The sequence below is a fragment of the Pinus tabuliformis genome, chromosome Q, assembly GCF_031772625.1.
Source record: "Pinus tabuliformis cultivar Carrire ecotype Pingquan chromosome Q, CPIR1, whole genome shotgun sequence".
NCBI classification, from domain to species: Eukaryota; Viridiplantae; Streptophyta; class Pinopsida; order Pinales; family Pinaceae; genus Pinus; species Pinus tabuliformis.
Genome location: NC_142296.1, coordinates 1,297,332,639 through 1,297,404,727, shown reverse-complemented (window position 1 = coordinate 1,297,404,727; position 72,089 = coordinate 1,297,332,639).

Sequence of the window (72,089 nt, the reverse complement as noted above, 5' to 3'; positions counted from 1 at the left end):
GACTTAACGCGATAACACGGGAGCGGGCAAATTTGGCATTAAATAATATTTGCCCACTCCCGTGTTATCGGGCCAAGTGACGTGCTGCTCTGAGGGCATTAAATACCCAATATATGGCTGGTTAGCTCCAGCCGAGAGCAACTGCGAGGGGTCTTTCATGGGTTGAGCAGACGAGAGGAGTGGGTGGATTTGACTTCTATTTATTAAAAAAAGTAATCTAACATTTCACCTCGTCATGGTATTTAAAAGGGACAATCAAATCCTGAGCTATTTGATCCTGCGAAATGAGTCGTGTTTTGAGGAGCTGAGAGCAACAACAAAGGGTCTTTCATGGGTTTTGAACAGACGAGAGGAGGAGTGCGTGTGAAGATCACGTAACTACGGAATTGGTACGATAGGCAATTGATCGCAGCCCCTTGGGCCCCCGGCCGCGCCACCAGCGGGCGACGAGAGGGGCTCATCGATTCCCGGAATCGACGAGCCCCTCTCGCCGCCCGCTGGTGGCACGGCCGGGGGCCCAAGGGGCGCGCAGTTTTTTTATTTTTTAATTAAAACATTAATATTTAATAAAAAAAATTAATATGTTTAAAAAAAAAATTAATAAATAAAAAATAAAAAAACTTTAATAATATTTTTTAATTTTTTTATATAACAATTATAAAAAGCCCGCAAGGAGAAAGCCCGCCCCAACAAATCAACAGTTATGAGGATTTGAATACCGCAGAAAATAAATCTTCATTTAACAGCAAAGCAGATCTCCTAAACCAAACTTCTCCGACTATAGATCGCGAAGCTAAGACACCAATGTCCCAAGAACCAGAAGAGATGAAGGCGATGCAAGACAAAGGAAGTTGGAAGACCGTAGAGAAAAGAAAGAAAGCTACAACACCAATCTCGCCAAGAAAGACGAGGAGCCAGACAAGTAAAAATTAAGAAAATTGTAGGTCCGATAGACCAATTTGGTCTTAGTGGACGTTAACCATCATCATCATAATTAATTTTTTTAATATATTAATTTAAAGAAAAAATTATTAATTTTTTAAATTTTAAATTAAAAAATTAAAATGTGTTTTAAATTTTTTTTTATTTTTATTTTTATGATTTATATTTTAAAATAAATAACATATTGTTTTGAAACAAAAGTTATAAATTCCAGCCAAAACCACCTAAGGCTTAACCGAGGATGGCATAAGGACACAAGGGCCTGGCTAAACTATTGGGAGATCAATGAGAATGATGCTTTGCAAAACATAAATAACATTAAAGATATTGTTACTTCTAAGTTCAAAGAAAAATTGTGGTGTGAGAAAGATTTAGCGTCTAAAAGAAAATTAAGTTATTATAAGAAGGTCATCAACCCCACCCTTGAAGATCAAAAGTATCTCTCTATTCTAACTAGCTCAAAGAAGAAAATTAATATAGCAAAGATTAGAACGAATTCTCATGAGCTCCATAGTGAAACTGGCCGTTGGGCAGTTCCTAAAACGCCATGGATGGAAAGGTTCTGCCATATTTGTGAGAATAGGAGCATCGAGGATGAAAACCACTTCCTCTTAGAGTGCCCTGCATACAACCACATTAGATCTCAATTTCACAACCTTTGTTACAATACTGACCTTCCTAGCCTTTTACAATGCCAAAATTATAGTGAACTCGGGAGGCTTCTCTCCAAGCTTTTTGAGCATAGGAATAAAATCTTAAATCAAAATAAATAATTTGTCTTTTTAGGTCCGATAGATCATTATTTGGTCTCAGCGGACGTTAACCACCATCATCATCATCATCAAAAAAATTAAAATTTAATTTTGATTAAAATATTTTAATAAATTTTTTTATTAATTTTTTTAATAAATTAAAATTTAATAATTTTTATTGCTATGGTTTAATGAAATTTTTCTTTCAAATTAAAAAAAAAAGATTACATTTAAAAAAAAAATTATCTTTAATTTTTTTTTGTTTGTTTTTAAATAAATAATGGAAATTTAATAAAATTATTTATTTATTTATTTATTCTTAAATAAAAAAGACTTTTTTTTGTAAGTTGAAAATGTTCTTTAATTTTTTTATTATTGAAAAATACCTATATTTTTAAAATTTCGATATTTTTTTAGTTCTTTTTTTTTTTAATAATTTGAGCTTATTTTTGTCTTTTTATTCTTTTCTACATGTTTTTAATATTAATTTTACTAGTTTTTATTTTATTTTTTTTGTTAATTTTCTATTTTTATTTAATCTAGTTTTTTTTTTTTTTTTGGCTAGTTTTTGTTAATAATTTTTTTAATCTTTATATTTTTACTTACTTAAATTTATATATATAAATTTTTTATTTTTTTTTCCAAATTCTTTTATGATTAAACATTTTTTTTAATATTTTTTATTTATATTTTGTCTCATATATATGTATTTTTACATTTATTTTTTAAGTAATCATCATTTTAATCTTAATTTCACTAATTTTTATTTTTGATTAATTTTCCATTTTTTTTTAAATCTAGTTTGGTTTTAATTTTATTTTTTTTTAGTTTTTTTGTTAATGTTTTTTTTTTTTTTTTTAAAATTTTTCTATTGTTACCTATTTAATTTTATAGTTTTTTAAATGTGTTTTTTCTTTTTTTTTTTCCAAATTTTTTTATGGTTTATATATTTGTTTTTTTCCAATTTTTTTAGATATGTCTTTTTTACTATTTATTTGTTTATAATTTGTAATTTTTTTCTAGTTTTTTATTTCTTATTTTTTATAGGTTAATTTTGTTTTGTTGTTTTTTTTTTTTACATTTTACATTTTTATGATTGATTTTATTTTTGATGTTTGATTTTTTTTGTTTTGTGTTTTTTATTTTATGTTTTGTTTTTAGTATATATTTTTATTTTATTTTTTTCTCAAGAAAAAGCGAACTTTTTATTAAGAAAATAAAAAGTTACATTGCATAGTATATATTTTTATTTATGTTTTGTTATTTTTAATTTTTAATTTTTTGTTTTGTGTTTTTTCATTGTTTTAATTTTAATTTTAATTTTTATTTTAATTTTTTGAAATTTTAATGTTTTTGGGGGTCTTGATAAAATATTTTATACTATTATTTTGAAATGTTGAAATTTCACCCTTGAAAAAAAAAATTGTTATTCCAGCATCGACACTTTTCGTTTTGAGGGTGTTTTTTGCACAAAATTTACCATTGAAAAAAAAAAAAAAAAATGTTATTCGAACATCAACACTTCATTTTGAGGGCGTTTTTTGGACAATTTTTGCACCAAAAATTGGTTTTCACCGTCATTTTTAAAACATGTTGAAAATTTCGCTTGGAAAAAAAAAGGTGTTATTCTAACATCAACACTTCGTTTTTAGCACTGTTTTTGATGTTTTTTCGGGGTTTTTTGGCCAGAGTTCCCGTTTTGAGTTTATAGTTCCCGTTTCAAAGTTTACATTGTTATTCACCAATCGAGGATTCCTAAGCATGACAAGGGCATAGATAATCAGGCTTTATCGCAATCCCACCTTCACCAGTCCAGGGATTCCTAGGCCTTGTGTTTCCTCCTAAGACCACCCCCCTCAATTTCAAAACCATCCAACAATCTAGATCAACCAAGTAAGAGAGAACCCCATCACACCATGGTTATCCGAAAATGATAAGGCAAGGTTGAAAACCATTGTCACACCTAGCAAAACCCATGCCAATGGCAACAATATAACCAAATACTCGCATGCATGTACCATGCATGCCAAAACTAGCAAGGAAATCATACATGCAACTCGATACCTGCAAGTAATTCCGTTGTAGTTGTTGGATCCGACTCTTCCTTTATTCACCTATGCTTTCCTCTACCTTATTTTTCCTTCCTTTGATTTTCTTGCTCCAATTCTAGAGTGCACTAAGAATACTCTAAGTGTGTGAAAGTACGAAAGAGATAGAGAGAGAGAGAGCTCCAAAACTGAAATGACAAAAGTTGTGTACTGATCCTCATAAGCCTTTTTATCAATTGTCTCTAATTTCTTCATTTTCCCATTATTTTCCTTCATTTTCTTCCTCACATGCAACTTGTGACCTTTCACCTTCCTTTTCTCCTAATTTCCCTTATTTTCATAAATAAAATGCCAAATAATGCCTGATTTCCTTTTCAAAGCATTTTCCATTGCCTATGCCAATTTCCCCTAGCCATAATAAACTAAATGAACACCCACACTAGGATGTTTTTCCCAACATTCAACTTGGAATACGTGTCCCATGACCTTGGTCTTATTTTGCCTTTATTAACTTTATTACATGGATTTTTGACCAGGGTTGTTACACAACTCTAGTGCACTCTTCTGAATTATGTGATCTTATATATCATAAGATATGCGCTAGACACTCTCCACATCTCAACGCACTTTTTGGTCGAGATCGACACTTGTGCGCAACTTGTATTCTAGGTGTGACAAAGCTACATTTCAAGTGTTGCACTTAGAAATAGTGTCACTTTGTTGTCGTTTCAAGGAATGCATATGGATCTTGAGTACTGTGCATTATCTTTGCTTATGTTCTATGGTATACATGTGTGTGAATATGTTTTGAAACCTTTTTTTTGTTATCATGTGTTCTCCCTTGTTTCTTTCATCCCACACTTAGCCAATTTTGGAGATCCCCTTGTCCTCACATCCCGCACATCTGAATTCCTAGCCAATGGATGGGTGCATATTGAATTCTTAGCCAATAGTGATAACATCCTTACCTCTTGTAAATGCACACTGTGCACCATTCTAAGGACAATCTCCTTCACAAGCACATTGCGTAATTCTTAGCCACAATCCCTTAGTCTCTTCCTACTTACCCTTGAAAACTGCACCTAAAACTAAATCTTTCTTACCTCCATTATGCATGGTGTAGTTCTGGTGGACAATGGAACCTCCTCCTTATCACTTCTGAAGAGAACTATGGAATTCACTGAGTCTTCCCCTTAAAAACTACACATTCCATAGTTACAGTGGCTAGTCTTGCCACTTCTGTTGATTGACACTCCTCACTACGCAATTCCTTGGTTTGTCTTTCCTCCCACTGCACATTATATAGTTCCATTGGACAATGGGGCCATCCTTCAGTCCCTATGAAGCTAAACTATGCAATCCCTTCCTCCTCTTCCCTGAGCATTGCGCATTGCATAGTCATAGTCAACAATCACTCCTCCCTTGTCTCTTGGGTTTTCCCACTGCGTAGAAGCTCTGTCAATCCTTTCCTACACTGCATAGTGCACAGTTTCTATCATCAGTGAGGCATATATGGACCCTTGCAGTAGATAACCTTGCAATACCTTGTCTCTTTCTCTCTCTTGGGTAGCTTCAACCTTTAAGCCTCTAGTCAATGTCTCTGATACTTCACACACATGTTTGTCTCTTCCTCTTTCCCTAGCATAGTGTTCATTTTTAGTACATCGTCTGCCACTTATTACCTCCTGTAACTGGGCAATGCTCCTAAGGAAGCCTCTCCCTCTCATCCCTTGCACAAACCCATCACAGTCAATACTTTCAATGAGCAAGCAAAGTTAGAATAAGTTGTTTTCTCACTAATGTTGGCTTGTCATGAGTGGACTTCATTTGTAGGTGTTATCATATCAACATGGCAGGGTGATTCTCAATGGAGGTTATCAAGGGGAGGTTACAAGAAGGCACTTGTGAAGAAGAAGCAAAAGGAGTAACCATCATGAAGGACATGAAGGAATCTTGGACCAAGACAAAGAGATGGAAACTCATGCTGACTTGGAAGGTTCCAACACTTATCTAGACCCTTTGGAGGGTGAAGATGGAGTACAAGCAAATATCTATCATGAAGAAGTCAAAATCATAGTATCAAAGATAAGAGCTTGGAATTAGTATAATGAAGTCTTATGTCCCTGCCGCCAAGTCATGGCTTCTCCAAGTGTCACCACAAAAGTCATACGGGTCAATGTATTTTGTCATGTCATTTATGGAATGTAATTATTGTATTTTCAAAAATGAGAAAATATAAAATGTGTGGATACCTGAGGGTCCTACATGGAATGTGAAAAATCACTAGAAGGTTCTAAAGTCATGTAGAAGTTCAAAGGTCACATCGGAATTCAAAAAGTCACACGTGAGCTCAAGAGTCATGAGGGAATGTAAAGAGTCACATGGGAGGTGGAGAGTCACCTCATTTGTTATAAATACACCCTCATAGCTCAACAAGTGGGACTTTGGACTTTTCTCCTTGGCTTCTCTAGCTTGGCATAAGAGAGAAGATCTCTCTTTGGAGGAGCAAGTAGTGAATTAATGTTCCATTATTTGGGCTAGTGTGGCAGCATTGTATTTATGTATCTTGGGACTTTCACTTAATATATGAAGATCTCGGAGCTGACACACTTTCATGCATATGTTATGAATGATTGTGAGACTATTCTTTCATTGTTTACGGTGTATGTTTATATTAACACATACTAATGGAAATCAACTATTTCGTTGGCTTTGGTATGCATCTTGTTGAATGTGCATTGTTATTTACTTTTATGATCATTGTAATCTTGTGAACAACTTTGCAGGTTAACTAATGATTTTTCCCATGCTCTTGTAGGTCTCTTTTAAGATATTACTATTACTTTTCTTCTCGAGGTTCACTTTCTTTTTCCCTTCCGTGAAATCACCTTATATACATTGTAATCACATTTCTCTCAATGTCATATTTTTTGTTTCAAAGATTGTTTGCATAATCTCTTATATTAATAATTGTAGCCAAATAAAATCCCTAAGAGTAATGACAACGGACCTTATTTCCTAGTTGGGACTCCTACTCCAAATGTTGTGAGGTCTAGTTGGGATTTCATACCGGGGATACCCCCTTTGTTGGCAGACTTCCAATATTGTCAACAAAACCCTAGTCTATTTTGTAGAAAATAAATGACAACATGAAATCCCAATATAATTTGCAGAAAGTAAATCTATATTATTGCAGGAAAGGAAATGGCTAGAGTAAACTCTATTCTACTTGTAAGAGGACAAAGAAAATGCTCAAGAATGTTGAAGGTAAATCAATATGCTGTCACTGCAACAAACGCCCTCCTAAATTTTGCCTACACTTGAATTATGGAGCCTATTGTAGTTCTTGTGATCGATCATTTCGGAGTCACTTCTTGGTTGGTTGATACTCTATTAAGTCTTTGAGCTCCTTTCTTGGATTGTAAGTGTTGACGCCACTTTCTCATGCATGTTTATTCTATAAATTCATGAGCACATTCCTTCACGCAAGCATGAACAAGCCTAACATAGTCTAACAAGGCAGTGCTTGTGCAATGTTCAATTCATGTTGACAGTCAATGCGCACTTTCATTGACAATCTCTCTCTTTTAGTTGCAATTGTACTTCTATTTTGGTGAGTTTTTCAAACTACCACTTTTGTGCACCTCCACTTTCATGAGTGTCGCTTTAATGTTTTCGACTATTGTTTTCGCTTGCTTTCACCTTGATTAGCGTCATTTTCATGTTAGCTTTCCTTTTCACATGTGTTGTTTTCACCATCATCCACATATCACAAGTGTCATTTGCACTTTTCTCTTCACATAGAAAATGTCATCTTTTGGCACAATAAGTGTCACTTATCGTGTAAAGTGGAGTTTTGGCTTGTTTCAAAGGGAAAAATTGGTGTCGATGAGTCCATCTAGTCATGTATACATGTTTTAAACTCATTCCCAAAGTTTTATGCACTATCGTACAAGTGTCATCACTATCGTCACAAAGTGTAAGTTTAGTGTCTCACTTGGGGGAAGTCATCGCAATATCGTCGCATTGAGTGAAGTATGTTGTACAAGTATTTTGAGTGATCAATGTCATGTATTCAACTATTCTAAGTGTGTACTCATGCTCAAGTTTTGTGCTTGTTCACTCTGGTCTCATTGATTCCACACTTAGCCTCATTTGAAAAATCCACTTCTGAGTAACTTAACCTCACTCAGCCCTCTTGGAATGTGCATTCCACAGTCTCAACCCTCAAGTCCTAACCTTTCCTCTTATAACTGCAAACTGCGTAGTCACAGTACCCAACCTTGACCCTTGAGCTCCAGAACTGTGCAATCATTGCCTCCCAGTCAACCTCGACTATGCATTGCGTAGTATCAAGCATCAAGCCTCCATCCTGACTCCTTGAACTACACAACTGCGCAATCTATGAGATTGTTCTCCCTCCAAGACTTCACAATAGGAAATTTCAAAACTCAAGCCTCAAGCTTGAGCCCTATAACCCCTCAACTGTGCAATCCTTTGACCCTAGCCATCCTGAACTGCGCATTCCACAGTCTCAAGCCTCAGTCCCAAACCTTGGCCTCTGGAACTGTGCAATTCCTGAGTCAGTCACTCAACTAGTAACTAGTTCCAGACCTAACCAGTGATTTCATGGATCATGTTAGATTAGGGGTTTTTGGGATTGATGTGTTAAATTTTCTGATTATTCTATGTTGTATCAGTTACTTTAGCCTAATATATATTTTCATTAATAATGCATCCAATTATTTACAGTATAATCAATCATAAATGTAACTGAAGAAAGAATAATATATGCAGTGACAAAGAAGACAACAACACAACCATAAGAGACAGCAGATTGGTCCAAGACCAGGGGAAAACCCCACTAGGGGGAAACCCTTTCAAATATTCTTCTTTAGTAGATCATCATGAAAATATTTCAGCTGAGAGTATAATAAGTCCAATACATGTAATTGCAGCGGATAATAACAAATTAGATCTATAGTTTTGTGTAACAGCAGATAGAAATCCAAATCTACCAGATCACTGAATTTGACTGAAGCCAAGATGTCATATTTGAACTCTATTCGCCATCATCACGACTGATTGCGTGCGACTGAAACTCCTTGGTTGCTCTCTCTATCACTGTATGCGAGCGATTGTGATTGTAGGGTCGCTCTCAAAAGGTCTTGATGCGATCGATTATGGAACTGAACAACTGAAACCCAAATTCGCTCCCTTACCATTGCTGTGCGAGCAACCGAGATGGCAGGGTCGCTCCCTTATTTATGTTGTGCGAGCAATTGCGATGGCAGGGTTGTTCCCAGGGCTACCTAGTGCGAGCTGTGAAAATCGTAATACATAAACGTAATACATACACTACAACCTTCACTTAATTAAATATTATGCGGAAATAAGAGACTAAGCAAGAAAGAAAATACAACACAGTCGACACCGTTATTTTTTAACAAATATCCCCAGAAAAACCCAATGCAACAAAACTAGTGCAACAAATCTGAGGGTTTTATTATTATGCAGGAGAAAATTTGAGTACAATTCTTGGATGCTCAACTAGCAATTCGATACAGAGAGAAACTGGACAACGAATGGTGAAATGATCTCACCCTGTCACTGGGATAATCTAAGACTGATCACGTTGAACTGGAGCCTTTGCGTACCCTCTGCATAGAACTGCATCACCCCTGTTGGGTATTACACTGCTCCTTCTCTAGACCCTTTGCTGGCTAGAAAACTCAAATTTATGCCTCTCGGTCTCACACCCTAGCTCTCGACTACTGAAACTTGATTTCCTCAGCAGGAATTTGATTTCCCTCTAAGGCCTGTGCTGCCACTACGTCAGCGCTGCGTGGACCAGCGTCTGCCTCTTTCTATACGTTGTTCTGCCCTCTCTCTACCTTGTATTATCTTGCCCAGGAAAACTTCCTTATTCCAGATACTCACTGCCCCTCACCGCAAGAAATATACTCGATTCGAATTTCCTCCTGAGAACTTCTCACTTCAGAAATTTAATCTCTTGATCTCTCGGCATGTTTCCAAATGACCCTCAAGCCCCTTCTTATATATTGCTATTGGACAACCAACGACCTAGATTAACTCCTAATCAAAGGCTCAGATAATTCTGACTTGATCTCCATCTTTTTCTAGAAGTCACACCCACAATTAGATTAATACCCATTAATATTTTTAATTTCCTAAGTTTAGACTTAGGGTCCCATTAAAAAATATTAATTATTTTAATAAAATTGTCTCTGAGTGCCAAAATGCTTTATGCGTTCTTTCGAATACATGTTCCCAAGCCTTCTTGCAAAATTTGAGGCTTAGAGCACATCTATCGCTACCCCAAATCAACACTCCCTCTTAGCAAGGAATGTGCTCTAACAATATATGTTGCTGCATACTGCTCTGACTCTAAAGCATCATCCTCTACGCTGTTGATGTATGACATGTTGTCCACTAACTACTGCGTTGTTGCTGCAACTCTATTGTCGCTGACATTACCATTGTCAACATTGCATCCGTACTAGAGCTGCCTCTCAAGTGCTGCATATGTGTTGCTACTAGCATTGCCACTGCCAATTACCATTGCACTACAAACTGTTGTTGATAGCAACAGAAAAACATCCAAAATTACTGAACTAACTGTGTTCAGTATGATACCACGTGGATGCTGAAGCCCGACTGTTGCTAGTCTCTGCACTGACCCTCTGAATATACTGCGCTATTGCTAACCTCTGCTCTGTGCCATCTGCACTGCTACCAACTCTTCTCTGTGTTGTTCAGTCTTTGGTGCTCCTAGCCACTACAACTGTCTCCCTGACTCTCCTCGACACCATCCTACACTAGTCCATCCTGCTACTCCTGATTTGGGCTCCCATAACAAGGTATTGATCCAAGAGGTGGAGTCCTCAAGGACCTTGCCCATCTGCATCTCTTTCAAACTACAACTCCAAATCAGCCCACCTCCCTCCTGGAGGTATTTCGACTATCATGGTGAACTCCTCCTCTTCGATATTTGCAAGCATAGCCTTTGGATCATGTTTCTGATCCTTTCCCTTCTTCCTAATAAGACACTGTGTCGTGTAGTGACCCATCTCACCACACCTGAAACACTTGATCTTTGAGACATCCTTCTTACGTCTCTACCGCTCTTGTTGTCCCTTCGATGCAAGGGTTGCACTATCCTCGTCCTCCTTGGGCTTCAACCCACTGATGTTGTTGCTTCGGTCAAGTTTAACCTTGACTAATTCTCTCCTCAAATCCTCTTGTTTAAGAGCTACCCACATCTCATCCCAATTCGACAATGCTACTCTGCCCAGGATACTCTGGACAAATACTTGGCACTCATCAGTGACAAAATTGAGGGCTATTCTAACCAACTCTAAATCCTGAGGTGTATGCCCCGCAACAGACAACTCATCACGGGTTTCCTTCAACTTCGTGAGAAATTGATCCATGCGCTCTCCCTTCTGCATTTGAATAGATCTCAGCTTCTGCTCCAAGTACATCTTTCGCTGCTCAGAAGATCCCTGCTATAATGTGGCCAAGGCATCCCACATCTCCTTAGTAGTCGCTCTACTAGCAACATGACACACCACGTGATCCTTGACTCCATCGGGGATCATCCTCTTGGCCTTCACCATCTCAGCTTGGTATTTTTGTAGCGGATATCGATCTGTAGGGACAACCACCACGCTATCGATGTATGTATTGAGGGCATGCTCATCTAGAAGGAATGACATCCTTGCCTTCCAGATGACATAGTTGGATGCTCCATCCAACCTATCCTGATCCCTCAAGCCATTGGTTTCCATTTCTGCCAAAAATAGAAAGTCAAATGACCTCCTACCTCCATTGTGTAACTACTGGGCTAGCCCATGCACTCCTTGCTAGAGCTAGTAAAAATGCCACCCCTTACTGTTGCTCAGCTCTACAGAATTCAAATTCCTTAGCTAGTATTTCTCTAAGGAAATTCCCTTAGCCAAGATTCTCCTCTTTATTATGATGATGTTCTTCCCGACAAACTGCTTGTAGAAAAATTTGCGTCCCACCAGCTCTCTCACAGTGAGGTTTCAGAGGTGCTCCCTTTGCCTTGACAAAAATTTGAACTAGAAGTCCTTCTCTCCGTCAACTCACTCGAAGAGAGACTGCCTCGAACTTTCACCCTTCCGGCTAAGAACTGCGCAAACCCTATGGGGTTTCGAACTGCTGTCTACTACAACTTTTCGATCTCCCTCTTCTACTCAGTGCTGGGTTCTCTAGAACTTCTCTTCTTTTTCCATCTACAGCTTTGATACCATGTGAAAATTTCTCAACAAGAACCCTTACTGCAGCAATTGATGATATTCCTCCTATTTGTTAAGTTCCTTTAAACAAATGACTTGCAGTTTCCTACGACAAATATTGTAATACATACACTGCAACCTTCACTTAATTAAATATTACGCCAAAACAAGACACTGAGCAAGAAAGAAATACAACACAATGGACACCGTTATTTTTGGAAAAATGTCCCTGGAAAAACCCAATGTGGGAAAATCGATGCAACAAATCTAAGGGTTTTATTATTATGCAGGGGAAAATTTGAGTACAACTCTTGGATGCTCAACTAGTAATCTGATGCAGAGAGAAACTAGAAAAAAGGAATAGTGAAATGATCTCACCCTATCACTAGGAAAATCTGAGACTGGTCATGCTGAGCTGGAGCCTCTACATACCCTCTATGTCACTCCCACGTAGTTCCTGCGTCACCCCTGTTGGGTATCATGCTGCTCCTTCTCTGGAACCTCTGCTGGCCTGAAAACTTGAATTTATACATCTCGGTCTCACACCCTGGCTCCCGGCTACTGAAACTCGATTTCCTCAGCAGGAATTTGATTTCCCTCTAAGGCACGTGCTGCCACTGTGTCAGCTTTGCGTGGGCCAACGTCTGCCTCTTTCTGGACGTCGTCCTACCCTCTTGCTGCCTTGTACTCTCCGGCCCAGGAAAATTTCCTTCTTTCGGATACTCACTCCCCCTCACTGCAAGAAATCTACTCGATCAAAATTTCTTCCTGAGAACTTCTCACTTCAAGAATTCGATCTCTTGATATCTCGATGTGTTTTCTAAATGATCCTCAAGACCCTTCTCAACGGCCTAGATTAACTCTTAATCAAAGGCTCAGATCATTTTGGCTTGATCTCCATCTTTTTCTATAAGTTACACCCACAATTAGATTAATACCCATTAATATTTTTAATTTCCTAAGTTTAGACTTAGGGTCCCATTAAAAATTATTAATTATTTTAATAAAATTGTCTCTGTGTGGAATTTCCCAAAACGCTTTATGGGTTCTTTGGAATACATGTGCCCAAGCCTCCCTGCAAAATTTGAGGCTTATATCACAACTGATGCTACCCGAAATCAACACAAGCGACCGAGGAACGAAACATTCTAATTTGCCTCTAAACCTAGAGTTGCTCTCATTGAATTGTCTTCGAGCGACGAGAGAGCCAAAGTCTCTCTCTTGCCTACTCTATGCCTGTAACTAGGGACAAAAATGTCCTGATTTGTTCCAGCGACCGAGATCCAAAAAACCCAAACTCAAAGCGAACCTTTCGCCTACAATTTTGGATCCTGTGCGAACTCCTTCTGACATACTTGTGCGAGCCAAGATAAAATAGAAGAATAAAAAGATGATGATGTGTGTTGAAATGAACTTGAGGTCACTTCTTTTTATAGGGTTTCCTAAGGGTTATCTTGGGGTTAATATTAACCCAAGAAGTTACGCATGTGGTTAGGGCTGACCTATTCCATAATGTATGTATGAATAAAATAATTCAAAACTTAACTTCCGTATAACCAAATTAGGTGATCCTTAGGTCGATTTTGGTCCTCTCGAAAAGAGGAATTTAATGCAAGCATCAACTTGGTTATTTGAGTTATCCAATGTGTAGTTTGATCCTAGTTTCAAAAATTAACATGATGTCATCTTGTCATGAATGGATTTCAGTTGTAGGTACTTTATCTTATCATGACAGGATGATGATGGAGGAAAAGGAGAAGGAGACCATGCTAGAAGGCACCTATGGAGATGAAGAAGACCAGATGATAATAAAGTGAGAAGACAAAGGGACACCAGATTACAACAAAATATAGACGATTAAGATCACATTGAAGACTCCTTATCTTCAAGTCACAAGGAGGTGGAAGAAGAAGAACATGCACCATCTCTCAAGAAGACTCAAAGATAGCAGCGACAAAGAGTGACTTGAAATTTCCATGCCATCATGCAGTCCATGTCATCAGTGTCACATCTGTCACGAGTCATCATGTGCCTCATAATTTGTGGATTATGTAAATTCGATATTGGAAAATGTAATGTAAAGTGGAAGTCCAAGAGTCATCCATGTAATGTGAAAAGTCATGTGGGAGTAGAAAGGTCATAGAGAAGTCAAACAATCATGAGGGTAGTCCTAGAGTCACAAGGGTGGTGAATGATTACCCCATTTATTATATATACACCCTCATTATTCATGTAAAGGACTTTTTCACCTTGGCTCCTCCTACCATGGATTGGAGAGGAAGATAATTGTTTTGGAGGAGTGAGTGACTGCTCTAATGCTCCACTATTGGGGCTAGTGGTGTTCACTATCTTGATGTATCTTGGAACTTTTACTTAATTCAGAATCTCGTTGACCCAACACGCTTGCGTGCATATGTCATGAATATTGTAAGATTATTCTTTGAATGTTCGTGATGTATTTTGTTTTCATCTGTACTAAGGAATTTGAACTATTTCGGTGGCTTTGGTACTTATATTATTGAAGGTGTGTTGTATTTTCTTTAACAATCGTTGCTTCCTTGTGAACTATTTCACTAGTTGATAAATGAACCATTCGTATGTATATGCTCTTGTGCCTTTTCCATATTAGTACTATTACTTGTCTTTAAAGGGCCCACTTTTCTCTTCCCTTTCGATAAAAAGACCTTGATTCTTTCCGTAGCTAAAAATTTCACAAGGCATACTCACTTGTTGATCCAAAAATAACCGTGTATTACTCTCTTGTGATGAACTTTGTTGCTAAGGAAAATCTATAGGGATACATGGCAGTGTGGCCGATACTCTAGATGGGGCTCCTACAACAAATGGTGTGAGGTCTAATTGAGACTTCACATTGGGGAGACTCCCTTGGTTGATAGATTTCCAACATTGTCAACAAAATGGCGCTAGGAGGAGGGTCAGATGACAAGTTGTGCCCATTGAGTTTGTTTTGAATCTCTTATCTTAAATGGCTCATCTTGAAATCATACTCCCAGGGTGTTTTTATAACCTATCCCCTGGTAAAATTTTAATCCTGATGGGCCTCCTTATCACTTGTATCAATTAAAGTTTGATGGTGAGGATGGAACATACATAATCGAGCACATATCCAATTTTATTAAATTTTGTGAATATTACGAAATTGATGATGGAGATTTTGCTCGTGTTACTTTCTTCCTCACCCTTGAAGGTCATGTTAATCATTGGTGTCATACCTTACCATCTGCTTCCATCCATTCTTTTCATCATTTCCTCAAGGAGCTTCATTAAGCCCTTGATGGGTATCATTATCAAGATGTTAATAAAAGAATCAGTCAACTTAGAATGGAACCTAATGAAACAATTGATGATTCATCTAATATATTCCTTCACTTATGTTATGAAATTTCTAAAGAAGACATGGATTGGGATTTCTTCAGGAAAAAGTTTGAGCATTTGGTTCATATCTCTTTTCATGGTGAATCCAAACCACCTGATGTTTCTGCCTCCCCAACTATTGTAAGTCATGAGACATCCCTAATTTCATAGGAGGAACCTGCGATTCCTTTTGTTCCTTTTTGTCCTCCTTTTTTAGTTCCAATGCGGTGCCTCGCGATGATAATAAAGTTGGGAAATATGCAAATCAAATTCCTAATCCATCTTCTCATCCTCCTTCCCCTTTTCATGATTCAAATCCCATGTAGTAAATCCCAGAATGGTTCATGAAGATTATGGTGAAGACTAATCTCTCCATTCCTAAAGATGATACGATTAATCATAATTTAAATCTTGAATTTGATTTGGATACCTATCATCCTCTACCATCTCTTTCTCATGACCCCTTGCCCCTTGATCTACCTAATCAATCTCTTCCAAATCGAAGAAGTGAACAGGTGCAAGGTAGTCACATTGCATAGGTAGAGGAGCAGCAAGGTGAAGACTCATTCAATATTTCTTCTCTTTTTCAAAATTCCACATGTGAAGATGGTGATTCCTCATTCTTGGCTGATAATGAATCTAGTAATATTGGTCGTCAATCAAATGAAATCAATTCTCCCAATCACTATTAAGTCTCAGGAAATAATCATTATGATGAGGATGAATCCACTGATATATATTACGATGAATGCCCAAGTGCACCAACTAATATTTCAGTCCCTCTAGAAGATGTTGATTTGACTGAATTAGATCTGGAATTTGATCCATCTAAAGAAAATGTTATTTTTGAAACTTCCTCTTCATCACAGTATTCCTTGTGCTCTCTTATTTGTGATGCATCTACACGTGATGAAGATACTCCATGCTTTTCAAGTTCTTCATCGGATGAGTTCACTACTCAATTGATACAAGATAGTGTGGTTGTCCATGATGAAAGAGAAAGTAATCAGATAACTGAGTATCCTTTCCATCCCGTATCATCTCTTATTTTGCATGAAGACAACTCTTCAAATCATATTTCCCATGAAATTTCTTCGATTCATACATCTTTAGATTTGCTATCAGAAGAATCTTTCGACTTGAGTAATCTGGGTGTCGAAGTTGTAAAATCCAATCAAATCAGTGACAAAGATGACTACCATCTGGTTAATAGTGGTCTCATTGAAACTAGTGAAAGAAACTATCCCCACACCATGCATGAGCTGCTTTAATCTTCAAAATGCGATTTTACAATCCTTGAATGTTCCGGGACTTGTAAGGGAGTTGAGGCACTTCAACTTTCGTTGATGGTTATGCTAGGATCTCGCAACTCTGGTAAGATCCCCAAACTGAGTCAAGTCTGGTTTTCCTCGTAAAACTCTTCCTGCATGTTTTCACTCGATGTAAATTCATTATTGAAATATGTTTTTCATTGCATATGTACCATTTCGAACTTTCAAGATTCGATTTCTGATCGGATTCAAGATTCTATTTCAGTTGATTCATCTCCATGCAAAGCTCTTTCTCTTAACTCAGGTTTGGAGTGTGTACTTCTCACATAAGCATGGAACTGCGAAGTTGAGTATTTCAAAGACTATATTTGGCTAAAGGAATCAAGTCTATTATATGCCTTTCAAAATAGTCAGCTTCTGGTTTTTCTTGTGAATGTTATATTTCTAAACTTTTTCTTCATCGCACCTGAAATCATCTTGAGCGCTAGTGAATGCATGGGTTATTTGAAAAATCAAATTATTCTTCACTTATTTTACCCTGACTGGTTTCATTTCTTTGGTATACTAAGATTCCTTTTTACTTCTTTCAATGATTATGATGCCAACGCAGTGTGTAACCGGTTACAAGAAAATGGTTTGTCGCACTCATCACGTGAGGAATATGATTCTATTATGCAAAGCATTTGCGAAATTGTTCAAATTGATTTATCCTTGTTAATTACAAATCGAGAATCTAATTCTTTAATCAACCCATATGATCATGATTCTGTATTTTATGACTGTTATTCAACTTACCATTTTCCCGTCAACACATCCAATGACAATTGTTTTACATCCTTTGATCTTTATGGTTTAACATCTCACTATTCGGGTACTTATCAAGCAGTTGAGACACTTCCACACTCATTGATGGTTATGTCAGGTCCTCACTGGATTGACACATCAGATTAATATGATCAAATCCATTTTCCCTCACAAAATTCTCATCCTGACCCTAAGCTTCTAATTGAAAATTCATCTTTTCAAGGATTTTGGGGTTTTCAAGAGGATTGTTTCGAATTTCACAATCAATCTATGATTGTTTGGAAGAATCTTACTTAGCAAGCCCTTTTGCTAATAAAAAGCTTCGGTCTTTTCTCATGCTTGCTAAGAAGGATGGTACAGATGAAGGTTCATTAATAATAAGTTTTCAAGGTTTATCTATTTGTAATTTTCATAAAAGGTAAGATAACAAGTTGGGTAAAAGTAGTGACTATGACACATCTTTCTACTAACAGGCAAGACCTTCAATATGTTGTGCATATTATTCAAGTTCTTATCTTTTCTATTGCACATTACTTTATATCAATTTTAATTGATCATATCTTTGTGTATGCAGGTCGGGAGCAACTATGATGGCTACATTGGAAATTTCATTATCTGTGACCCCAACCTTCAAGCTAGTTAGGTTAGGAGTAGGTATAGTTGCATTTAGTTTCCCCCATTATTGCACTCATCTGGCACTAATTTTCTATTGTCTCTCGTGTTTTCTAACTTTTGTCTTGCATCCTCTTTCTAGTTCCCCCCCTTTTCTTTGTCCTTTTGGTTTTGGTTTTTTGTTGTGTCTTGTCTCTTCTTTCGTGTTTTGTTTAATAAAACTTCACATGAATAATGTTCCCTTTGGCTTGAAGACAATGTGGCTAAATAGAATAACGCTTTGTGACACTGTAACATTTGGCTAACCTTCAGTCCTTCTTCTCCATATTGGTTATCCTTTGGTCGATGATGTTCTCATGGAAAATATGATCCTTGCATGAGGAAAGCTCTATGTCGAACCATGATATATGTGTCTATTATAGAAACTTCACCCCTATGATTAGTTCTATATGTTTTGGTGTTTTCCATGTTGATCCAATCAAGTAGAGAAGGACAAGGGGAAAATATAAATGGGAAAACCAATATTATAGGTCTTACATATGATTCTCTAAAGGAAAAACCTCTTCTTCTCTCAATAAGTTGGGATCCCTCTTCTTCCCATGAAATTAATAAGTGTCGATGAACAATCCTATATAAAATAAATAAAAAAAGGATTGTGAAAGAAGAGAAAGGATTTCTCCACAGGGAGGTGAAGCAAGCAACTCTGTCGGGGTACTATCCAAGCTCGTTAGAAGTGGAGCAATGTTTGGGTTCCTGAAGTGACTCTGTCGGGGTACTTTTCTAGGCCTATTGACAACGGAGCAACATCAGAGATGAAAAACTATACTCTGAAAATATAAAGCTTGTGCGCTACATTACCCTTTCCTGTTTCGAAACATTGTAATATTGCTGGTCATATGTTTGTGTTCAACCAAAAAGGGATGAAGGGGACTATGTGTATGTACAAAATAAGTGGGTAAGCTCAAGTAATCCGAATGATGAATCAATAGCACCACAAGAACTAAACCTTGCACAAAGAATTTACCAAGGCAGAGAAGTTGGATTTCTACCAGTGCATCACCAAATGTCTTCGATGTGACAAACACCCTCCAAAATTTTGCCTACACTTGAATTTTGGAGCCTACTATGGATCTTGCGATCAGTCATTCCATAGTCACTTCTTGGTCAGTTGATACTCTGTTAAGTCTCTGAGCTCCATATTTGGATTGTAAGTTCCTAAGTCACCTGCTCACGCACGTTCAGCCCATAATGTATTCATGAGAACATTCCTTCATGCAAGCTGGAACAGGCCTACCATAGTCCACCAAGACAATGGATGTACATGTTCAATTCATGTTGACAATCAATGCACACTTTCATTAATAGTCTCTCACTTTTGGCTGCAATTGTACTTCTATTTCAGTGAGTTTTTTAAACTATCACTTTCGTGCACCTCCGCTTTTGTGAGTGTCGCTTTCATGTTTTAGATTGTTGCTTTTGATTGATTTCACCTTAATTAGTGTCTTTTTCTTGTTAGCTTTTCTCTGGCATGTGTTTTTTTCGCCGTCGCTCGCATATCGCAAGTGTCATTTGCACTTTTATCTTCACATAGCAAATGTTGTATTTTGGCACGGGAAGTGTCACTTATTGTGTAAAGTGGAGTTTTGGCTTGTTTCAAATGGTAACTTTAGTGTTGACGAGTTCTTCTAGTCATGTAGACATGTTTTACACTCATTTGCAAAGTTTTATGCATTACACAAGTGTCATCACTGTCATTGCAAAGTGTGCCTTTACTATCGCACTTGTGGAAAGTCGTTGCATTGAGGGAAGTATGTTGTTCATGTGTTCTAAGTGATCAATGTTCTATCTTCAACTATTCTAAGTGTGTGACAATGCTCAAGTTTTGTCCTTGTTCACTTTGGTCTCACTGATTCCACACTTAGCCTCATCCAAGAAATCCACTCCCGGGTAACTTGACCTCACTCATCCCTCTTGAACTGCACATTGCGCAGTCCCAGACCTCAATCCTTGACCTTGCCTCTTGGAACTATGCAATGTGTAGTCACAGTTCCCAACCTTGACCCTTGAAATCCAAAACTACGCAATCATTGCCTCCCAATTACCCTCAATTATGCCATATCAAGCATCAAGCATCAAGCCTGACTCCTTAAACTGTGCAATTGCACAATCTATGAGAATATTCTCCCTCCAGGACTGCACATTGGGAAAATTCAAACCTCAAGCCTCAAGATTGAGCCCTATAACCCCTCAATTGCACAATCTTTGACCCTAACCATCATGAGTTGCACATTGTGTAGTCTCAAGCCTGAGTCTCGAACCTTGGTCTCTGGAGCTGCGCAATCCTTGAGTCAGTCAATCAACCAGTCAGAAGTTCCAACCTTAACCAATGATTTCATGGAGCATGTTATATTAGGGGTTTTTGGGACTAATGTCCTCTTGTCATGAATGACTTTCAATTGCAAGTATTTATCTATCACGATAAGATGATGATGGAGGAAAAGGAGAAGGAGGCCATGCTAGAAGACATACATGGATATGAATAAGACTAGATGATCATCAGGCAAGAAGATGAAGGGACACCAGATTACAACATAAGATAGACGATCAAGATAACATTGAAGACTCCTTATATTCAAGTCATGAGGAGGAGGAAGAAGAAGAACATGCACTATCTCTCAAGAAGACTCAAAGATAACAACAATAAATAGTGACTTGACATTTCCATGTCATCATGCAGTCCATGTCATCAATGTCATGTCATGAATCATCATGTGCCACATCATTTGTGGATTATGTAAATTCTATATTGGAAAATGTAATGTAAAGTGGAAGTCCAAGAGTCATCCATGTACTGTGAAAAGTCATGTGGGAGTTGAAAGGTCATAGATAAGTCAAACAGTCATGAGGGTAGCCCAACAGTCACAAGGGAGGTTAATTATCACCCCATTTGTTATATATACACCCTCATTGTTAATGCAAAGGACTTTTTCACCTTAGCTCCTCCTACGAAGCATTGGAGAGGAATATAGTTGTTTTGGTGGAGTGAGTGACCGCTCTAATGCTCCACTATTGGGGCTAGTGGTGTTCATTGTCTTGATGTATCTTGGAACTTTAACTTAATTTAGAAGCTTGTTGAGCCAACATGCTTTCATGCATATGTCGTGAATATTGCAAGGTTGTTCTTTGAATGTTTGCGATGTATGTTGTTTTCATCTATACTAAGGAAATTGAATTATTTTGATGGCTTTGGTACTTATCTTATTGAAGGTGTGTTGTATTTCCTTTAACAATCATTGCTTCCTTGTGAACTATTTCACTGGTTGATCAACAATCGATTCATATGTACATGCTCATGTGCCTTTTCCATATTAGTATTATTACTTGTGTTTAAAGGGCCCACTTTTCTCTTCCCTTCCAGTAGAAGGACCTTGATACTTTCTGCAACTGAAAATTTCACAAGGCATACTTACTTGCTGATCTGAAGATACCTATGTATTACTCTCTTGTGCTAAACTTTGTAGCCAAGGCAAATCTATAAGCATACATGGAAGCTGGGTTGATACTTCGGATGGGGCTTCTACTTGAAATGGTGTGAGGTCTAGTTGGGACTTCATATCGGGGAGACCCCCTTAGTTGACAAATTTCCAGCACTGTCAACACAATCTTATTCTATCTAACAAATATAAGTAGTATAACCTGATTGCAGGAATGAAACTACAACCATAAAATCAAAGTACCTGAGTGGTATTTGGTTCTCTAAAATCCATATTCAAAGCTTAAATGATTTTTTTGAGTGATTTGGAATGAAGGAAAAACTTTGGATGCATTTTTGGAGGTCATTTCAAGAATGTTGTGTATTGCTACAAGATGAACTGTTTTGCTACAAGAATCATCCAATAGTAATTTTGTGGAATCTAGGAGCGTTTTGAAGGATGAAAAAGGTTATTAAAGGTTGTGGAAGGGTGAAAGAGACCTTACCAAACTTAAGCACACTCAATGAGCCAACTTATGTAGGGAAGAAACAAAACGAGGAGCTTCATGTAGCTTGGTTAGGCAATTTTCAACATGTGGACAATTTGCAGAGATGAAGTGTAGCGAAGGAAAATGTGGCTAGATGAATGATACCAAGACATGAAAATTCTTCTAATTCATTGTATGAAACAATATATCCCATCTATAAGCAAATTACATGTTCAACTGGTAAAAACAAGATGGTTAAGAAACTATCAAACTGCTAATTGCAAAAAACAAAATGACAGTGGAAAGGATGAGTTAAATTTATAATAGAAACTACTATTGCATAAAGAAAATTGTTTTCAGCGCTTATCATCACAAGATATAAAACCAAGCTTCAATAAGGAGTTAATTTGTAAACTTGCAAGGACAATGCTTTTCTTATAAACAAGATTTTCAGAAAATCACATGTTGGAAGAATCACCGCACCTCTATAGAATCCGTAATTTCCACCCTGGGGATCCTAGTTACTGGTTTGTAATGTTTACCAACACCTGCGGGTTTTGGTGTAATGGAAAACCTCCACATGGTATCAGAGCTTGGACCCAGGTTCGATTCCCCCGAGTTGCGTTTGAGGGGGGGTGTTGGAAGAATCACCGCACCTCTATAGAATCCGTAATTTCCACCCTGGGGATCCTAGTTATTGGTTTGTAATGTTTACCAACACCTGCGGGTTTTGGTGTAATGGCAAACCTCCACATCACAACTATGCTAGATGCTTTAAAGGAAATGTACAAAGGAAGGGGCTTGAGCACTTGGGTTGGGCCCTAAGCCAAGGAGACTCAGGTCCCTCGTAGCACACTCAGATTGAGAATAAAGAAATGCTTTTCAATAATCTCAAAAAGTGTTCATACATGTAACATAACAACTGAAATAATAGGCATAACTCTCCTTCTCTGATAATCATTATCTTTCCTCTAACATTCGAATCCAGAATAAGCTGCTAGGCTCTCTTATTTATTCAAAAATTGAGTGAGGGGCAGCGTCCTTGGGAGGACTACTTTCCTCCAAAACTCCTAAAAAAGTGGATCTAGTCCCTGAGTGTTCTCGTAGCCACAAAGAGGTAGTAACTTCTCATGAGCCAATCGAGTTGTGATTAGCCTTTATCAAGGAACAAGCCTCCTTGATTCTCTCTTGCTAGTGTCAAAGACCAAGCCTCCTAACCTTCCTAAGAACACATTATAGCTTGAAAAAGACATTATCAAATGTAGAAAGAGAAGTTTAAACATTCCAATGGATGGTCAGATGGGTCTTAAATTATACCTATTTGGGAGGCCCATCATACATTACTATCATAATAGAACCCCAACAATATATATCGTTGATCAATCCAAATCACATCATAACTTTTGGTTAAAAAATTCACATATTTACATGTTGCACCACGTGAAGGCAGGGAACAATTGTCGTGGCTTAATGAAAATGTTTCATGTACACAAGGGAGACCATCATGAGTTCCTTTCATTGCCACTTTAGATGCGGAGAAAGGTTAAATGTATATATGTACCCACAAATCTTAAACAACAACATAGAATATAACGTATAATGAATTAAACCTAAGGTGTAGTAGACTTGTTTCCAATATGCCCCAGGTAGAGCTTATTATAAGGTGATTAACAAAGTCCCTTATGTGATAATGGGCCTTGATTTGAATATTTAAAAATATATATATAAATATACCATGGTTATGGAAGCATTTAACATACAAAGAACCATAGGTCTAGGGAGATAGAAGTAGTATCTCTTAAAAAGTGAACCTTAGTATGAAATGAAAAGGAGAAGGGGTATAAACCCATATTGTCTCGTCATGGCCACAATTGTTTAGATACATATATGAATATTGTTTAATAAACCAATATGGGAACAACTTTCTTTATATATATATATATAGGATTGACCTTCATTTTAATTCTAATAAATAATTAAAAAAATATTTAATCCTAAATAGATACATTTACATCCACGATAAAAACATGGATTAGGGTGGATTAGAAGATTCTATAATGATTTTGAGAATAAGATTATGTTAGAATGTCACCTATCTAATCATTACTTAAAAAACATAATGGGAAGGGAAAGGAGTAAATGCAAATATAATTGAAATAAAATGAGTGAAACCTCGTGTTTAAAATTTAAGGTTTGACTTGCATCTATGCACTGAAAAATAATAGTGGATAGTGATCAAAGTTATGTCTAGATATTTAAAATACAAAAGAGGGATATCATGTGCATATTACACCTTAAATATATATATAATTAAGATGTGTTAAATATGTACATTATATATTGTAACGGAGCTATATATTACAACATCAGGCCTTCATGGGTCCTAATTGAAATATTATTTTCTGTGTAATGTATAGAAAGAAAAACTGAAGAATGGTTGGAGATAATAATAGGTATACTTATGTAAGATCACCTGAAGGGGGTAGAGAGCATGATTCTAAGTAGTGAATGATGAGGGGAGAAACTAGAAATCCATATAACCATGAAATTGAAATTTTGCAAGTACTCCGTAGTCTAAACACATATTTAGATAATGTAGAAGCTAACAAGGAGAAATTGTGTAAAGAGATGAACAAGAAGATATACATGGATACATACTCAAGAGGTTAGAAGAAAACATAGACAGTATGAAAGCTAAAGGAACTCATAAGAGAAGGCCTAGAAGTGAGTCTCTAGACATAATTGAACCAATAACCTCTAGTGAGAGTCGAACACCCAATTTTAATGATGAAATTGAAGCACAAAAGTCAGGGAGTAGTACTTCTTTGTGTAGGAAGAAAAGGTTGTATCTCAATTAGAGGGTGAATTTAAAAAGACCAAACCTTCAAATTTTGATGAAGAGTCTGAAGAAGGGGTAGAAGCTTGCCTTATAAATATGTGAAAATATTTTGAGGTCTATAATTATCCTAGTAACCCAAAGGCCATACTAGCTACATATCAAATGATCGACAACACAACTTTATGGTGGGAAGAAAACAAAGCAATAAAGGAAATTAGAGGAAAAAACTTGACCCATAAGTTATTCAAGAAGGAATTCAAGAAGAAGTATTTAACATAGACATACTATGATGAGAGAGCTAGTGAGTTCCATAAGTTAAGACAAGGTCAATTAACAATGGATGAATTTATGAATAAATTCATGAGCCTATTGTGGTATGTGCCATATCTTAAAGAAGAAAAGGCAAGGATTCAGAAAATTATTAGTTGTTTACCTTTTTCCTACAAGGAGAGGATTGAATTTGATAATCAAAAAACAATCGATGAAATAATAAGAAAAGTAAAACTATGCTACAACCAGAATAAGTTAAAAAGTGATAATTCTAAGAATTGGTTGGCGAGAAAGAATGAAAAATTCAATGTTAAAAAGAAAGGATTTAAGAAACCTACATTTGCCAATACTTTTTATTGTGTTTAAGTGCGAAATTACAGTAGGAATGTGAACCAATAGAAGAACATTCATAGAAGTGGGAAGTAACATGAATAGGGAAAAAAAACATGGGTGAATCAACTAGGCCGCGAATCAAGTGTTGGGGCTATAATGAAAATCATATGTGGAGGGGTTCCAAGAGTCGTTTTAGTGAGGCAAATATCTGCCTTACAATTAAAGAAATGAACTTGAAAGGGATGTAAATTGTATGTTGTTCAGATTGAAGATCATTTTGGCAGTAATTAGAAACCTTTTGTAGAAGATTATCCCATTTTATAAAAATATAAGGATGTCTTTCTTGAGGAAATTCTAGGACCACCTCCACAAAAGGACATAGATTTTACTATAGATATTATCCCTAGAGTAGTCCCAACATCTAAAGCTCCATATAGAATGAGAACTCCAAAGCTAATGGAATTAAAGATACAACTACAAGCATTGTTAGACAAGAAATATATAAGACCCAATGTGTCACCTTGGGGTGCACCAGTCTTATTTGTGAAAAAGAAAGATGAAACCCTTAGACTTTGCATAGAATACCAACAACTCAACAAAATGACAATCAAGAACAAGTATCCATTGCCCATGATTGATGACCTATTTGATCAGGTCAAAGGAGATACTATCTTTTCAAAGATTGACTTAAGATCTAGATATCATTAGATTAGGATTAAAGATGAAGACATTCATAAGACAACTTTCAAGACATAATATGGGCATTATGAGTTCATTGTACTTCCTTTCAGACTCACTAATGAACCAACCAATTTTATGTGCTGAAGAATAATGTACTCAGGCCCTATTTAGGAAAATTTGTCATTATATTTATTGATGACATCTTAGTATATTCAAAGAATAAGGAGGAACAAAACCAACATTTGGAAATGGTTCTCCAAACACTTATAGGAAATGAAATATATGTTAAGTTTAAAAAATGTGGATTTTATCAACAAAGATTCATTATTTAGGGCATGTTATATTGGAAGAAGGGATTGCTATAGATCCATAGAAGATAAAAGCCATAGTGGAACGACCAATGCCTAAGGATGTGGTTGATATCAAGTCTTTCATGGGAATCACATGTTATTATTCATAGAAGGGATTTCCAAATTATCTTACCCAATTACTTCTTCACAGAAGAAGGGAACTAAATTTGATTAGAATAAAAAATTCCAAGATAACTTTGAGAAACAAAAGCAATTATTAACTACTGCTCCAATTTTAAAACTAGTTGGCCCCAACAAAGACTTTGTAGTATGTAATACTTGTAAAGAAGGTTTGGGGGGAGTATTAATGCAAGAAGGTAATGTGGTAAGCCATGAGTCTCAAATGCTTAAATACCATGAGAAGAAGTATGCTACCCATGATTTAGAGCTAGCACAATTATACACACCTTAAAAATGTGGAGGCACTATCTTATAGGGAAGAGATTCCAGTTAAAAACTGATAATGTTAGTCATAAATATTTGTTTGACCAACCAAACTTAAATGCTAGGCAAACATGGTGGTTGGCACAATTATACACACCTTAAAAATGTGGAGGCACTATCGTATAGGGAAGAGATTCCAATTAAAAACTGATAATGTTAGTCATAAATATTTGTTTGACCAACCAAACTTAAATGCTAGGCAAACATGGTGGTTGGCATTCCTTAATAAGTATGATTTGGAAGTAAGACCCATTAAAGGAAAAGAAAACAAAATAGCAGATGTTATTAGCAAAAAATTAAATCAGATTTATGTTATTTCTACAAGTAGTTGGCAAACAAAATTAACTAAAAAATTGAGGGAAGTTGCATATTTTGATGAAGAATATGTTAAAATCAAGGAGAAAATTCAAAAAATAGATTCTAAAGACTAGGAAGAGAATGATTTTTCATTTAATGAAGATAATTGATTGATGTATAGAGACATCATTTATATACACAATGATCAAAACATTAAACAAGTTATCCTTAATGAATTACATAAAAAACCTACAACTTGACATCTTGCTTATCGGAAGCTAATAAATATGCTAAGAAAGGACTTTTATTGACCTAATATAAAGTCAGAAACAATAGAATATGTAGCAAAATGTTTAGAATGTCAACATGTTAAAGCTTCCCATCAACATCCAATTGGATTATTACAACCTTTACCCATTCCAAAGTGGAAATGGGAGGTAATATCCATGGATTTTATCACTGGTTTGCCGAAAACAAGGAAACAACACGACTCTATAATGGTTGTGGTAAACAAACTTAATAAGGCAACACATTTTTTACCTATAAAGTCTACCTTCAAACCCATTAATATATCAAAAATATTCATGAAGGATATCGTTAGATTACATGGTATGCCTAAAATTGTAATCTCAAATTGAGATGCAAAATTTAACTCTAAGCTTTGGAAGGGTTTATTTGAAGGCATGGACACAAAACTAAACTTTAGCGCAACTTATTATCCTTATACTAATGACCAAGCAAAAGGGAACAATCAAATCCTAGAGGACATGCAACAAATGTATGTTATGGATACACCCACTAAGTGATTATTTGCATTTAGCCGAATTTGCCTATAATAATGGCTATCTGAATTCATTAAAGATGAGTCCTTTTAAGGTAATGTATGGGGCACATTGTAAAGTTCCTTTAAGTTGGGATCATCTTGAGGATAGGATGGTTTTAGGACCAAATATGCTAAAGGAAATGGAAGAAATAATTGAACACGTGAAACAAAATTTGAAAATAGCTCAAGATCAATAAAAGAGTTATGCAGATTAAAGGGAGTTCACAAATAATTTAATGTTAGTGATCATGTTTATTTTAAAGTGAAACCTAGGAAGAGTATTCTTAAAATTGGTAGTCGTGCTAAGCTGTCACCTAGATATTGTGGACCCTTTAAAGTGTTAGCAAGGATAGGATCAGTCACCTATTAGCTTGCTCTTCCCGCAAGCATACAAGTTCATGATCTGTTTCATGTATCTTTATTAAAAAGACATTTACATGATCCAAGTCACATATTATATGGAGTGTTGTACAAGCTGAACAAGAGGGAGAGTTCATGGCAGAACCTCTACGCATATTAGACTAGAGGGAAGTCATGCTTCGGAATAGAGTTATAGCCCAAGGAAAAGTTTAGCTGAAACACTTCAACCCAAAAGAGGCAACTTGGGAATTATAAGATGCTTTTAAAGAAGCATATCTATCCTTATTCTGAAAATTTGGGTTGAAATCCAGAGAAGACACCAGGACAGTGTCAAACTTAAGCGGGGTAGGGTGCGATATCCCCTGACTTACTGTTCATTTGTAATTTGTATATGTCATGTGTGCTTGTTGTTATGAATTTAAGACTTAATTGGGACTAGGTCTATCAATATTATGCTACTGATAGTTACCTTACGTAAATATGTTTTGTTAAAGATTTCTACAAATATTGAAAATAATGCGGAAATTGCAAAGGGCCAAAGAGAAACTATGGGCTGCAAGTTATAGATTGAATTTGATTACCCTTGATGATGTAAGAACTAGGCATATAATATGAGGATCAGGTTATGTTTATGGCAAAAAATGACCTCATCAACATTTGGGAAGACGACCAAGTTAGAGTCCCAAATCATACTCTTATCTATTTGTAATGATGGCTCTGACTAGTTCTATTGGGTCCAATTACCCCCTCACCCTTCCTGCTGACTTGTGATGTCTCTAACTAACTATCAACAACAAGAGGAAATCAAACCTTCCCTCTTGATGCATGCTTGCAAGAAAGCAATTCTTAAGCTGAATTTAGGACTCAACTAAGCCACACCTAAAGCCGCTCCTACGTAAGGAGACTTCTAAAATGCAATGGATTTAATTCTAAATGCAAATCTACTTTAATATGGAAACAACAAAAGGAAAATCTAATCTATCATATCTCGATTAGATCTATCTATCTATCTATATATATATATATATATATATATATATATATATATATATTCGATTCAAATCAAGAGCAAAGTGATTAAAAGAATGGGGTTTATACGTTTTTATGATAAATATCAAACAACTGGAAATTTTCTAACAACTGTTATTTTAAGTGCCACACATGCTCTGTTTTAGAGATTTAAAACATTGAATGATTAGCCATTAAAACACATAAATAGTCCACTCAATTTCAATGACAGTTATGTCAAATTAATATGATAAATTTATGAGTGAATAGTTACTCATAAATTTGATTAAGCATAAGAGAAAATGGGAAATCAATAATAGATCTATGAGACCAATATATCAAACAGTTGATATAAAAGACAATCATTCTCATATCAACAAAAGTGTTAAATATGAAGCAATAAACACAATTCTGTCCTTTAAAATTTTATTATTTGCATTTACAAATAAAAATACTTGAATATAACAAACTTGAACCCATTTTCTCTATTTTTACAAAGAATCTCCAATAGTCCTTCCAAGATCTTCAACTCTTCCCATAGAGAATATATCTACAATAGTACAAGCCCAACCTCTACAACAAAGATTTAATATCTAAAAGGAAAAACCCCAAGCTCATATCTGAGCATTTCTCTCTACCTACAACAATAAATCTCTTTAGAAAAGTACTTAGAGTATCTAATTTGCTGCCGAGAGGAACCCCCTCCTCATTCTTCAAACATCTATTTTTAATTTATAAGAAATTCAAAAAAGGAGACTTGTTGAAGGTAGTTCAGATCCATTCTTTTTGGAGCTGCAAATCCTCTTATCTTTATTTGTTGCTTCAATTCTATTGCTCCAAATCTTCTTTGCCTCATTTCTCCAATCAACTCCGTGCAAAAACAATCAAAATTGAAATGGAAAAACAATTAAAATTGCACATTAAAATTAAAATACCAAGATTAGGGAAAACAAACTCTCCAACAAAAAAATAATTAAATAAATTAAAATAAATGAAATGTGTGCTTCCCAATGGCCTCTCTCAAAATATTATTGGCCCAAGAAGACTGCCTTCAAATGAATTTACAACAACAAGGTTTTTTGGCAAATGAAAATGCTTCAAAATAGATTCCAAATTGATTTTTTGTTACAATTTCGTAGACTCCATTTTTACTATTTTTTTTTGGCATAGTGAATCCTCAAAATTACTTGAATTAATGCTCCTAAATTGTTCTCCATGATTTTATCTTTCCAACGAGCCGTCATGGGCATCATTTGGTTGAATGAAACTCAAGTTAGATCCTTCCAAAGTATGAGTGTCAAAACTAATTGTTGACTCGAAAATACACAGTCAAAACAAAATTTCCATGTTGTTTTATTAATTTCCTATTTTCAGGCTTTCCCCTAGATAAATGTTTGTATACGTGTTTTGAATCTTGATGCATGTTAATGATTTCTGTTCTCGATCGTGAATTTGCTTCCATATATCAGTAGAGTCGCTTATAGTCTCATGATTTAGTAAATTTAATGAGCAGTTTAGAATCTACACATTAATTTCTACATGGTATCAAAGCCAGATTCACAGTAGAGAAGAGATTTCGAAGTTGTCATTGCAAGAGGTTCGAGGTTGCAGACCAGGTTGTAGGTTTTCTTCAAGACTGAGAAGATAACTTTCAATGGACTATGGCTCGAGTATGCCCTTGAGGGAAGCTCGAATTATGTTGCATGGAAGGACCAAATGGAGGCAGTATTGGAGGATAATGGGTTGAAGGAATTCATTGATAATGATGTTTCGAAACCAGCAACAACTGATGCTCAAAATCTAGTAAAATGGAAGAAGTATGTTGCTAAGGCAAGGAGGATCATATTGGAGGCAGTACGAGACCATATTGCCTCTAATATCCACGGGAAACAGACTTCGTATACAATGTGGAAAGTGCTAACATATTTGTTCCAGAATAGTAGTGACCACATGAAATTTGCACTCAAGGACAAGCTTCGAAGCATCAAGATGCAAAAGAATGACACAATTTCGCAATACCTGAGAAGGTTTACATAGTGTCATAATGAACTTGGCGGGATCGGTGTTGTTGTCCCTGAAGAATATCTGGTAGCTCTAGCACTCTTTTGCCTTACCAAGAGCTGCCATAGTTATCAAGATTTGGTAAATGGTAGAGAGAAACTACCACAGTGGGAGCAGTTATGGTCTAATTTAATGCAGGAAGAAATAAGGCGGAGCAACAAAAACGAGACCTCATCCAAAGAAGAGGAAGAGGACTTTTCATTAGTCAATAAAATAATGAAGGCCAAGGGGAAGAAGTCCCAAAGTGAGGCTAATTCCAACCAAGAGGAAAAGAAGAAAGACTTGTCCAAAATCAAGTGCTTTCATTGTTGTGAATACAGGCACTATACCACAAAGAGTCCTTAAAGGAAGGCAAGAAGAAGGAGCCTGTAGTAGCAACAGCAAGTGAAGCTTTGTCTTCACATTTCGAGCTTGACTTTACTCTCATCGCATGCATGGTGAGCAAAGTGATGGGAAGCATGTGGTATTTGGATAGTGGTGCCTCGTTCCATTCCACATGACATGGAACAAATATCTTTTTAGTGACTTGGCAGAGAAAGATCTCCAAATGACATTGAGTTTGGAGATGATGGAAGGTATAGTGCGACTGATATCAGTACAATCACCTTTCAGAGGGAGTTGGGATCCCCTCTCAGGCTCAAGGATGTGATGTTTGTATAGGGTTTAAAGAAGAATCTGGTTTCCATCGTGGTGTTGGAACACTGTGGCTATGATGTGGTATTCAACAAAGGAAACGCATTCTTGATACACATCGCCACGAGACATGTGAAGTAGATCAATGCTCGAGTCAAGAAATTGTATGCACTTGAGGTAGAAGATGCATGCAAAACCTTGAGGAACAACACAGAGACTAGAGATTTGGTGTTTGAGAGGGAGCATGTTATACCTCTCAACATGTATCCTCAGAAGAAGCCTCTAGAAGTTGTGGAGCAACCATAAATGGAGAAACAGAGAGGAGGAAGAGTGGAGACATCCACTCAAGCAAAGACCTCCAGCAAGGGGAGAGTTCGAGCCAAGTGGGTAGAGGGAGCACATAAAACCATACCTCTAGCTGTGGAGTGGGGCGATGTGAAGCCCTAGTCCAAGAGTTGCAGAAATTTGGGCAGGGTCCATTGAGGTGTTCTCGTCATGGATCATTACCTTGCTACAAGGGTCCACAATATTCAGTAGCATGAGGATCAATGCCAGTAAAATACTGAGGAGTGCAGAGCAGTATTGAGAGCAGAGCAAGAGGCTTAGTAGTAGAGGCAACAACAACACAATTTTCCCAGTAGACAGTTGTAGACACAGTTGATTCAATTTTTTTTGGATGCTTCTCAGTTACAGATGTTGCAGTAGTAGCAACAACAGTGAGAGGTGTTGTATGTAGTACATTCCATAAGTCTAGGATAGGGGTGGTTGATAATTCTTTTCTTGTTGAGAGGGAGTGTTGAAAATGCAGAAATAAAGTTTCAATTTTGATTTTTCCTTAGTTAAAATTGAGGAAATTCAAAATTTCACATCAGCAGACAACTTGGAGGAGTTAACTAAGGTGACATGGCTCTTGTCACTAAGTTAAGAACACACAATTTGAGTTAATGAGTTGAAGTTCAGTTTGTTTGAGTTGATTCCTAAAAATTAGGAGTCTAGCTCAGTTAATTCGAGTTAGGGACATGAAGTTCAATTATGTGCAGTGGGTTCCTAAATTTTAGGAGTCTAGGTTGAGTTAATTTCAGTTGTAGCAATTTAATTAAGTTAAATTGAGGTATGGTCAGTTAAACTAGTTCTAACTGTTGGAGGAATTAGTGGAAGGTCAAGTTGTGGGAGTGGAACTTCAACCACACTTAGTGATCATCTAGGTAACTAATCAATCAACCTAAATTAGCTCATGCATGCAAAGAATTTGAATTATCCAGTTGTGGTAGAGTTTCCAAGGCATTGTACAATTAATTATATACTAGATTGAGTGTATAGTTCATAGTATTGGCCAGATTGTTAACCCTAGGAATTACGCAAGCATTTTGGAGGAATTTCCTATTTAATAGGGGCCAAAATAAATAAATATTTATTTAATAAATATCAAAGGTGCATTTAAAAAAAACATGAGGATTTTTTTTTTTTTTTTTAATAAGGGCTTTAATGAGTGTAAAGATGTGGGAGGAGGAAACCACATGGAGGTGGGGCCCCTCTTTTAAAACAAAAATCATGTTCTTGATATTAATAAGAGCCCGTGAGCCTAGGGACAAAGTTTCCCACGATGGTGTCATCTCGGGGATGGGCTCCCAGAGATGACAATGTGTGATCAACTTGAACCTCTTGGCTAATGGTACAGCAAGGAATATTTGTATCATATATTTTTAGGTTGTATATTTATATTATTTAAATATTTACTACAAAAATGGTTAATATATATACAAGTTTTCAAAAATGTTGGTTATGTATAATAGTTAACAAAATAAAAAAATAATTAAATAATATTTACAAATAAATTAAATAATTTACAAATAACTTAAATAATTTAGATTAGTAAAATGAATTAATTAAATTATAATATTTACAAAATAATCAACCTAATTAATTAAACAAATTATATCTATATATATATATATAATTAAGAAAATAAAAGTAAAATATATTTAGTACATGTTTATGCCCAGTAGGTGAAAATCACTCAACTTTGAACAAGTGCCATTTTCAAATCGTAAGTCCAAATTTAGTGAAATTCGAGTCATTGGGAAACTAGCGTAAAACGCACACAATAAAGTGATCAAAATGGAAAACCTAGAAAAATGAAAATCTCACAAAATTAACAAAATCAAAGCATGAAAGAAGTGACATGACCAAAATTTACATAGAGGGTCCGCATACCTTTCGTAAAAATTTATGGGGGTGTTGTGGCCATAATAATGGCAACACACGGGGAAGAAGCAATTATCTCTGATTAAAAATGTAAGGAGTTTAACTTTACCTAAAGGTTGGAGTGATTAATTCCATCAAGCCTTCAAACTTTAAAACATTTCCCATGGGTCCCACATTAATAGAGCAAACAATATAAGTTCTAAAAGATAAGTACTTGAAACAAGTTGTGTCTAAAACCATGAATCCATGTTTTTAGGGGAATATTAAATTTTAAGTTTACCTCATGCTAGTGATAGAAGAGATACAAACAGGAAGTTTAAAGAATGTATATATCCATTAATGTAAATAATCTCTTTTACTCGACATCGCTTTGTTGCCAGCGAGCTTGCTTAGTACCCAACAAAGTTTTATTAGTACCACAAAAGCATAGCCCCACTATCAGCGAGCATGTTCAGTACCTTTATAGGTTTACTTGTGCTTTCCCATAAATATGTGCCTTAAACCTTCTTTTACCACCTTTTATATTATTCGATGTGTGTGATATTATTTCCACAACTAGCCCCACGTGTGGGTGTTGGGGGCGGGTGATAGCCCCCCCTGTTTGTTGTGCCGAGTGCAGTAAGGGGGTCACAGTGGGGACGACGATCCTCCTGTTGGGGGTTTTGACGCTGCCCTGGGGAAATTTTTTTTGGACCCTATATTAGGTGGGCAGACCTACCTATGGTTTTGTGCATGGTTTTCTGATCCAGGTGGATCTAGAGACACACATAGGACAAAGAGGGCTTAAGGAAGCTCGAAAAGTAGAGTGATCAGAATGCTTTCGAATAAGGACAAGAGCGTAGATCTCGTTGTCTTGATCGCGACGGTGTGAACAATTCATCAATCTGAGCTCGTATGAGGGAGAACGAGCCAATCAAAGTTCTGGTCAAAGTTGGGCTATGGGCCAGGTTTAAGTGTCCTACAATTTAACCGACCTTAGGGCATGAAACCTAGCTCCCGAAAGCGGTCGAAATTGTGGCCTTATTAATTTTCCTAATATCCCTTATTTTCTAAAGATTTGAGAAACACCTCTATTTTATAATAAAAGTCAAAAAAATTATAAATGAAGTGGCTGGCCACCACCCTCGCCACCCCAAAACTACATAACAAAATAAATTTTATTGTTAAAAGGTTGACCGGCCATGACCCCCGCCGGCCCAACCACAACCTTAACAAATTACATTAAATGTGGCTTGGCAGCCATCACCCCGCCGAGCCCTCCAACCGCACCGTAACATTAAACATAATATATGGGGTGGGCGCGGGCCACCTCCGGTGGATCCGACCCACACCCCCAAAACCCCAAACCTTACCACCGTTAATAGGCTGGAGCCGGTGGGAGTTGAACCCACGGCTGGCGGGAGGGCCAACCCCGCCCATGTGGCGGCTCCATATCATATCAAACCTTCACACCATATAACAATGCAACGACCCAAACCTTAACCAAACGTGCCTCCAAACAATTAATGCATCGAACATTAATGCACTGACTCCGCCAACAAATAAAACAACATTGCGGGAGTTATGGGGTGGGCTGGCCAATGCAGACCCGACCCCCCTAAAATAAATACATTATGCAGTTAATGTGGTAAAAAGGGAGGGGCAGGATTTGATCCCCCGACCCCTCCTCAACAACTTCACTATTTCTACCATGGCGCTAAACTAACTTGTTGGTTAATCCACCCACAAGCTTATATAAACCCCTCATTTTCACAGTGCGCCTAGGCAGCATGGAGGACCAGGAGCGCGCATGGAAATCGAGGCGAGACAATTTTTAATTAATTTATTGTAGGTGGAACCATCACTGGGCAAAATTCTCAGGAGGGTGAAATTTTTATAATGTCCAAATTGGACAAATTTTATGTCGATCTTACACCTCTCAGTGACACGAACCCGATGGCACAATCAGTTTCCTGATCTGAGCAGCAGATTTGCAGAGGACCCAGAGGAGGGAATCTTTAAGGAATCTAAAAGATTCCTTGAGCCATGGATTTTCATTTTCTTAGAATTCAGAAATTTGACAATCGATTTTGCACTATTCGATGCCACAAATCTAATGGTGTATTCAGATTTTCCATTTGCTCATTTCATTTTTCGGCCACTTTTCTAAGTGGAGTGCAGGTGTCAGCATTCATGTGCGAGCAGCCATTTCCATGAGATTCGACGCCGTGAGATCGATGGCACGAACAGCTTCAGCAACTTGACATCCTCTTCTTCAGATGGCCCCTGGATGTGAGGTATATGCAATGTGCTCATGTACTTCTTTTGCTATGCATTGTGCTGTACATATCCTTGTTTGATGTTTGATGTGGGATCCTGTTTCTTACTTGTCTTATGATTCCTGCTTGATGTGATGCAGAATTAGCTGTGTGATGTACTTGTTGTCATGATTCGTCATGTTTCGTTTGAGATCCCTTTGTCGTTATGTTGATGGGATACTCATGTGTCTCCATGCATGTTTTCATTGAGATCCCTTTTATGCCATGTTGGCGGGATGTTCATCATGCATGAGTTTGTGTCATACTGATAGGAGTCCTTTCTTGACTGAGAGTTCCTGTAACTGAACATCTCTTGGAGCCACTCTTGCGTGAGGGAATTTTCCTTGTATGATAGCGACATCACCTCTTATGTACATCATCATTATTAACAGCACTTAATGTAGCGGCCTACACCATCTTGACACCAGGGCCCGGAAATGTAGTCCCTCCTGAACGAACTCCGTTATCAACGGCTTATGTTTTCATGTGCTGATGATTGTCATGTTCCTCTTCTTTACATCATGCAGATGTATTCATTTATGTTCTTTTAAAAAAATGCAATTTAACACATCATGAAAGTAAAAGATCTTGGAAGGGTCCTTTGTTCCATCCGGACCTGGATCAAGTGGTATCAGAGCGATCTTTGTGTGGATGTGGATTGCAAGTGTGAAGAATGGAACGTGCAACGACAAAGGATGAAAAAGTGATGTACGAGACCATGCTCAGAATTTCCAAAAGGGTGGAAATAATGTATGAAACTCTACAAAAAGAGACAGAGGAAAAGGAGCGATTACAGCTTCAGTTGCAGGCCACGGAAGAGGCCCTGGAAGAATTGAAGCACAACAACCAAAATCTTCAAATAAAGAATGCTGAATTGAAGATGCGTCTACATGAAGAGAAAGAGGAAAAACAGAGTTTGCTACAACAACTACAAGCTAAGGACGAGGCCTTGGAAAAGATGCAGCGTGACCTATGTGAGGTAAAAAGTAATTCTCTGAATTCATGTATGTGTCCTGATGATGATTTCACTATTTTTGAAAATCATACAATAGGAATTGGCTCCAAACTATTAAAGAGAATGGGGTATGAAGGTAAAGGCTTGGGCATTAATGGCCAAGGCATGGTCAACCCCATCAAAGTAGAAGAATTACCCCGTCAGGAAGGACTTGGGTATGTGAGAAAAGAAGTTGGGGAATGCACCGAGACAACTAGCAGACCCATGTGAGGTAAAAAGTGTTCTCTGAATTCATGTATGTGTCATGATGATGATTTCACTGTTTTTGAAAATCATACCATAGGAATTGGCTCCAAACTGTTAAAGAGAATGGGTATGAAGGCAAAGGCTTGGGCATTAATGGCCAAGGCATGGTCAACCCCATCAAAGTATAAGAATTACCCTGTCAGGAAGGACTTGGGTATGTGAGAAAAGAAGTTGGGGAATGCGCCGAGACAACTAGCAGACCATTAATGCATCAAACAATTAATGCATCAGACATTAATGCGCTGACTCCACCAACAAATAAAACAACATTGCGGGAGTTATGGGGTGGGCCACCCAATGCAGACCCGACCCCACTAAATAAATACATTATTCAGTTAATTTGGTAAAAAGGGAGGGGCAGGATTTGATCCCCCGACCCCTCCTCAACAACTTCACTATTTTTACCATGGCGCTAAACTAACTTGTTGGTTAATCCACCCACAAGCTTATATAAACCCCTCATTTTCATAGTGCACCTAAGCAGCATGGAGGACCAGGAGTGTGCATGGAAATCGAGGTGAGACAATTTTTAATTAATTTATTGCAGGTGGAACCATCATTGGGCAAAATTCTCAGGAGGGTGAAATTTTTACAGTGTCCAAATTGGACAAATTTTATGTCGATCTTACACCTCTCAACGACACGAACCCGATGGCACAATCAGTTTCCTGATATGAGTAGCAGATTTGCAGAGGACTTGGAGAAGGGAATCTTTAAGGAATCTAAAAGATTCCTTGAGCCCTGGATTTTCATTTTCTCAGAATTCAAAAATTTGACAATCCATTTTGCACTATTCGATGCCACAAATCTGATGGTGTATTCAGATTTTCCGTTTGCTCATTTCATTTTTCGGCCACTTTTCTAAGTGGAGTGCAGGTGTCAGCATTCATGTGCGAGCAACCATTTCCATGAGATTCGATGTCGTGAGATCGTTGGCACGAAGAGCTTCAGCAACTTGACATCCTCTTCTTCAGATGGCCCCTGGATGTGAGGTATATGCAATGTGATCATGTAATTCTTTTGCTATGCATTGTGCTGCACAGATCCCTGTTTGATGTTTTATGTGGGATCCTGTTTCTTACTTGTCTTATGATTCCTGCTTGATGTGATGCGGAATCAGCTGTGTGATGTACTTGTTGTCATGATTCGTCATGTTTCATTTGAGATCCCTTTGTCGTTATGTTGATGGGATACTCATGTGTCACCATGCATGTTTTCATTGAGATCCCTTTTATGCCATGTTGGTGGGATGCTCATCATGCATGAGTCTGTGTCATATTGATAGGAGTCCTTTCTTGACTGAGAGTTCCTGTAACAGAACATCTCTTGGAGCCACTCTTGCATGAGGGCATTTTCCTTGTATGATAGCGACATCACCTCTTATGTACATCATCATTATTAATGACACTTAATGCAGCGACCTACACCATCTTGACACCAGGGCTCGGAAATGTAGTCCCTCCTGAACGAACTCCGTTATCAACGGCTTATGTTTTCATTTGCTGATGATTGTCATGTTCCTCTTCTTTACATCATGCAGATGTATTCATTTATGTTCTTTTAAAAAAATGCAATTTAACACATCATGAAAGTAAAAGATCTTGGAAGGGTCCTTTGTTCCATCCAGACCTAGATCAAGTGGTATCAGAGCGGTCTTTGTGTGGATGTGGATTGCAAGTGTGAAGAATGGAACATGCAGTGACAAAGGATGAAAAAGTGATGTACGAGACCATGCTCAAAATTTCCAAAAGGGTGGAAATAATGTATGAAACTCTACAAAAAGAGACAAAGGAAAAGGAGCGATTGTAGCTTCAGTTGCAAGCCACGGAAGAGGCCCTGGAAGAACTGAAGGACAACAACCAAAATCTTCAAATAGAGAACACTGAATTAAAGATGTGTCTACATGAAGAGAAAGAGGAAAAACAGAGTTTGCTACAACATCTACAAGCTAAGGACGAGGCCTTGGAAAAGCTGCAGTGTGACCCATGTGAGGTAAAAAGTAATTCTTTGAATTCATGTATGTGTCCTGATGATGATTTCACTATTTTTGAAAATCATACCATAGGAATTAGCTCCAAACTGTTAAAGAGAATGGGGTATGAAGGTGTTGTGGAGGTAAATCCCCTCTGTGGACAGAGGCGATCCCTACTAGCTCAGACCGGGTCTAGCAACAATCAAACAATGCTATCACGCAAGTTCCTAATTGCAAATTAAAGGTGGATGATGAGAACCTACTTGGATTCCAATGCTAGTATTTGTAGAAGAGATGTCGCTCTCGTTCCTTTGCTTCGGTCGGTCACAATCCCCACGATCTCCGTGATTGGACACCTACACATGCAAAGAACAACGCAAATACAAGCATAAAATCCAATAGATGCAATTATATATCAGTCAGAAAAGATATAACTCAACATCAATCATTACAAATGACAATGAGAGTGGAACCATAATGATAGTCATCTATTATTGATAAACAACAATGAAAAATACAACCATAGTTCTGACGTCAAATCCTACTTTGGCTGGGTGATTAGCTACACAAGTCTTGCAAAGCTTGTTGGGATGGGAAACAAGCCTCTCTCTCCTTGGTGACAAGAATCTCCTCACTTAGATTTGGCTTTATGGATGCAAAGAAGGCTCTTGCAACTTCAATCTCTTGAACTCCTGGAATTCTCCCTATCACTAGCACTAGCTTGCCCAAGGCATAGAGACAAGCTTTTATAGATAGAGGGGAAGGAGATAATATCAATCACAATTTCCATGGGATTGGCTTTATCACTTAGAAGCTTCCATGAAAGGTGGCAAACCACTTCCCTTCTATGGAGATTCGAAGCCAAACCATCCTAACTCAACATGGATTCAGTTGGTGAATGGGTTAAGGAGAACCTTCGGAAGTTTGTTTGTTAAAAACTTTACCCAACTGGGTTGGCGCGAGTGCGATTCTGAGATAGAGCGCCAACTGGCACGCCCTCTTTAGAGGATTTCCTCCATTGGTGCGGGAAGTACATTGTGGACCCGCGCTAATGCAAAAAGGGCTGTTTTTATGGGTATACTGCAGGCGATGTCTTTAGGGCATATGAAGCTCACACTTAGAGGAATATAATGCAAGTGGTTTCAGGTTATGTCACTTCTCACAAGTCCCGGAATGAGCCCTCCAATGTACGAGAGAGGGGAAATAGGGACGGTGATAAACGGTGATAAATTACTGTGTAACAGATGCCCCCTAAAGAATGAGGCCCGAGGGAGAGAGAGGGGTGAAATGCTTTTACAAGAACATACGTAACTGAAAACACTGCCGCTGGAGAACCTACGTAAAGAAGTACAACTGATATCTCAAGTACATGATATATGTGGTATGGGCGCAGCCATCCATAACAGAGCACACAAGAATCTAGATCCAAGGTATGGGCACAGCCATCCAGTGAGGATCGATAAATAGACTCAGGCATGGTCGCAACCATCCAGTGAATGAGTCATGTAATGATCATAATAAGCCACAAATCGCAGCCTGGATTCCAACAAACAAAATCCAGGGTCTTGCGCTCCATCTCGACCCGAGCAGAGTACAAGTTCAGGCATGCGAATACATGAGTTGGAGTCGAACATGCATGAACATCGTCTGATTACCAGCCAATAGTGAAAACTGTTAACAGACGTGAGAGGTACCACCAATAATGACAATGGCCCTCAAGGTACTATAGGTACAATCTATGGCGTGCGAATGCGTGAGCTGGCGTCGAACACCCGTAGAATCATTCGATCGGAGGCCAATGATGAAAACCTCTCGCTGAACACGAAGAACCTGCCCTTGAGGCATGCAGGCTCCAAGGCACCGAAAGGGAGTCTCTAGATCAGCTTCCTGGATAATGAGCTGAAGTCGACAGGAAGTGACCTTGATCAAAGGTGGGCCATAGTGTTTCCCACATCATTGACACAAGACAAAGGAAGAATGTTGTGGTGAATCAGAATTGTGTGAGGTATCAGAGGGAGGTTGTAATTCTGCGGAGGTCAACTTCTCTTGAACATATCGGCGGCACGACAATGGACTTGGCAGTATTTGACATTAAATGATCAAGGGTCATGGTGACAAGGCAATGAGTAGATGAGAGGTCAAACAGGATAACCCAAACCCACGGAGGCTAGTGTAAAACAAGATGAGAGGTTCCCACCCAGACACGAATGCAGACAAGTGCCATGTTCAAGAGTGACATACTGCCGACACAATAATGATTATGGTTCCATTTTCCCCACCATTTCTGGCGAGTACCCCGATTATTTTTTGATGACAAGCTTGACGGGGATAACATATGCTTGTAAGGCATCATTACGATAGAATCCGATGTCATTAAGTTTTAACGAGTCTGACAAAGGAAGAACTCGACGTCTTTTCCTGTTTAGAGAGTCTGAAAAGACAGCAGAAAAGTAAACTCCAGGGGGGTCCTTTTTCGTAAAGTTGTGTCTCTCGAGCCCGAAAAAATATAAAACAATGCTTGAAAGAACGCCCGATCATTACGATCGAGGAGTACTTTTCATATGTAGTGACATCGACCTGAAAAAGTAAAAAAGCGATCAATATCACGTCGTTTCGTAACCATTAACGAGCCTGAAACGACAAAGACCCGACAATCTTTTGTTTTTTACACGGTCGGAAAAGAGTTTAAAGACGACCGCCTCTTATTTCCATTTAACGAGTCAAGAGGGAACTCGGCAATCTTTTCATCTTTAAACGGTCGGAAAAGAGCTGAAAGCAGACCTGAAAAAGTGTAAAATACAGCTCATTTCGTCGCCTAAGTTGTACAAACACCTGTCGCTGCACAAAAAAGGGTGTAAAATCCATTTTCGACACAAATATATTCATAAAATATTCATGAAATGACTTTTTAAACCTATCGAGGGTCAAAAACAATTATAAAATGGGTGAAATAGTAAAAACAAGAATTACTTTTCACTTTTACCCTTTGAGAGTGACATTTGGAGCTTTTGGTGTGCGATCTTCAAGCGACGATTGCGACAAATCCGGGTAACCAATCGGAGCGCCGTCAGTGTCAGGTAAGAGGCCTCTTTCTCTGCTCCATTTCCATACCTTTTTCATGCTTTTTGTTCCCTGATTGAGCCTCTGCAAGGAGGATTTCAAAATTTAGGGCCGCGCCCATTGGCGCGGGTATCCGGCACGGACCCGCGCTAATGGGGTGATTTTTCTAAAGGGGTCGCGCCAACCACACAACCTAATTTTTCCTTTGAAATTTCCCATTGCATTTTAAATTTGTCTGGATTGTAGGCTTACTAGTGTTCCAATAATGATTTATTCATCCTTGTGGGTGCAGGAAAACATGCAAAATGGTGGTGGAATGGAAAGAAAGGGAACATGATACCGTAGATGCCTTGGCTATAGAGGATGAGGGATGCATGAACGCCTTAAGAGATTGTGGTCTCAAGAAATTCTTCCTCACATCTTACCTACGAGCTCAGCACGAGCTATTGCAGTTCATAGTTGACGCTTGGGATGTTGATGACCAAGTATTCCGCTTACGGGACCAAGCATTAGAGCTTGACGTGTCCGATGTGTATTTCATCACTGGGTTGTCACGGAGAGGGGCGAGGCCCATCTTGACCGGAAGTAGACCTTCCGGGGAGAAGATGAGTGAAGTGATGGACCGAGTGTGTCCAGGGGCACAATTTGGGAAAAACAGTGCCAAGGTGGATATCCCCACCGTTCCGGACTTGGTTCTCAGGGTGATACTGTTCACCATCACTCGTGCAGCTGGGGTACAGGCGCCTCATGAGGCGAGCAAGAATCATCTGCTACTAGCGACAAAATGCCTCAACCCCACCATTTTTGACTGGGCCACAGCGGTGACCACCAATATCAAGCGACAGCTTACAAAGTGTAAGCGAGGAGGAGTGAAACAGTTTGGGTACGGCTCAATTGTGGTGTCGTTCTTCTTGGAACGATTATCCATTTTTAGATTCAGGGAGCTATAGTGGCTGATCCATTGCCACGAGAGCCTAGGATGGCTCGCTGGGCAGCACTGATGCCCAGAGGAGGAGGGGGCCAGCAGATTTCCTTGCGGCCCGAGTTCTTTATATGGCTCCGCCATCAGCTGATTATGGTGGAGGATTGGCCATACATGGGGACTGATTTCACCGAGGATCCAGATCTCCCACTGCCAGAGGGAGAGGAGTGGGACAAGGAGCTGGGTATGATCTCTTTTTTTTTTGATGTTTTATGTATTTTTGTTTTGTTTTTGTCAATACATGCATGTTCTGATGACAGTTGTATGTATATGCAGATGTTGGCCCAGAGCGACCAGCTGGCTTGTCTCCCATAGCGCGGAGGGTCCAGCCCGCAGCTGACCCTCAAGCAGAGGGTGCCGTGGGGGAAGAGCTGGTTCAGAATCTCGAGGGACTCACTCGAGGGATTCCGGGTTATGCTAGACTGGCGGACGTGCCCTTTGCATACCAGAGGCACACAGTGGGGGTGCCGAGTCGTATCCATCGTCTGTTGAGACGATTGGTGCGCGCGGTGACGTGCTATCATGAGCACCACCGCGATTAGACTTCTAGGCTTATTTTATGCATATTTTTTGAGGGACATGTCGTCTCCGGATGTATCAGGATGAACATGTATTATTTTTTGAACTATATAATGCACGTGGTGCAAACATTGCGACACACATATATATATACATATGCATATGGTTTATTATTATGCTTTTATGTGCTTGCTTGTATGATGTTTTGATTATAAATTACGCAAATGTCTATCTAATACATGATTAGCCAATGCATCAGATAATGTGTTTAATCATCGTGGAATATGATGATATGTGATAAAGTCAAAATTCCTTTCTAACAATTTAACACGTAAGTACAACCTTAAAATGTGACGGTCTCTGACGGAATATCGCCCATTGAGCTGATGGACGACAAGTTGAGAGTCTAGGTTAACAACCAATGTACAAATATTGAGATTAATCGCCTCGGCTAATAATTCAATAACAGCACTATATTCAGCAACATTGTTTGTAGTACAGCCTAAACACACACCTTGAAGATCTATCAACTCACCGTGAGGATCGTAGATCACCCACACTGCAGAGGACAAATTGCGAGTGCTGCGGTAGGCACCATCAGTGAAACCAACATAAGGTGCACCTGACATCTGCACAAGAAGCAAAAACACAATAAGGGGCAATCACGCCTTCACACCAAGCCAAAAACATGAAAACACACACACACACACGCATGTATAAATCGAAGTGCATGGAATCATGCATAGTACTTTTTCAAGTACAACCCATTGCGGGGCTTATCAAGAGGATTACCTTCGTAGTCAACTAGCTCATATGCCCCCTTCTGCAACACTTTCTTTACAATATAAGGGCCTAGCCACATGGGCTCGAGTTTGCCTGCCCCCAGCTTGTCATTTGCTTGGTCGTATAGCAGGACTAGATCTCCCTCAACAAAGGAACGAGGATGGATGGTATGGTCGAAGTGAGTTTTAACTCTCTTCTTTTGAGCTTCGATAGCTAGAGAGGCTAGGTGACGGGTCTCGTCCAGCCGTTCTAGGTAAAGAAGCCGTTCCTCTACCGGAGTAGTGTTGGGAAGCAACTTGACGGCTATTTTTAACGAAGGGATTTCACATTCTATAGGAAGGGTAGCCTCCAGTCCGTAAACTAGTTGAAATGGAGTAAAACCGGTGGCATTCTTCATAGAGGTTCGGTAAGCCCACAAGGCGGGAAACAACATCAGATGCCAATTAGACTTATGCATGTCAACAGTACGTTGAAGCATCGTGACCAAAATTTTGTTAACGACTTCAACTTGTCCGTTGGACTGAGGATAGTACAGGGTCGAACTATCATGGCGTAAGCCTAGTTGGGTTGTTAGTTCGGTCATCATGTGATTAAGGAAATGCTTTCCGTGATCTGTGACTATGGCCTGCGGAACTCCGAACCGTGTAATAACATGGTTGAACAAAAACTGTGCCGCTGTGTGACCGTCTTCAGTTAATGTGGGCATCGCCTCGACCCATTTTGTAAAGTAATCGACAGCAACGATAATAAACCCATGCCCCCCGGCTGAGCGAGGCTTATAGGTCGTATAATCAATGCCCCATTTTGCAAAAGGGCCAACGGTCACAACAGGGTGCAACGGAGCTGGTGGCGCACGCATCTTCCGCTGGTATATTTGGCACGCATGACATGAACGGACGACGATAATGCAATCCTTAAAAGTGGAGGGCTAGAAATAACCAGCGCGAAGGATTTTTTGAGCTATGGCATATCCGGACATGTGACCACCACAGGCGCCAAAGTGGCAGTCATTCAGGACTCTCTCAGCTTCCTCGAGGGTTAGACATCTGCGGAGGATGGAGTCAACGCCGAGACGGTACAGGGTGTCCCCGATGATACGGTAGGGTTGAGATTGATGACGGATCCGCCGCCGAGCATCTTTGGATACAGCGGGGCAGAAAGAGGATGTCTGAAAATATACAATAATATCCCCGTACCAGGGGTTGAGGGTGCTGATCAGAAAAAGAGTTTCGTCCGGGATATGATCCTCTGAAAGAGAGGGTGGAGAAGGAGATGGCAAAGAGCAAAGTAACTCAGCAAAGACCAGGGACTTCTTAGACTTGGCAGCAGTGAATTCCAAGTCAAACTCTTGGAGGATGATGATCCACTTTGAGTATTTGCCCCCCAGCAAATGACGTGACAAAATGTACATCATCGGGTTGCAATCAGAAATCACGGTCGTGGTGCGCAACAAGATATAATGCCGGAAATGTTGGACGGCACAAACGGCGGCCAATGCCAACTTCTCGACGTAAGCGTATCGAGTTTCTGTATCCAAGAGGTTGCAGCTGAGGTAATATATGACGTGCTCATTGTCATCATCGTCGTCTTGCACGAGAACCATGCTGATAGTGGTATCGGCAGCGGCCAGATACAGAGTATAATCACGATGGTAATTCGGAGGTCGCAATAATGGAGCAGAAACAAGGAGACCCTTGAGACGCTCGAAAGACTCTTGGGCGATAGCATCCCAATGAAAGGGTGTATCTCGCTTCAATAACCATGTAAAACCTTTAGCCACATCAGCATAGTTCGGAACGAATCGTCTTAGAAAATTTGCTTTGCCCTGCAAGCTCTGCAACTGCTGCAAAGAAGCAGGGGGAGGATGTTGTGGGGAAAAATGCCTATGCAGGACGATCCTATCCACCTAAGGTGTGACAGTGCCTTAGCAACAAACAGAGACAGCTATTCTAGTATTCTTCCTTTATGAATTAAGAATGAAGAGAGATGGATGGACTAACCGGTGTCTTCCGTTTGTCCCTCGATCCGGTTTCTCTTCTCTTGGAGAGTTCCCAGCTACTTGCCTTCTCGCTCGCCCAGCTTCAAGAGGTTTTTGCAAGATCACAAGAAGAGAACACTACACAAGACATGGATTCATATTCATAACTAGTTCAATCATACATCAAAAATACATCAGTATATAGGAGAAACCAAGATAGCTTTATTGATGAATAACAAGGTTCAGGAAGAGATACAACCCAGAGGGCTCCAATCCAGCATCTCCTTCCCAGCAAATGGAATTCCTATCTTCACCCCCTTCAAAGCATTAAGCACCCAATGATTCCAATCTCAAACCAACAACAATTCTTTGCAATAACAAAATTCCAGCCTCAAGATCTCATGGAGGAGAGATCCATATATAGATGTTTGGAGAGAGGATGAGTCAGCTTGAGAACTGACTAGTGTCCTCTCCCTCTGTCAGTTCTTGATTCCACTTGGAGGTTCTTGCTTCCACTTGGAGATTTGGAACCTCTTACTCATCACCAGTCGAATTCCCTGAGGCAAGTGTCATTTTGGAAGCTTCCTGGGTTCTGACACCTTGAGAAATGAACTTGCCACATGTCCATTCTCGCTCAGCGCAGGTAGCCAGTGTTGCCTTTGACATTCAGCGCAGGTAGCCAGTGTTGGCTTTGACATTCAGCGCAAACAGCTAGTGTAGCCACTGAAATGATCCTGAATTGACTTGTTTTTGAGCAGTTTCTGGTGGAGAACTTTTGTGAATTGCTGTGGTTTGTTAGCCTTGTTCCTCTAGGGGTAGGAACAACATGTTTAGGGACTTTGGATCCCTTAGATTATGGACATTTCATGCTCAATGCTGTAAGGCACAAAAATGTCTATAACAGTTGCCCCCTAAAGTATGAGGCTGTTTATCGGGTGAAATGCTTTATCAGGGGGATCCGAAGTTCATCCAATGCTGGGAGGAGACCTGTAATAAGATACAATACAATACATTATTTTTCATACTGCTTTCATGATCTAGCTGAGGCAGGCATTCCCATGCTCAGCTTTATAAATTCATTTTTCTGTACATAGAACAGACAATCGTCTGATGGTAGACTGATAATTTTGATGAAATTATCATCCTTTGAGTAGGATGATTATCTGCTGCAATGATGTACATGTCAATGTCTTTATCTTTCCTGAATATATATCGCAGCCCGGATGGATGAAACTAGATCCGGGGTCTTCAAAACTCGTTCGATCTTCACTCTAAGTACAAGTCGATCCATGTGAGAAATGTTCTGAAGTTGAACATGGAAAGACTTCGCTTGATTACCGGTCAATGATGTAAACCGTTAACAAGCGCGAGAGGAATCACCGATAATGATAATGACCCTCAAGGTACTGCAGTACAATTCACGTGGTGTGAATAAAGGAATTGGCGTCGAACACCACGCAAAATCTTTCGGTCGAAGGTCATTGACGTATACCTGTCGCCGGAAGTGAGAAACTTGCCATTGAGGCATGCAAGCTTCAAAGTACTGAAGGGGTTGTTCCTAGATCAACTTCTTGGATAATGAGCTGATGTCGACAAGAAGCGATCCGTCAAAGGAGGGCCTTAATGAATCCCACATCAGTGACACGGAACGGAGCTAATGATTTTGATGGAGGTGAAAACGATCTGTGACATATGATTCAGGGTGGCGGTCATGAAAGGATGAAGGATAATGTATGGCAGTGGATGGGACACAGTTGACTTTTCTGAACGACTTCTCTTGAACATGTGGCGACACTGATGCGATGGATCGGTAGCATTACCCCAAATATGGATGGTATGGCGAGACCATGGATGTGACCGGTGAATGAAACAACCCAACCCGATTATGGTACGGAGGAAAAGTGTCATGTTCAAGAGCGACTTGCTACCATCAAAGTTTTCTTGAGTTTCTCCCAATTTTTCCCCAATCATTGCTGACCAGTACCTCTTTATTTTTGTCAAGCTTGAGGAGGATAACATATGCTTGTTCTATAACCTGCCCTTCGGGCAAGCCCATCGCTATGTTTTAACGAGCCTAGCGATAGTGAAACTCGTTCTCGTCTAAAGACAAGTTTGTCGCTATTTAGTGATTTTAACGAGTCTAACGACAAAGATAACTCGGTTCTTTTCATTTTTAGAGAGTCTGAAAAGATACATAAAGTTAACTCCAAAAGTCCTTTTTCGTCATCTAATCCCTTAAGTCCAAAAAAGTATAAAACAATACAGAAGGGATGAGTTTTCAATAGTTTTAACGAGCCGAATAAAACAAGCGCTCGATCTTTTTGTGCAATAATCCCTCAGGTCCAAAAAGATTAAAATCTAGAGGAGGGATAGCACTTCCTGTCCCTTTAACGAGCTGGAAGGCCAAGGACTCGACAATCTTTTCATATTTTACGAGTCAGTTGAAAAGAGCTTAAAGAAGACTCGTCTTTTGAGGAACGAGTGATAAACAGGGTTAGCAGCTGATTCCAGGTACAGGTTGGAATTTTCCAATCACGGCAGTGTCACAAGGATGGCTAGGTGAAATCACTCTTCGCAGCTGTTCCTCAAAATGGGTAAACAATCATATGGAGGTGAATGATCGGCCAAATGAAAAGTGGAGGTGATGGTGCACACACGACCAAGGCTTTAATGGCTGATAAGGTTACATTCACAGTGGTTATTTACCGGGTAGGTTCATTTTTTATTTTAAAATGAGCTTAAACGCTGGTGGAAACACTTGCTCATTGCTTATGTTTATTTTTTAACGAGCATGAAGTCCGCGTTAAAACTGCTCGGATCTTGCGTTTATTTTTTAACGAGCATGAACTGTGTGCTAAAACTGCTCGATTACCCAGTCATATGATAAGAGTGTCTCATCAAGATTCTATTTTTTATGGAGCTTCATCTCACTAAGCTTTGCTCCGCATCCTTCCTTTATGCAAGTTAGGAAACGGCTAACCCAAAAAATAGATAAATAACCGCTCTTTGCTTGCACTCCAAAAGGTTTGCATGCCCCCAGGCATAAAACAGAGTTTCGAGGTTACCTCTACTTCTTTTCTGTCAAAACATTTGTTTTAACGAGAGAGGCTTACCTCTTTCAGGTTACCCAAAGATTGTCTCGTTAATAGTTTAAACAAAACACTTCCTCGGCAATGTCTACCGAAGTAGACAAAGGTGAGCGACGTAGCCCGCCAACTCACATAACTTTGACAAAAGAATCTTATTCTAGAATAACCCTCTTCCTAGACGGACGGGGTACAGACTAGTCGTATTCTCCCACAGAAACCTACTCTATACCCAAAGTTTTCCTGCCGAAGCAGACCAGGACGCATGCCCCCTGGGTTCCAGTCATATCCTCCCGGATTACTCGCGCTCATCAGGAGGACGGACCGTGGGTTGAGACACTTCTTGCGTGAAGAGACCATTTAGGGATGGTACATGACTATTTGCGATGCGTGATCCGGGAAATGAAAGTTGGTCCACGAGCTTAACCACCCTTCCTTCATGCGGAAAACACATTACTCTAAAGAGTGAGGAGACGATGGCTCCCATGCAATATATATAGTCTCGTCCAAGGAGTAGGTTATAATCCAAGGGTCCTTGAACGACCATCACGTTCATTTGAACGGTCTTCCCTTTCAATGTAATGGGCACATTGGGGAGGATCCCTAAAGGTCGATTGGTTCCTTTACCAAAGCCTGATAGATTTCTCATTTCAGGCAAAAGCGCTGGCGAACCAAGCGCTTTCCAAGAAATAGAGGAAAGGATACTCACAGATGCCCCCTCATCAATGATAGTGCCAGCCATTACCATTCTATATATTTGAACGATAATTCTAAATGGTATGCTTGCTGGCAACCGGGGTCTGCCTAGTTGGTTCCAGTCGAACGAGACAACTAGGTTGCTTGGTGGTGGGACCGAATAGACGGCCGGATATGACTCTGACGAAGTTCCTTCCTACGATAAAGGAATGGGCAAATTGCCCCCTTGTTCGTCGGAGTCTGTGTTGATGAAGAGAACTTGGACGGTGTCGTCTTTATTCTACTCTGTGATGGTATCATTCGAAGATAGAGCCTCTGAAGGCAAAACCGGGTCAACTGCCGCCTCAACCTTTTGACTTTCGTCAGGTATGGATCCAGACGGTTCATCTTCAATGATAGGTGCTTCGGCTGACCACCTGGGCGGGCCAGCCGGGTTCTCAACTAGTGAAGGACTTGGCAGGAGTTTTTGATATCCAGGAGGAAGTTGCACTGGTAAAACCGGGCGATCTTCCAAAACTCTTTTAGCCTCGTCTAAGAAGGGACAACGGTGGATGGCATGGACGCCTTCACATAGTTTGCAGGGAAATCTAGCTTTCCCTCTCTGTCCTGGGACTTCACTTTCACTAGTCGACGGTGAGCTGTCAACATGGCTATCAGAGGTCGACGCTACCGAATTGTGCAAACGGGGAGACCAGTCCCTTAGTATCCGAGGGATGCAGGGACAATCTCTGTGGAAGTGGTCTCCCTTGCATATGACACATGGCGATTTAGGCCTGGTCAGTGCTGTGTGTGGATTTTTGTTAGACGACACTTGTTTGCCCCCAGTCGCTTTTGGCTCCTTCTTCTTCTTCTCTTTCTTCTTCTTTTCCTTCTTCTTCTTAGGAACTTGGTTTTTTGATTTACCAGTTCCGTCAAGCGAAGAGGAAGGAGGAGAGGAAGAATTAGATGAAGTGGAAGTCTGGTGGGAAACTCTGGTCTGATCTAACTGTTGACTCGACTGTTTAGGAATAGTGGTGTTCTGAACGACATTGGTTGAAAAGAGCCAGACCGGCAGGCCAATTGTCAGTCCTGGAAGCGACAATGTGGCCATATGAGGCGCACCAACATCTCCCCAAGAGGAGAAGGGACTAGGATTTCCACCAATGGGAATTCCTTGGTTGGTGTGCTCCATTTTTTCAACCTAAAGATCAACGCAGGAATAAGGGGTGATTGTTCCGTTTAAAATAAATTTTAACGACGCTTTAGACACAACTTGCTTTTTCAATTTTAAAGAGTCGAGAAAAAGCTAAAGATGACTCTAGTCTCCTTCGATGTTTTAACAAGCCCGAAGTGACAAATGCTCGGATGGACTTTTTCTGTTATAGAGTCTGAAAAAGGCCAAAAGAAACTGCTCTGGAGTTCTAGGCAGAGGGTGTGCCAAACTTTTCGCAAAACCGCAGAATACTTTTTAGGGTACGGGCGGTCGATCTTCCTGAATGCTGTGTTCAGTGCATTGCGATCAGTAGGGCGGCCGACACGGCTTCCTAAGGATAAAGGTTTTATGCCTATAGGGGTCTCCCAATATATACGCGACGGTACGTGGGAGCACAATCCGTATTGGCGCTATCGTCCCTCAGGAGGAATCACCCACCATCAATGAGATCGACAGTCACCAGGCTTTACGACGCCGGAACACGTCTCTAGCCTAGACCTCTATGTTGTGCGTTATGTTGCAAAGCGTTGTTAAGTTCATTCAATTTATTTTAGGTTGATCTTTTTAAAGTTTGCCTTTCAAGGTTCACCACGAGATGTATGATACAAATTCCTAAATGCAGTCTAAAGATGATAAGCAAGCTTTTTATCTTTTCAACTTTGAAAATCCTAGCTACTAAGGGAAAAGAAAGACACCATCTTTTCTCAAAGAGCAATCAGCACACTCTAATGCACTTTTCCTAAATCAAGCATGCAAACTATCAAGATGCAAATGCACAATGCAGGTGCTTGTTTTCCGCTTTCTTAGTATTGATGCCTACAAAGAAAGCTTTTTGCACAACTTTGAATTTGCTTTTAAATGACAAATACAAACAAGTTTACTTTTTCGAAATCAGAAAGGGTAGAAGAGATTACAACACTTAACGATTTTCAAAATAAACTTTTGTTTCGACACTTTAAAAGAGACAAACTCAAACCAAAAGCAAGAATGAATGTATAACCAACTGTAAACAACCAATGAACTCTCTCCTAAGATCACAATCAACAGATCTGAATCAAGGGCTACAGGATGATTATTTCACTCATGCAAAGGAAAACTGTAAATGACGCCACAAACACATAAAAACACTCACAGTCTTTTTGTACAAAAGGAGGCGGAATTTAAGCAGAGAAAAGGAGTTATCAGACTGGTACCTATGCTGGTTACAGGCTGCAAAAATCAGAGATCAAAATAGGGCAAAACAGAGCAGAGAACCCCAGCTGCACAAGGCCAAATTGGTTCAGCGCAACCTCAACACAGGGGTTTTGACATTCAGCGCAGGTAGCCTTCACGGGACCTGCGTTGAAATGCAGAACCTCTTCACTGGGTCTGCGCTGAAGGAGAAACTCTCGTTTCTCACTGGTTCTGGGTCATAGCTTGCTATTTAATCTACTGTTTCAGGCCAAATAAAAGCAACAAGCAAGGTACAATCAAAGGGCTGCTTTGAGGGAGTACTAAGATCTATCACAAAGGATCATCAAATCATTTGTGAGTCCATTGTTCAGATCATAGACGAGTCCAGTGATTGGATCAAAGCAGCAACTGTCTACTTTGCATCCGGGAATAGCAGATGCAGTTCGATTGTTGCTGTCAAGTCTATGAAACAAACAATGATAGAAACACAAATAAAATGACTAAACAAATCTCCCCAACGGAGTCGCCAATTTGTTGTGGGGAAAAATGCCTATGCAGGATGATCCTATCCACCTAAGGTGTGACAGTGCCTTAGCAACAAACAGAGACAGCTATTCTAGTATTCTTCCTTTATGAATTAAGAATGAAGAGAGATGGATGGACTAACCGGTGTCTTCCGTTTGTCCCTCGATCCGGTTTCTCTTCTCTTGGAGAGTTCCCAGCTACTTGCCTTCTCGCTCGCCCAGCTTCAAGAGGTTTCTGCAAGATCACAAGAAGAGAACACTAAACAAGACATGGATTCATATTCATAACTAGTTCAGGATTAGAAATAAACTAAACATACTAATGCAATCATACATCAAAAATACATCAGTATATAGGAGAAACCAAGATAGCTTTATTGATGAATAACAAGGTTCAGGAAGAGATACAACCTAGAGGGCTCTAATCCAGCATCTCCTTCCTAGCAAATGGAATTCCTATCTTCACCCCCTTCAAAGCATTAAGCACCCAATGATTCCAATCTCAAACCAACAGCAATTCTTTGCAATAACAAAATTCCAGCCTCAAGATCTCATGGAGGAGAGATCCATATATAGATGTTTGGAGAGAGGATGAGTCAGCTTGAGAACTGACTAGTGTCCTCTCCCTCTGTCAGTTCTTGATTCCACTTGGAGGTTCTTGCTTCCACTTGGAGATTTGGAACCTCTTACTCATCACCAGTCGAATTCCCTGAGGCAAGTGTCATTTTGGAAGCTTCCTGGGTTCTGACACCTTGAGAAATGAACTTGCCACAGGTCCATTCTCGCTCAGCGCAGGTAGCCAGTGTTGCCTTTGACATTCAGCGCAGGTAGCCAGTGTTGGCTTTGACATTCAGCGCAAACAGCTAGTGTAGCCACTGAAATGATCCTGAATTGACTTGTTTTTGAGCAGTTTCTGGTGGAGAACTTCTGTGAATTGCTGTGGTTTGTTAGCCTTGTTCCTCTAGGGGTAGGAACAACATGTTTAGGGACTTTGGATCCCTTAGATTATGGACATTTCATGCTCAATGCTGTAAGGCACAAAAATGTCTATAACAGAGGAAGATTCAGAATAGCCTCGACTTTGAGGGGATCCAGACGGATGCCCTCTTGGGAGACGATAAACCCGAGTAGTCAGCCTGATTCAACGCAGAAGACACATTTATGAGGATTTAGCATGATACGGTAGTGTCGACAGCGGAGAAAGATTTCACGAAGATGGGAAGGATGGTCCTAACGTTTGACTGAATGAGCTGGAAGATCATCCAGATACGGTTGTACAATGTGATGGATGTCATGAAAAGCATAGGACATTTCACGTTGGAAGGTAGCACCAGCATTCTTCAAACCGAAAGGGAGCTTCTTGTAAGCAAAAGTGCCCCAAGGATAGATAAAGGCCGTCTTATGCTGATCAGCGGGCGCAATATTGATCTGGTTATACCCAGAAAAACCGTCCATAAACGAATAGATTTCGCTTCCTGCACACTCATCAATGAGCTGATCGATGAAGGGTGTGGGGAAGTTATCCTTAGGACAGGTGCGGTTAATGTCACGGTAATCAACACAGACTCGAATGGTACCCTGCTTTTTGTTCACAAGGACTATATTAGAAACCCTATCCGTAAGAGGAATGGGGTAAATGAAACCAGCCTTGAGAAGCTTTTCAACTTCTGCTTTAATGGCTGCAGCCTTTCAGGGGTGCACGGGGCATATGCGTTGACGAACAGGCTTAGCACCCGGATACGTAGGTATCTCATGCACCACTATGTTAGGGTCAATGCTGGGAATCTCTTCGTAGGACCAAGCGAAGACATCACGAAATTCGCGAAAGAGATCGGTGTAGAGCTGAATTTCCTCCGGAGTGCAAGTGACTCCAATGTGAATATGTTCTACAATCCCTGGTTTCACAGAGATGTCGAAGGGTTGGGTCTGCGTAATGTTTCCCATATTGCCTTTAGAAGACACTTGATAAACTTGAATAGGTGTTTGAAGGGGTTGAAATGGGATACAAGAAGCAAATCGTTCGAGACAAGCGATCATTTCCCGATGGGCAGGGAGGAACGAGGAACGGTGGTGACAATCAGACTGAGGGGGTTCCTCAAGAGACATGGTCTCTATAATGGCTTCATCGGAAGGAAATATTTCCTTTAATGGATTCGAAGTAACGTCATCTCCAAGCCAAGGGGAATGAACGTACGAGTCGGGAACGCTGCTCAGAGGAGCAGGTTCGGGAGGGGGAGCCGAAGCAGCAACGATTTCAACGTAGTTGAGCTCGGCAGGACTCAACGGCATCATATCGCCCCAAGATTCTATTTTATTAGCGGGAGGAAGGACCCACGGATCAGAGCGCACGGAAATCATATTAATAGGAGCGAGATTAGGAGGTGGGAGGGAAAAGACACCCATCAGGGCGGGATCTTTAAAGAGTCCGGCTCCCACACTCTCACATGATTTGGAGGTATGCTCCACAAAAGGCACATTGCCTTCGGAAGAGGAGGTGAAGAAGGAGAGCTGGTCCACGGTGACAATCTTCCCTTGATGAGGGAAACGAATGACACGGAAAAGAGAGAAGCCACGACTTGCATGGCGTATGTCCAGCTACGTCCGAGGAGGAGGTTGTAGGTAAGATTAGCATCGACAACTTCGACCTCCACTTCGACCGTCTTCCCTTCCAAAGAGATGGGCAACCGTTGGAGGATACCATAAGGACGGGACTCTCTTCCGTCAAAGGCTTCCAATGTTGTAGGAGACTGGCTCAGCGTCGGAGAACCAATAGCTTTCCAACAGGCAACAGACATGATGCAAGTCGAAGCACCTTCATCAATGACTGTACGATGAATCGTTTTAGTATTGATAATGACCTGTATGAGGAAAGCGATTTGGTGAGGCAGTCTCGGTGTATGGCCCTCGAGGTCAAAAGAAATTAGATCCGAGTCAGCCGAGTCTATGCCATCGATGGCCGATAGCAAGGACTTCCTCTGGGAGGGGCAGCTCTGGAGCACTTCTAGGCGGACATAGCAGACGGAGCCTGAGCTAAGTCCTCAACGATGCTGTAGTGCTGGGCAACACGAGCATTAGGGTTGTAAGAAGATTTCCGGAGTACACCTTTTGGAGGGGGTTGGATAGTCGTCTTAGTGCTAGGTCTCTCGATGTGGAGTGGACCAGAACTGGACGGAGGAGCACTTGAGGAGACCTCAGGCTCTTTCCCGGCATGCGACGAATATTCTTTTGCTCGAGTAGTGATGTGGATAGGAATCGTCCCAGCCATAAATGCTTGAGAGCCGAATGAAGAAGAGGGTTGCGATGGATCTGCCACCATTTGAGTTTGCTGTGAAGGGAAAGGTTCTTTAAGCACAACAGGAGTCACAGGAGCACCTTTCAACAATCGACTAACTTCGGACCGCCTGGGGCAGTCTTTAGTATCGTGATCCTCGTCACAGATAAGACAAGGATACTTAGGTTTACGTTTGGCTCCTTCCTCGGGTGGAGGTTTAGGGGAGTCCTGTCTGGGATGTTCGGATTTATTCTTGGCTTTCCCTTTCTTTTTCCCTTTCGAGGATTTATCCGCCGTGGTGCACTGGACGGCGTTAACCTCGGAAGTGTTTCCAGAATTAGATTGACCCTGAGAAGTGTTTTCGCTAGGAGCGTTCGGTTTTTGCTTCCCAGGGTTCGCGGATGATTTCTTCGAAGATGTGTTTACAGAGCCAATAACACCGTCAACAGATGGCTTTGGTGGAGCTTTGGATGTTCCGGGTCTCGGGGCATCTGGCAAATAATCATATAAAGTACCTGACTGAGAATAAACTAAGTCGAGGTACTGAGCACGCGCGATAGCTTGCTCTTCAGTTACACAAGCTCCCATAGCAATGTCTCGCGCGATCGCAGGGACAAAGGAGGTTGTAAACCAATCGGTTAGGAGCTAATCAGGAATCCAGAACTTGATCAAACGACGACGCCGTCTCCATTCATGTATATGATCGGATATATGCGTGGCCGTGTCATGTTTGAGAGACGTAAGGAGATTCATCCCTGTCTCATACCGAATGGGTAACTGAAAATGAGTTAGGAATGCCATAGCCAACGAGTTGAAATCTTGAAATGTTCCGCGATTCAACTCAATATACCACTTAGCGGTCGAGCCGGTGACAATCCTTTGTGTTGGCATTATGATGCATGTGTTGTACTTGATGGCAACCCACTCATAGAAGAACATTTCACTTATATACATTCAGATGAATCTACAGAAGAGATATCAGATGCTGCACAGTTCAAAGGAATCAAATAGCAAGTTCTTAGTAAGCTTTGCCATCAAGTCCAAAGGGGGAGATTGTTGGCATTATGGCTAAAGTGTTGTCCTTGATGGTAACCCATTCAGGTGATAGATCACAACAGCAGAGATTGATGATCAGCTATCAAATATTGAAGAAAATAAGGGGTACGCAGGTACACCTTACAGAAGGTGCGTACACGCAGGCCAATGTTACATAAAGTGCGTACATACCCGCAGTTATCCCGTTCAGGAGGTGCGTACCCGTAGTGCACACATTTCAAGGCAGAGAAAAGCACACGTGGGGTTTCTTATGTTTAACCTTTGGTATTTAGCCGACGGTTTTGTGTTATTATGGTGTCGGCCCGTGGTATTAATCCATGATTTAAGGAAGAGCTTTCCTATATAAAGCAAAGGAGATCATTTGGCTTGTGTATGTGCTTGGGTTGAACATCTTATGAGAGCTAGATCTGAAATATGATGATCTCTTGGGAGTAATGTCTAGATCTAAATAAGGCGAATCTACTGATGGATTGAGATCTCTTCGGCGCATGATCAAATCTGTAGATCTGACTGTCTAGGTTATTCTTGAAGTCTTGAAATCATCTATGCCCGAAGGTACGCAGGTACAGTGAAAGAAAAGTGCGTACATACGCAGGAACGAAGCGTTTCAGGTGCGCCGGTATGCAGGCACAGAAGGGTTGCAGGTGCGGAGGTCCGCAGGCAGTTCAATGGACACAGAGTGGAGTAAGCAGGCGAGCAGTTGAGCAGGATGCGTACGTAAGCAGGCGAGCAGTTGAGCAGGGTGCGTACGTAAGCAGGCGAGCAGTTGTGCAGGGTGCTTACGTAAGCAGGCAGTACATGGGTGAAGCTGCTTACTTCTCTTAAAATCTCTGTTTATCATTTTTATGATCTGGGTTGTTGAAGTGAGGTTTGGTTCTGATATTATGTTCAGATAACAACAGTAATTGAGTGAATGATTATGATTAACTTCAGTTTTGGATCGGTTTAAAATGACTAATCTTCATGTGATCTGATGTACTAGATCTGGTTGATAACTCTCGTAATATCATTGTATATGTATGGATCTGGTGATTGGGTGATTCAGAAGGTTGTTTGATTATGAGCTTCAAAGTTGTTGTTGGGTTCAGTATGAAAATTGGATGAAATGTGGCCTTTCAGATTATGTGTTGTGCTTCAGTGTATCTAGTCTGAAAATTGATGAAACGTGGTACCTGGAGGAGAGAAGATTGTAGGTCAGCACCTACGTACTAGTATCTAAGCTAGTACAAGAGCTAAAGGAAATCTTTGGAGCATTGTAGCAGGTAGTAGCCTGCGTACTAGTAAATGGATCGGCTAGTACAAGAGCAAAGGGGGTTGTAGCTCCCGTGCTGGTATAAGACTGCACCAGTACAACATATTGTAAAAGGATTTTCTTATTAAAGAAGATTGAGATGACTTGCAGCAGGTGGTTTTCTCTCGCATTGGGTTTCCACCTTATATCATGGTGTTCATGTGTGTGCCTTATGTGTGATGATCTATTCTATGTTACAGCATTTGTTAACTGATAATATGGTTGATAAAGTTCTAATGCACTCATTGAAGATTAATTAACTTAATCATAAGAAGTTGTGGAAGTAGCATATATGAATCTGATTATGGAAATGAAAAAGTTTTATTAATGTGATAATACTGATTCACCCCCCCCTCTCAGTATTATTTCCAACAATTGGTATCAGAGCAGGTCCTTTGATAGAAGCTTGATCGCTTGAAGGAGATCCGTGGAACAATGGGAAAGAAGCTTAAGAAGAAAGCATCTAAGAAAAAGAAGTCATCTCAGAAGAACTATGACAGTGGGAGAATCGATTGGGGATTAGGCATAAGAAGCTCTTCAGATTCAGAATTAGATTCAGAATCATTATCAGGTATGAATGTGTTATCCTCTGATGTTCTAGCTATATTTCCTTGTGAAAGTGATGGAAGTGATAGTGAAACCACTGAACTTGCTCTTATGGGTGAACAAGAAAGATATCAAATAGAGGCAGAATTTAAAAGGCTGACAGACAAAATTAGAGATCAACAAGATCTATTGAACAAAAGGGAATGTGATTTCAAAGAAGAAGCTACCAAACTAAAGGCCCAACTAGAAGAAGGAAACAAGGTAAGAAAGTTACTCAAGGACAAGGAAGACCAATGTCAAAAATTGCAGCATGAAGTGACATCATTAAGAAAAGAAGTCAACGAAAGAAGCACAACCATCAAGAAACTCAAAGATAGATCCAGCTACTATGAAAATCTTGAAGCTACAATCCTCTCACTAAAAGGAGATCTTGAAGAATCAAAGAAGCATAATACAGATCTACTCCAAGCTATTGCAAAACAAGAAAACGAAGTCACCAGCTTAAAATCTCAACTAGAATGTGCCTTCCGAGTTCGTCAAATGCAGCAGGATCTAAATGAAGAACAAGAAAAGGAGATTCTCAAACTAAGGGAACAAATGGAAGAAGGAAGGAAAGCTGAAGAAGATTTGAAAAAGCAATCTCTTGAAAAGGAAGAACAGCTTCAGGTTGAGGTAAATATCTTGAAAGGTAAACTAGAAGAAAAGGATAAGCTTTTACGATTTCAAGATAGTTCTAAAGTCTTGGATGATATTCTTAGTAGTCAAAGGTCTGCTGCTATAAAGACTGGTCTTGGTTTCCATGAATCTGTTGAAGGTGAATCTAGTTCACAAGGTGAGGCAAGGAACTCTAAAGAGAAATCTAAAGTGATCAACAAAGAAATGAAAGATCAATCTCATCATTAACCAAGAAAAGAGATTCCTCAAAGAAAATCCTTTACTCCTCCTATGAATAATGTTGAGTGTTATGTATGTCATAATCTTGGACATATTGCAGCTAGATGTAGAAGAAGAAGGGTTCAAGACCATTATGCAGACAAGTCATCTCAATCAAGGTATTTTTATGGATATTGCTTTGCTTGCAATATGTTTGGTCACAAAACTGCTGATTGTTACAGGAGGAATATGAAACATGTAAGATGTTATGCATGTAACAAGCTTGGACATATAGCTAAGGAATGCAGGAACAACGTGTGGGCACCATATCAAAAGGAGAAAATGTCATCATCACTCTTGAAGATATGGAGGAAAAAGGAAGTACAGTCAGAAAAAGGTGGCACAGCACAATGTACAGACATACCAGAATCAGAGGGAGCTGAAAGTACAAAAATTCAGTGTCCTGAATCTCATATGCAAAATTCATAAAGGAAAGTCGCATATATATGCGAGTTGGATACTGCACAATCGCGTATATGCTTGTTTGAAGGCAGTAGGCAAGTGAAGTTGGAAGTGAATTTATCAGATCTGGGAATCTGACTGTCAGTGGCACAAAGGAGGACTGTTAATTTGGCCCTAATCAGAAGTACGCAGATCATTAACTGTGAAAGTGCGGGCGTACGCAGCAGAGCGTAAGACTGGGTGCGGATGTACGCAAGTGAAGGCACAGTCCCTGTGCGGAGGAACGCGGCTTATCAGAAGAGCATATGCGGACGGGTGCGACGAGACAGAAGAAAAGGTGCGTATCATGATCCGTGGTACGCGGCGCGACAGAAGGATAACCTACGTAGGTACATAAAAGTACGCGGCGCATCTGATGGAACAGCTGCGTGGGTACGCTCTGTAGTGGAAGACTGTCTGCATATGTACACAGTGAAGCAGAAGGATCTCTGCGACTGTACGCAGGGGAGTAGAAGATGAAGTGCGTGGCTACGCATGACAGATAAAGAACAACTGCGTACCTGTATTAAAGCATTTATTGGCTGACTCTTCGTGATCAGATCTGACAGATGGCACAGGTTTAGGGGGAGCATATGTTCTTAATGCATTGTTGGCATTATGGTCCTTGGTGATGATGCTTATGATTCATCTTGCTATGGTTATGAGTTGGTCACATGGTTCTTGGATCAAATTTGTGGTTGATTCTCTAATGGTGCTTGCATGGAGTCTTTATTGTTCTTGGCACATATATGGATGAAGTTTGTTGGCTGGATACATGGATGATTATTCAAAGTTGCATTGTTGGAGACATGATGATGATGAGATCTTACCTATATGATGATAGGTTTCATTCATATGTTGATTGATGCAGATACTCCCAATTGATGACTCTTAGTTCATGCAGATCTGGATGGCTATGGTGTTTCTCATACCTTGGAGATTCATGCACTAATGCAAGTTGATGTTGACAGATTCTATGAAGCAGATCATATAGTGTTGATTGCTGATATTTATCTTAGGTGATTGGTCTTTATGTAATAGTGTGTCTCTTTTGTAGTTACCTCTTCAGGTCATGTAACGGCCTTTGTTTCCCCACTATGCCTGGGATGAATGATATCATATGTAAACTTTTGATGTATCACCATTGTAATGAATGTATGTATTGAGTCTTTTGGTGATAGGAAGGTCATTTATGATATATAGAGTCATGTTCTTCTTGTAGAACATCTTTTTGCAGTCAAGGGGAGCTTGAGCATGAACAGCACTATATAGTAGAGCAGACATCTCAGCTTGTTCTCAGAAAGAGCATTATCAGATTGGAGAACCATGGCATATATAAAGGGGGAGCTCATTCAGAGATTTCAGCAGGTACTCAGGGAGAGTGATTTGATGGATTATGTTTCTTCTTTGCAGATCTGGTTCATATTCAGGGGGAGCATAACCCTTTGCCCTTGATGTCAAAGGGGGAGAGTGATTTGGTGTTGTTGCCATCAAGTCCAAAGGGGGAGATTGTTGGCATTATGATGCATGTGTTGTACTTGATGGCAACCCACTCATAGAAGAACATTTCACTTATATACATTCAGATGAATCTACAGAAGAGATATTAGATGCTGCACAGTAAAAGGAATCAAATAGAAAGTTCTTAGTAAGCTTTGCCATCAAGTCCAAAGGGGGAGATTGTTGGCATTATGGCTAAAGTGTTGTCCTTGATGGTAACCCATTCAGGTGATAGATCACAGCAGCAGAGATTGATGATCAGCTATCAAATATTGAAGAAAATAAGGGGTACGCAGGTACACCTTACAGAAGGTGCGTACACGCAGGCCAATGTTACATAAAGTGCGTACATACCCGCAGTTATCCCGTTCAGGAGGTGCGTACCCCCAGTGTACACATTTCAAGGCAGAGAAAAGCACACGTGGGGTTTCTTATGTTTAACCTTTGGTATTTAGCCGACGGTTTTGTGTTATTATGGTGTCGGCCCGTGGTATTAATCCATGATTTAAGGAAGAGCTTTCCTATATAAAGCAAAGGAGATCATTTGGCTTGTGTATGTGCTTGGGTTGAACATCTTAAGAGAGCTAGATCTGAAATATGATGATCTCTTGGGAGTAATGTCTAGATCTAAATAAGGCGAATCTACTGATGGATTGAGATCTCTTCGGCGCATGATCAGATCTGTAGATCTGACTGTCTGGGTTATTCTTGAAGTCTTGAAATCATCTATGCCCGAAGGTACGCAGGTACAGTGAAAGAAAAGTCCGTACATACGCAGGAATGAAGCGTTTCAGGTGCGCCGGTACGCAGGCACAGAAGGGTTGCAGGTGCGGAGGTCCGCAGGCAGTTCAATGGACACAGAGCGGAGTAAGCAGGTGAGCAGTTGAGCAGGATGCGTACGTAAGCAGGCGAGCAGTTGAGCAGGGTGCGTACGTAAGCAGGCAAGCAGTTGAGCAGGGTGCTTACGTAAGCAGGCAGTACATGGGTGAAGCTGCTTACTTCTCTTAAAATCTCTGTTTATCATTTTTATGATCTGGGTTGTTGAAGTGAGGTTTGGTTATGATATTATGTTCAGATAACAACAGTAATTGAGTGAATGATTATGATTAACTTCAGTTTTGGATCGGTTTAAAATGACTTATCTTCATGTGATCTGATGTACTAGATCTGGTTGATAACTCTCATAATATCATTGTATATGTATGGATCTGGTGATTGGGTGATTCAGAAGGTTGTTTGATTATGAGCTTCAAAGTTGTTGTTGGGTTCAGTATGAAAATTGGATGAAATGTGGCCTTTCAGATTATGTGTTGTGCTTCAGTGTATCCAGTCTGAAAATTGATGAAACGTGGTACCTAGAGGAGAGAAGATTATAGGTCAGCACCTACGTACTAGTATCTAAGCTAGTACAAGAGCTAAAGGAAATCTTTGGAGCATTGTAGCAGGTAGTAGCCTGCGTACTAGTAAATGGATCGGCTAGTACAAGAGCAAAGGGGGTTGTAGCTCCCGTGCTGGTATAAGACTGCACCAGTACAAAATATTGTAAAAGGATTTTCTTATTAAAGAAGATTGAGATGACTTGCAGCAGGTGGTTTTCTCCCGCATTGGGTTTCCACCTTATATCATGGTGTTCATGTGTGTGCCTTTATGTGTGATGATCTATTCTATGTTACTGCATTTGTTAACTGATAATATGGTTGATAAAGTTCTAATGCACTCATTGAAGATTAATTAACTTAATCATAAGAAGTTGTGGAAGTAGCATATATGAATCTGATTATGGAAATGAAAAAGTTTTATTAATGTGATAATACTGATTCACCCCCCCCTCTCAGTATTATTTCCAACACTTTGGAAGAGGTGGAGTCGGATGGAATCATCAAGCCACGAGTTGGATGAGCACCAAAGGTGATAGGTCATGACATGGGCTTGAGGGTCCTCGCCAGCTTTGCCATCGAATTTCGGGCAATCACCGGGTATCTTAGTTGGAACTGGTGGCCAATATGGATTATGAAGAATGGGATCATTTGTCAATTTGGACACATCTGGCAGTTCCAATGTCGCTAAGAAAGGTAACTGAGGATTGAAGGACATCTGTGGCCGTGGGAGAGAGGTAGTACCAGGGTTCCAACCACGTGGTGGTTGCCCCCATGCACTTTGTCCGGATGGGCCTGACACATAAGGGTTCTGCCCATAGGGATTTTGTCCATAGGGGTTCTGTCCATAAGCAGACAACTGACTCTGGATCTGCCCCCCAGCACCCCATGGATTAGAAACTTGACTTGCAGGTGCAACATACTGTTGCTGATAATTCTGATAAGGGGTGACCTGCATTTGTTGATAATTTTGATAAGGGGCTAACTGAGTTTGCCCCTGGGGTTGCTGGTAACCATACGGTTGCTGAGCTCCATATTGAGCCTGATAAATAGGCTGCGCCTGGTAAGAAGGCTGGGATTGTAACCCACCTTGCATCTGAGGACCAATTTGAGTCTGGGGCCCAAAAGGATGTCCTTGAACAGGTTGAGCTTGGACCATCTGGCCGGAAGGTTGTCCTGGTTGGGTTTGGGACGGACCCGTTTGCCCAGAAGGACGAGCTTGCTGGGTATTAGGTTGTCCTTGTGCAACCGAGGGTTGTCCTTGCGGAACAGATGGTTGAGCGGGCTGGACGACCGATTGACCTTGAGGTTGACCAACTTGTCCAGAAGGATGACTAGGCTGGGCAGTGGGTTGGCCCTGCTGTACGTAAGGCTGACCCCCTTGCCCAGAAGGGTACCCCTGCTGGACTGCCGGTTGACCTTGTTGAATATAAGTTTGTCCTGCTTGTCCAGAGGGATAACCTTGCTGGACACCAGGTTGACCTTGTTGGATGTAAGGTTGTCCTGGTTGTCCAGACGGGTAACCTTGCTGGGTACCAGGTTGCCCTGGATTACCAGAAGGTTGAGTCAGATAAGTGAAAGATGGACCACCAGCGGCCGAAGGTTGTCCCTGATAGGGTTGTCCTTGTGGGCCCCTAGGTTGTCTTAGGTAAGACTGGCCGTAATATTGCTGCCCTTGGGGGGTTTGCGTATAAGACAGCTGGCCTTGGTTAGGCAGTCCCTGAAGCTGTGCAGGCATTGCTTGGCCCCCATGGTAAGTGGTGGTGCCCCAAGCAACGGATAATGGTACCGAGACCTCAACAACAGGTTGAGTAGGCAAGGGTTTGGAAAGATAAAGGAACTGACCAGTAGAATCGTAATAATAAAATGGACCTTGCGTATTCGGATCCTGAACAACTTGCATATACTGATCATACGGCCCCCCTCCTGGGACGGGACCAGAAGAGGGTGGTGCACTTTTTGCAGGATGAACAACTTTGGGTGTATGTGCCGGCTGGCCACTACTCACTTGACCGTGAGGCGGACCAGCACTAGTAGTCACAGCTGAAGACGCCGTAACGGCACTAACAACCGGAGTTGAATGTGCTACACAAACAGTTGGATTCGTTGGAACTGAAGTGCCGGGTGTACTGTGAACTTGTGAAACAAAAGATCTCGTGGTGGGAGTGATGCGGAGGTCCCACATGGTACTTGAAGCGGGGATCCTGGCACTCATATTATCCCTCAACGACTTATAGCATGAGGGTACCGGAGAAGTGGCCGGGGTAGGAGTTTCGATACTCGACAAAACGGGCGTCTCACTCACTCTAGGATATGTCTCATCCATGTGAGAGGTAGACATTGGAGACGAAACACCAGGAGGGGTAAAAGGAATATCGTCCTCTTCAGGCTCCCAAATGGGGTTCCAATGAATTTCGTAATCCTCGTCATCCGGAGCACGAGAGTTGATCGGTTGGATACTTGGGATAACAGGAAGAGTATCACTCACAACCGGTACCTCAGGAGCAACGGAAGACGGAGACCCTTGATCACTTGGAACGGGAGACGGGATCGATGGTTCAACCAGGATGACAAACTTCAAAACAAAACCTAAGGGAATCTAACGAGAAAGGACCCTACTCAAACTAACGCACACAAGATCTAACCAGGTAATGTTAATCGCGGCCAAATAAATTTTAAGACGCAAGGACACAACTTGACCTTTTCATGTTTTAAGAGTCGAGAAAAGGACAAAAAAATGACTCTAGTATCCTTCGAATGTTTAGTGAGCCCGAAGTGACAAATGCTCAGATGAGCCTTTTCATTTAAGGAGTCTGAAAAGGACCAAAAGTGACTACTCTGGAGAGCTAGGCAAAAAGGTTTACCAAACAAATCCGTAAAACTGCATATACACCTTGGCAGTCATATGAAAACCAAGGACTTCCCGTACGACAGTCAATCTTCCCGAATGCTGTGTTCGGTGCGTTACGGCTTGTAAGGCAGCAGACATGGCTTCCTATGGATAAAGGATGATAACCTAGTGGGGTCTCCCCATATACTCGACGGTACGTGGGAGCTCAAGTCCGTGCTAGACCACTTGTTGCGTCACGGAAGGAGGAATCACCCAACCTTAAGTGAAACAAAAGTGACTAGGTTTAACGATGCCGGAGCACGTCTCTAGCCTAGACCTCTAAACAGTGAGCGTTATGTTCCAATGCATTTTTAAGTTCATTCAGTTCATTTTACGGTTGATCTTTGATTAGGTTTCGATTTCCAGGTCCTACCATATGTAATCTCTCACAATTCCCTAAATGCAAGCTATATGCCAAAAAGTATCATTTCGTTCAATGAACACTAACTACGAGAGAGTTGAGAACTTTTCAATCAAACAAAATGACCATAAACAATCAAGAACCACTCTAATGCAGCTAATGGCAATAAACGAAACTTTTCTTTAAAGTCACTAATCAATGAAAAGCTCTAATTTCCATTAACTAATTCAACGCAAAAGAGACTGTTCGTTTTCTTTTCAATGGCAAAGTGCACTAAACAAATTTTGAGAGATAATAACACCGAGTAAAAGAGACAAATTTCACTCAATGAGAACGCAATCAAGTCCCCAAAACACCAAGGCAGTCCTTCAAACCAAAAATAAAACACAAAGACCTCTATGAGCTATGTGATCTAAGCCCAAACGAAGCCAAGCGAAATCCAAGCGAAAAAGAAGCAAATCGCTTGAATAACAATAAAAAGCTTTGACAACCACTGAGCAAGTGCAAAAGAGTAATCACAAAGTCGACTGGACGATCAAAGAACCCAAGACTCCTACGGAAGGCTCGATGCACAAAGCCACTAGATGCCCTAGGGCTGAAATGTGAAATCGATGGAAAGAGGCAAACACCCGAAGGATGGAGGTCGAAAACCAGTCAAACAAGGATCAAACACACTCCAGTAATTGAAAAAGATGTGACAAGATACAAATCCAAGCTCAGAGGGCTTGCAAATAAGCAAACTGGAAAAGTTGACAGGCCAGGCGGGACTGTCAGGCTATAACTCGCACTTTAAAGGGATTGGTGCGGGTTGTCTTTGAGCAACATGCGCCAACTGGCGCGACTGTCAAGGAAAATATCGCGCTAATCAAGTTTTCTAGATCAAAAATAAAAACAGGCGGTCCAAGGCTTGGTTGACAGTATCCAGGCAGGCCAGGAAGCAAGAGATAGCAAAAAATCCAACCCAGAAAGCTATCTAAGCAATCCAAACAAGAGAAAATCAAAGAGACAAGACAAACTCCAAGTTGTTTAGTCCGCAAACCAAACAGGAGATTGACTGAAGTGGCTTTGATCTACTTCGCTAATGCAAAGCAATAGCGTTTCGAAGGCTATCTGGCCGTACTTCAGGCTCCGTCTAAAGTTTACAAATCAAACAACAAGCTAACTCCCCAGTGGAGTCACCAAATTGTTGTGGAGGTAAATCCCCTCTGCGGACAGAGGCGATCCCTACTAGCCCAGACCGGGTCTAGCAACAATCAAACAATGCTATCACACAAGTTCCGCGAAATGCTAGTATTCAGAGAGGTTAATGCATGGTATCACAGGAAGGACAAGAATTATGATGAGAAATCATCAGCAAATCGACAAAGGAGGTAAAAGATGTTGATTTCCTTTTAGTTTCATCTTCACATAGTATGATTTCTATTGGAGATTTGGAGATTCCAATTACAGGGACAAACATGAGGCTGCTTATAAGGACGAGGCACGAGGAGGAAGAAAAACTCGGTGTTAATAGCCAAGCCATAACTCAACCAATGGAGCTTGTGTAGAGACCTCAATTTGTAGGCATGGGATACACCAAAGGAGAATGCTCGAAGGTGTCATATGCTTCCGAGACATCATCGAAATTGTCGAGGAAAGAGAATTATGGGAACACATCCCCATCATCCCATGGTAGTGCCCATGGCAAGGAAAGAGCTGAGGCAAGCTCTTATCGCCATACTTACACCAGAGACAACAAGGAAAGGTATAACCACTCTCGACATCCGAATGTTCATTTCGGTTATAATCATGTTTTTAATGATGAATGTAAAACATGGCATCGAAAGACATGTACCTTTTATGGATTACATAACAATACATTTTCTGAGATTTGGAAAAGAATAGCAGCACAAACAAAGAAGAGGCGTGAATGACCATCTCAACAACAGGTAAAGAAACACGTTAAGAAGATCTGGAGGAAGAAGATGTATTGCAGTCATTGCGACAGAATTGGCCATCAAAGAGCCACTTGTTGGAGGCTCCATCCAGAGTAGCGCCTTAAATACAAAGTGTCGGTGCATGAACCAGGTGAAGCAGTTGTTCGACAAGCAAAACTATGACAAGGAGGCTACCCATTCACATTGATAAGTGAAAAATGGTTTCTAGATATGTTAGCTTGTCATGGTCGTGATTTTGTAAATCATTTGTTGCATTTTAAAATGTAAAAGTGATGATGTGCTTTCCATCACTTGTTTAGCAACAACGATGTCTGGTCTTATTTTGATTTTCATGATAAGCTGTGAAAGTGATGTCGTGTTTCCATCACTTGTCAAAGCAAAAATAGTGTTTGGCCTTATTTTGTAAATCATGTGTTGCAGTGATGATGTGTTTTCCATCACTTGTTGAAGCAACAATGATATGTTGACCTTGTTGTCATAGCTAGGGTATTGCGTCCATCTTGACGTAAACATGACCACTGAGTATGTGTTATAAACTCGTGGCAAGTATGGGATGCATGGGTCATTATTTGGTCATGAAAGTCAAGGATGTAATTTGCAAAACAATGTACTACATGTTGCAGAGATGGTAGGTGTCGGCTCATCGCTTAAGGATCCAAAGAACAAAGGTGAAGGAGATGGAAGTGAGACCTTTCTGGATGCTTGTGATGCAGATAAGGTATGGAGAAGACGCAGATTATTTTTCATGCTTTTGGAGGACCAAAAGCTCCTCAGTGGGGAGGATTGATCCAGATGGATCTAGAGACACACACAGGACAAAGAGGGCTTAGGGAAGCTCGAAAATCAAAGTGATTAGAGTGCTTTCAAATCAGGACTAGAGCGTAAATCTCGTCGTCCTAGTCGTGGCAGTGCAAACGGTTCATCAATCTGAGCTCGTATGAGGGAGAACAAGCCCGTCAAAGTTTAGGTCAAAGTTGGGTTGTGGGCTAGGTTTAAGTGTCCTACAATTTGACCGACCCCGGGGCATGAAACCTAGCTCCCAAAGCGGTCGAAATTGTGGCCTTGTTAATTTGCCCAATATCCCTTATTTTCTAAAGATTTGAGAAACACCTCTATTTTATAATAAAAGTCAAAAAAATTATAAATGAGGTGGCAAGCCACCACCCCCGCCACCCCAAAACTACATAACAAAATAAATTTTATTGTTAAAAGACCGGCGGGCCATGACCCCCACTGGCCCAACCGCAACCTTAACAAATTACATTAAATGTGGCTCGGCGGCCATCACCACGTTGAGACGCCGAGCCCTCCAACCGCACCGTAACATTAAAATAATATATAGGGTGGGCGCGGGCCACCTCCGGTGGCCCCGACCCACACCCCCAAAACCCCAAACCTTACCATTGTTAAAAGGCCGAATCCGGTGGGAGTTGAACCCACAGCTGGCACGAGGGTCGGCCCCGCCCATGCGGTGGCTCCATATCATATCACACCTCCACACCATATAACAATGCAACGACCCAAACCTTTAACCAAACGCGCCTCCAAAGAATTAATAAATCGAACATTAATGCGCCGACTCCGCCAACAAATAAAACAACATTGCGGGAGTTAAGGGGCGGGCCGCCCAATGCGAACCCGACCCCCCTAAAATAAGTACATTTTGCAGTTAATGTGGTAACAAGGGAGGGGTCGGATTTGATCCCTCAACCCCTCCTCAACAAATTTACTATTTTTACCACTACACTAAACTGACTTATTGGTTAATTCGCCCACAAGCTTATATAAACCCCTCATTTGCACAGTGTACCCAGGCAACATGGAGGATCAGAAGCGTGCACATAGATCGAGGCGAGACAATTTTTAATTAATTTATTGCAGGTGGAACCATGATTGGGAAAAATTCTCAAGAGGGTGAAATTTTTGCAGTGTCTATATTGGACAAATTTTATGTCAATCATACACCTCTCAGTGACACGAACCTAATGGCGCTATCAGTTTCCTGATCTGAGTAGCAGATTTGGAGGACCCGGAGGAGGGAATCTTTAAGGAATCTAGGGGGAATCTAAAAGATTCCTTGAGCCCCAAATTTTCATTTTCTCAGAATTCAGAAATTTGACAGTCCATTTTGCACTATTCAACGCCACAAATCTGATGGTGTGTTCGGATTTTCCATTTGCTCATTCATTTTTCAGCCACTTTTCTAAGTGGAGTGCAGGTGTCAGCATTCATATGCGAGCAACCATTTCCATGAGATTCGACGTCGTGAGATCGATGGCATGAACAACTTCAACAGCTTGACATCCTCTTCTTCAGATGGCCCCTGGATGTGAGGTATATTCCGTGTGTTCATGTACTTCTTTTGCTATGCATTGTGTTGCACAGATCCTTGTTTGATGTTTGATGTGGGATCCTGTTTCTTACTTGTCTCATGGTTCCTGCTTGATGTGATGCAGAATCAGCGGTGTGATGCACTTGTTGTCATGATTCATCATGTTTCATTTGAGATCCCTTTTATGCCATGTTGGTGGGATGCTCATCATGCATGAGTCTGTGTCATACTGATAGGAGTCCTTTCTTGACCGAGAGTTCCTGTAACAGAACATCTCTTGGA